A 72,089-nucleotide genomic window follows, 5' to 3' on the forward strand; every position below is an offset into this window, starting at 1 on the left:
ATTGTAATATTGGTATTTTTTCATTTTCACAGCGTATAGAAAATTGCCAGAACACAGCACAGAGAAGCGGGGAGTCTTGAAAAATACCTTTAGAACCATTGGGAATATTACAATAAAATATTTTGCTGCACTGCTGAGACAGCTCTTACAAAATTTAAGTCTTTGATTTGACAAAACAGATATAATGATTTTTTACCAATACATTTCCAGCTTTTAAAATGATTCTTAATGGGTTAGTGACTGATGTTCAAGTATGGACTGATGCCAATCCACGTAATTTGTTGGTTGTTCTGACTTTTAGAAAATTAATTCCTGTTTGCCTGTCTCCATGAGCAGTACAACACTAGGTTTTATGTTTTAAAAAGACAATGGACAGCCAGGATAGGACTCAAATTAAAATACATTATGAGGTGGTACTACTATTGGAAATTCCATTTTTCCTGGACATTTAGCAGAATGATTAGCACTAATTTGCGTGTAAACTTCATGCAAATTTTCATTTAAATAATGAATCGAGAACATAATATACTGCAATGGCACCATCGAATAAAACATTTTTTTGCGTTCAGCATAATCAATCACCAAAGGATCATATGAGCACAGACACTTGTAGTGATTACAACAATTTCCCCGTAATTCCTTAAAGTGAATTATTGTTGAAGTCTAAACTACTCAGTGAGTTAGTCATTGGTCTCTTTCCATGGCCTTATTTCAAGGCCATTGTACTGCCTACTCTGTCGCCAGCTTTCACATTACATAGGATACATTTTTTGATGCATTGTGTTCTGATCAGCCTCTGTTTGGCACTCTGACGTGACAGGGCGGCTGATGGAAGAATCTGTGATTGAGTGCAGTAGCAGGACATTGAGCGATGAGGAGATAGCCAGGGCAATAGTGCTGATATTCATCATGCCTCTGCAGTACAGCAAGGCAAGTAGTTGGTCGCATAACAAAATTCCGAATTAATGTAGCAAATCGTCTCCTCTTGCAGGTTACCACTCATGTTGACAGGTGTTCAATGTGATTTGTTCACAAATGGACTTGCTTTTGCATTGGAAGAAATAGTTAGCTTTTACAAAACTGAATAGATTAATTTTGTTTGCAACACATTAGGAGGTTAAATATAAATTGAACTTCCATGTTCTATACTTTCCCTTATCCAAGAGTTCTTAGAGCTGAAATGTTCATTACACCTATGGTTTCACCTTGAATCATGTCTTGCAAAAATGATAAACTTAATTTGAATCATCCTTCAAAGAAACCATTGTAACACTTGAACCAGATGGTCTTAGTGGAAAATTTAGGCCTTCAAATTGAAATCCCGCTGAGGTCAAAAAGCCATTGATCTGTTCCTGATGAGTGATGAGAATGCATCAAAAGCATGAATGGAACACATTCCCTCTCTGTTGTGAAACTAACCAGATACTATATTTATTGATTATCTGAATAAAGGAAGACTTATAAGATTTTCACTAACTGCAAATACTGGCTGTTTTTCTCCTTGCTGCCAACTGTTGCTCATTTCCACAACCAATATATTATTTGCAGTATTTCATTCTTGTAGAGCTTGTGTATTTTGTAAAAAAAAACATAATATTACTATATTTTATGCAGGTTACACAACGTCCAGAATGACCCTGTTATAGGGAGGTAGTTGGGGGTGTCCAGAAAATTGCAACTCGATTTAGAGCAGGTCAGCTGGTCAGAGCTTTCATGCTGTGATATCAACCCTAATGTGACATCACTGAGCAGAGCTGGCAACTCCCAGACCTTGGTCTTGGTGCTGACTCCATGACTTACAAATCCGCTTTTTTAGCATGAGAAGCCATCTCGTCAATTCCGAAAGCCTTGCGGTACAGCACAGGTCCACAGTAGACTGATACTCTAAGCAAATCTGAATTTAAAACCAGTATCGCCTACTCCTAACTAACCCTTCACAAACACTATTTTCCCAAAAGCCCTTGAATGAAATGGAAATCTCTTAAGGGTAAAGGAATCAGCACTGTAATATATTCCAAGCCACTTACTCTCATAATTAAAAAATGTAGTTTATGATGCAAACTGTCCCTAGAGATGTATGCATTATCCTGGAATCTGAGACCTGGATATTAAGCAGTGAGCTGAACATAAGGGTTGTGGTGTTTTATTGGAGCAAACACAGCAGGTTAATAAGGACTCATTTAAAAAAAAGATTTGGCTGACACAAAGTCTGAAATGTGAGAGCCCTTGTATTTGCCATTATCTTATTCTTTGGATGCTCTGCTCCAGAAATGAGTACCCCAGATGCATTAGCTGCAGCAATCAGATAAGTTCACAGCCAGCACTTTATCACGCATCAGATGATCGTGATGACCCTGATTGTTAATGGAAAGTGACCTCATTGGAGAAGGTCACCCGAATCCCATAAATTGAGTGTGTAAAGTGTACTATACGTGATGTATAAGAGGGAAAATGGGCTTGTATTGTGCTGGGTTGAGCTTGACATCATCCAGCGAACTGCTTAGCTATGGGCAACACTTTGATAATCATTCATAAGGATAGTAGTCAAGCTGTTTGGAATGTTAAACTCGGCTGCATTGAGGTGAATATAAAACACACTCTGCACCCTGGGCAAGGCATTCCTCTCACTGCTAAGTGTAGCACCTTTGACTATGTACGCTTTTAATGGAAAATTGGGAGAGGACATTCATCTTTATTGTGCATGCCCTGCCAAGAAGCAACATAGGCAGGTTGTTCCGTCTGTCAAGATCTGCAGGTAGACTGATTCAGAGAGAGGGGCAGTTTCTCATCCTCCATTTTTTGAATAGATTCATTTTCAGCATAAAATCATAATGTCTGAGTTCAGATAAAGGGCCAATGTTTAATATTGTGTAACAAGGCAATATTTTTTATTAAGCTCAGCCATTCTGTGTTAGCAGACAATAAATAAAGTTATTTACAGTGTTCCATTGGCTGCATTGAGCTTTATTATCTGAGTGACAAATGTTCTGTCAGTGTTAATAGGATAGTCTTCACCAAGGATTTTTTCGTTATGCAGACAAGGTTCAGTGAGTCATTCAGTCATGATAGCAATAAAAAAAAGACAAGAAATTATAATGAATTTCAATTACAGATAGATTATGGTTAATGGGAAATATGTGTGGTAGAGATATGAGTCTAAAAAGTGGCTACAGCAGCAGTACTAAGTGATGATTTATGTTGCAATTCGTGTCATCGGGCTTTAGAACAGCACACCTCTATCAGTATTGTGTGGTTAGACCTACACACTGTTCCTAAGAGAAACATTTGTTTTCTTTGATTATTACAAGCAAATTTATATATAAATGAGGAAAGCCAAAAAAATAGATTTGCCTGTAAGTGGGAATCTAGTCCACACACATAATTCATTAAATGATGAGAATGCTCAAGGAGTTACAGACAGATCTGGTAAAGCTTTTGTGCAATAAGTTAAGAAAATCCAAAGAAAAGAAAAGCAACAGTGTTGACTAGCTACCTTTTTATTAAAAAGCTTTTTCTAAAAAATAAAAATAGTTGAATTTCACTTGGTCAGCATGGCAGCTTTTTTTTAATTATCATCTAAAGGTTTAAAGGGCAGGTTTAAAGAAGTTCAAGGATACCTTGATTCTAAATGAACATGATGAATGCTTGCCAGAGATTGTAAAGCTGTGAGAAAGGAGGTTTGGAAGTAGGTCTGACAAAAGGAGCATTCACCTGGCATGAACGCAAAGCTAGTTCAACCAATTTAAGGCAGTGGTCTAGATGTATCTAATAACCCAAATAGGTATAAGTGGCAGGAATTATCCCACATAATAATAATGATAATCCTTGCATTTGATATAGCGCTTTTCACGTCGGGAGGACGTCCCAAAGCACTTAACAGAACACACTGTAAAGTGAATTGACTGTATATTTGTGGATGAATGCGGCAGCCAATTGCGCACAGCAATGTCCCACAAACAGTCGTAGATTGAAAATGACCAATTTTATTATGTTTTTGGTTTTGGAGGGATTATTATTAGGCTCTGTGTGGAGTAAGGAAACTTGCCCAAGGTTTCGCTCTGCCTGGAATTGAACTCAGGTCTCTCGCTTGCAAAGCGAGTGCTCTAACCACTGAGCTACAGGACTCCACATCAATGTTTCACTGGAATGGAATCCTCAGAGAGCTTTGGAAATGGTTTGTTAACTAACATTAATAAAAAAACAATTAGGAACTAGATGGTGCATAGCCCTTTTGCCTATGGGATGTAACATTGAATCCAGTAAAGACTATTAGGACAAAGCTTGTTCTCTCTTCTGTCTGCAAGGCTCTTTGAGAAATGACAGTCTCAATTCAGTTCCCAGTCGCGCAGGCCTGCAGCACAAATCCATCCACAATTTGGACAAGTTAGCAGCAAATTGGCAAACTCTCTCAGACAGGCTACAAGAATGACTGAAGAGGAAAATAGAGGGAAAATATATTGGCCCAACGTGAATCTTCTCTACTAAGACTGGGGTTATATTACATTGTTCAGGCAGAACAGAGGGAGTTTTCCTTCTATCTGCGTATAGTATACGTGCCATGGGAAGGCTTGATCTACAAAGAACTAAGATTCCTTACCACAAAACGAACACCTTTATCTTGGTTAGCAAAACAAAATCAGCAAAAATATTAATTTTGAAAGAAAATGATCCTTACTAAATTAAACACCGCCTGGCATTATTCTGGTCAAGCACCAGCTCAAAAAGAAAAACAGAAAACATGGTCGGATTCTTGTTGCTAGAAACACACATAAAATAACAAAATGCAACGAATAGATATTTGATTGCTCAAAAAGATCTTGTTATGACATTATTTTTAAAGGCCGTGACAGATCTTTATATGGGTTCTCTTTATAAGATCATGGCTGATCTGTAACTCAAGTCAAGTTACCTGCCCTTGCCCCATATCCCTTAATACCCCGATCTAACAAATATTTATCTATCTCCATCTTGAAAATGTGGATGTATCCAACCTCTACAGCCATTTGGGGGAGAGAGTTCCAGATTTCCACTACCCTTTGGGTGAAAAACTGCCTCCGAATTTCACTCCTAAGATTTTGCCCTCTTGTTCTGGACTTTGTTTGTTGCATTTTGTCATTTTACATGTAATTTACATGGTGTGAAACTATTTAAGTAACAAACAGTCCTAAGGATTGTCTTAGTATATCAAATTTAATATTTATTGGCTATAGCTGTTGTTCAGGTTTTGCTGACATTTGAGAATATAGCTGCGGAATTAGAATTTACCGCCAAAAAGTTAATTATTAAAAATCACACTGTAAAACATCACTTGATTTTCAGGACAATATCATCTTGTAAATCTAACTACATTTTTTTCATGATATCAGAAAAAGCTGTTAAACAAAATTAAAAAGCTGGCATGTTGTTTCGATGATTTTGAAACAAACGTGATCTACTTTTGCAGGCATCACCCCATAAAAGATATCATTATTTTTAGTGGGTTTGCTTGTTCTGCTTGTTTTGCTTTCGCTCTCTCTTTTTTTTTAAAAAAATCACACTGTTGGGAATTGTTGAACATCAACAGCTCCAGAAGTCAGAGCATGTGCATTCAGAATGCAGGACATCACCCCAATTCTTCCAGAACATGGGAAAGAGACAGAATACAGCGAGATATTGTGGAATTAACTGTTGCAGGATCCAGTCAAACCCATATTAAACAGTTATTAAACAGTTCCCTCTAGTGGTTTGATATATATCCATCGCAGAAACTGTTCAATGTTGTGGATGGCATACAGCAGGCATAAGCATCCACTCTCAGAGCAACACAAACAGGTAGCATTAAATTAGGTATATCATGCTAAATTTAGTAGTAAATTTAGGGTGACACAATTAATGTATCCTCCCTTCTGGGGGTAATAATCCCAAAAAAAACAATGATAACTTGGTCACTCAAACCATGACTGTTTGTGGGTCACTTCTGTGAGCAATTGGCTGCCGCGTTTCACCCACAAAATATACAGTGAATTCACTTTACACTATATTCTGTGAAGAGCTTTGCGACATCTCAACAACGTGATAAGGCACCATATCAAATGGAAGGATTATTATTATTAAATTATTGTTAAATTCGGCTCATGTGTAATTTAAGCAGGTGAGGCGATCAGTGAATGGACAGTGTAATTTGCCATATTAGAAAGAGCAGACTACTATTTCTCTTTACAAACATTTCAATTGCAAGCTTGTTCTAAGAGATTAACGGGGCGATCTTAAACTTTAATTTAAATTGCTTTTGTCAGCTTTGGCTTTCAGAATACTGCTTCATCTTAACAGCAGTTGCGCTATAATTTACATGTAAATACACCACGTAAATTATATTGCAGGTGCTGTTAAGATGAAGCTGTATTCTGAAACCCAAAGCTGACTTCAGAATTCACGTCAATTTAGCAACAGTTATATTCAATCATTCTATTGTTGCAAACAACAAACTTGCTCGTAGCAAAGGAAAATCTGCTAACGTATCAAAACTGACAATAAGATACAATCCCAAATAAAATGCATGTAATGTTTTTAATGTTTTGCATATCAAATTATTCTACACAAGAACAATCAAATGTACAACTTGAATTTATATAGTGCCCTTCATGCAGGGTAGCATCCCAGAGTGTTTGAGCCAAAGGGCAGTCATCATCCAAATGTAGTGTTCCTCTGATCAACATTTCAGTCTTAAAATTCAGATGAGATGCCAGTGCAAGGGCAGTGATACTGAAAAACAATGCTTGTGTTAAACTCCATCCTGCATTATCAACAAAATACTTTCAATCAATGAAAGTCACACCTCAAACTGTCAAACCAAACATCTCGGCTCTACGTTATCACTAGAAGAAAATGTTACGAATTGTGGGTATGAAGTTTATGGAGGCTTCAGCACTCATGACCTCCCCCATATAAAAGTACATTGGAAGATGAGCCGATTCAAGGCTGCCCTTAATAACTGCCATCAAGAACCATCTTCACCTCCGCCACTGACATTTTGGACATTTATGTACATGACAAAGCACCAGTTGAGAAGGCAGCACCATCTTTCTACTATCGGCGTTTTCTCTTCTTTTGTGCAACGTATGCTTTCAATGGCCTCTAAACTTTACCCACCCAGAGAATAAAAGCAATGCTTCATTAAAATGCTTGCTTCATGTCAACCAGCAATTGATCAGGTGACTATCACACTATAACATATTGTAGGAGGCCTCATAACAATCATTCTTATAACCAGTAATAAACATTCTCCATCTGGGATAGCAGTATAAACCATCTTCAAACGCTGATAGCCAGCATACACCACTCTCTCCATCTGATACCAAAACATGCCATTCCATACCCTACCTCGGACACAAATTCCCTACCCCATAGACCCTGATACCAATGTTCATACAGACCATTTTCCATCTCAAGCATAGCACACAAAGCTAGTCTATGAAAAGTAGAATTCTTATGGAAAACCGAAGCACTGAGTAAACTAACCTGCACACCAGATCTCAATATAATGCATTAATTTGTTTGGCATTTAACACAAATATAAGCATTTAAGAGACAGCTAGAACAGCCATTCCGTCTAAATGAATAATTCTGTTTTAAATTCTCAGGACGTCTGAAGTGGACTTTCCAAACTGGGACTGATGCACAGACAACAAACAGAGAAATTATTTATTAACGATTATGTAAGAATCCCCATTCTTATTTCCTTCCATGAAGTACTCCGTGATTTTCAGGTCAGAGGGAAATTCATAGCACTGGGACTTGAGTCATATTTCGTCTAGTATTTCGTGGAAGGAAAAGAACGGGATCCAAATGTTTTTCATAGTGAATTCCATTCACCTTTGCCTCTTAAAAGCAAGTTCAAAAATATCTATAGAAATGTTTAATTAATTTTATTAGAATATCGTTAGTAGATCCAAAACATTTAGATTAAGTAAAATTTCACTGGTAGAATTGCTGTATTTCATTAAGCATATTTTTTCATCTTTTTATTTAAAATGAGAAACTGAGTTGGGGTCCATCTCATTATATCACAATCAAACATCTTTACAAATAAATTACTACGTATCTGTACCAATAATTCCTGATATCCTTCACTGACCGAGACTTGCTTAGAAACAGAGTAAACTATTCTTAATTAACAGGAAAGTCTGCAGCAAATCTCAGCTGAATATTCTACATGAGAATAACTTGGTTTAAAGTTCATTACTGTACATAATTAATGACCTTTTGACATAAAATGCTGAAACTGGGTTTGAATTCTAAACACGGAGGTAGAAAGACATAAAGGGACTCTTATCTTAGATCTTAGCAGAAACAGGAAAATTATTTTGGTTTAGGCTTGGAATCCACATGGCATTAATTTACTTCTCAAGCAATAATTAATATTAAATAACCCTGTGTAAATGAAATGCTTTCAAAAAGCTAACATTCAATTGATGCTGATATTACCTACAGACCTCCAAGTAAAATATTTGTCCACAGATATCCAGCCACTACTTTGAATAGCAATTATTTATGAAGTAATACATTGAGTCCACTCCCAGAATAATTCCAGTGTGAAGGATGCTATATAAATGCAAGTTGTTGTGGTTGTTTTTTGTAATATACCCAATGAACTTACACAAGGATAATGAAACGGCTTATTTTCAAAAGCCTCTTGTGCAAGAATTTGGATCAAAACTTCTAAAGTGAATGTTTCCACTGCAAAATACAAAATCTAATAAGAGCCAGTAAAAAACACAGTAATGAGGTTACATGCTTCATTTCTTGTAAACCCTACTACAAATTTGGCAAAGAAGTTTGATGATCTACTGTCTCTATTTAATTATCCAATCAGATATATGATGTTCTTAATTAGTCAGCTAATTCATTTTCTTCTGAACAACATTACTGTTGTGCAGAATCTCCACTCTGTCTTTTATAGTCCAAAGCCAATGCCCATTTTTAATTTATTTCAAGCATTTAAGAGAAACCATATTTGCATATTATCACACAAATTTCTAAATAAAAGGAAAAAAATCTAGATTTTGAAGTGAAATATTATTGCCTACAATTGAACATATATTAAAATGTTAATTCAGCAAATATTATGCAAATATTGGGAATTAAAACTTTTAGTCTACTTCATTTTAAAAGTTGCAAAAACTCATAAAACAATAAACCTTACAGGATAGTTTGTCCCTTCATCTGAAACCTTCATTAGTGTTAAACAAAATCTATTTACCTAGCAGTAAGTAGGAACCCGGTTGTTACTCGATTGGCATTTCGCTTTTTTGGAGATAATAATTCCTTAAAAAAATGAATTATAATAAATTGGTCACTTCAATCCACGACTGTTTATGTGTGCAATTGGCTGCCGCATTTCGCCCACAAAATTTACAATCAATTCACTTTACATTATATTCTGTGAAGCGCTTTGAGACGTCTCGAAGATGTGATAAGGCGCTATGTCAAATGTAAGGTTTATTATTATTATTATCTCTGTACTCTGAATAGCTATATGTATATAATCCCAGCAGAGGTTCTTTGTGACTTCCCTTTTCTGGTTTTGTTTTGAAACAGTGTTAATTCAGGCTAATTTCTATGCTGCATAAATCGGATTGAATCATGATAGCACACAATTCCCTCTCAAAAACCTTGGGCCCCGCCACCTTGCATTCAAGCTCAACAGGGAACTTTTTGGAGAGAGCAATGGCTATCAATGTATCTCAGCACAAATTTCCAGAAAGTAAAGGGAGAAAAAACATAACAAATCACAAATCAACAAATTTGCATGAAACTTATTCTGTGGAATGTAGGTTTAAGTTTTCCTAGGATTCACAAAAGGATTTGTATAATACGCAACCCTATTTCTCAAATTCTAGAGGTCAACGTGTATATGATGAAAACACTTATTTTTAACATTGAACAAATTGCGCAACCTCCCTGAACCACTTCCTATCTCCAAGACATTGAGAGTGGAGCTTCCTCCCTTCCCAATACTGTAAAATAAAAAGTTAGCACTTTAAGTTTTAGGTCACATCAGTAAAGCGAATGTAACCAAAGGGTTTTGTTTTATTTTGCTTAATAATGAAAGCAAATCCCTTTTGTATTTCTTATGCTTTAACACTGTGGCAGAGATAAAGAAAGCACATAATGCTGTTAATGTAAATATATTAAACAACAACAACAAGATTACATTTGTATAGAGCTTTCCATGTCGGGAGGACGTTCTAAGGCGCTGATTATTAAATGATCTTCGGAATACAGCTACAGTATATATGAATTTCCATTCATTGCTGAAATGATTTGTGATAACTTCCAAGTTTAAACTATGTGGCTCAACTTAGGGTTAATGAGGTAGAATGAGGTTGTAGAAGAAGCTAATAAATTAATGGAAAATAAGATTACACACTGGTTTCCAAAGATTTGTGAATTATAATAATAATCCTTGCATTTAATATAGCACCTCATGATGCCTTTGAGCCATCTCAAAGCACTTCACAGAATATACTGTAAAGTGAATTGACTGTATACTTTGTGGGCGAAACACGGCAGCCAATTGCACACAGCAATGTCCCGCAAACAGTCGTGGATTGAGTGTCCAAATTATAATTTTTTTTTGAAGGGATTATTAACCCCAGAAAGAGACCTGCTAACCGACGAACAACTGGGTTTCTACTTACTGCTTGGTAAACAGAGACATGTGTAGTTAGGAAAATTGCCTAAGGTTTTACTTTGCCTGGGAATTGAACCTAGGAACCCAGGTACTCTCGCTTGCGAGTGCTCTAACCAATATGCTACAGGACTCCATAATCTGAATAATCTGTTTCATAGTTCCATTATAAATTACACTGCTATATGACTGGTACAACAATAAAAAAATCATGTAGCAATCAAATTGGAAACAAATATATTCAGAGTGTATTTTAATCAAATATCAACGACAAATTAAATTCGTATAGTGCCTTTCCCGTTAAATACTGTATGAGATACAGCTCCAAAACACCTTGTTAAACGAGATTACTCTGTAGTACAGCAGTATACATCTAAATATTGATTTGCGGTTAGAGCAAAGCATTTTATTAATAACTAAGTTTATGTTTCTATCAGTGAAATGGCTGAATTGGATGGGTGCATGGATTTCTTCGAGTACCTAAATAGGAATTTCAAATACAGACATACTTGTTGATTAGGGGAATATTTATGAAGAGCCCAAACTGATTGCAGTCTGTGGACAGTGATTTTATCGAAGATTCCATCTCATCTTTCCTGCTGTTAGAAAGAGCAAATACTCAACTATCTGTGAATGGTAGATTCCCTGTTTAACATTAGTCTCCTACAATCAAACTCTCTCTACCTTTGGTTGTTTCTCTTCCTCATAGGGTGTAGTACTCTATAAATTTATAAAACAGTGGGAGTACCTGCAAGCAATTAGGGAGAAAGTCCACTTGGGTCTAACTATTTATTCATCATAGTAGAGCATCAAGAATTTGGAAAACAGCCTTGATTTTGAATTCATTTCTCCATAAGTTCTTTCAATAAAGATACACAGAACTCTGAAGTCAAAGTGTAGACCAAATTAACCTCTTGAATTTCTTATTTAAATGTGAAGAAATCCTGTTTAAGAAATATCACAAAACATACTATGTATTATTATTAATTAAACAGTAGAATCCGCTTTAGTACCAGAGGGAAGGTAACTGGGATGAAATGCCTGGCCCTGATTCATTTGTATTCTTACCAGTTTTAAATATGCCTGTTAATTCAGACAAAAATATGGTTAATTCAGGCAAAATGCCTGGTTGTTGCTGAATGTTCTCACTCAGCCTTCTGTGTCACACGTGGCTCCATTCAGCCATGAGTAGCTCCAGGTTGGAGATAGGAGGAGACACATTGTAATTGACAGCAGACTCCAGCCATTCACAAGCGCCTGGGGTAAGGACCGATTAGCGGCGCTTCTGAGATGTTTGATACCTTCTCTTCCAATGGGAATGGCTATGGGAGGGAAGAGGCGCTCAGCAGAGGAGTATCTGCTGTTTGGGAAGAGAAAGGAGTCCTGTAGCTCATTGGTTAGAGCACTCGCCTCGCACATCGAGAGGGCCTGAGTTTGATTCTGGGCAGGTCAAAACATTAGGTAATTTTCATTACTCCACACCCCTCTGTTCATCTATCAGTAAATAGGAACCCGGTTGTTAGTCGATTTACAGATCGCTTTTGTGGGGGTAATAATCTCTTCAAACAAAAGTAATAATTTGGTCATTCAATCCACAAATGTTTGTGGGAAACTGCTGTGCACAATTGGCTGCTGTATTTCGCCCACAAAATATAGTCCATTCACTTTACAGTATATTCTGTGAAGCAATTTGAGGTGTCTCGAAAATGTAATAAGGTGCTATATCCAATACAAGGAATAAAGGTAAGAACTTTGGTTACTGGTAGCCAGATAAATGGGACAAAACTCCCTAACCCGCTATGTCCGGCTGAAGCGGATTCTACTGTATATAGATCAATAAATAAATGCAAACTTATATTAGAATATTTCTTTTTTCCATTCTCCCATTTTACTTTGGTAGACACGAGTTATGATTCTGTTCCACAATATATATATATTTCAAACTCCTTGCCATAGCATGTGATCCGCTTAAAGCTGAAGGATGTATGAGGAAATTGCATTTTAATTATTTATGGTATTTTTAGAAAAAACTGAAAATTGCTTGTGCAGAAACTGATGTATTTTTTGGTATTGGATTACGTTTCAACAAACCAACCATAGCATTTTATAGTATTTTCTTCAAGTGGATGATCAGGAACATTAAGAAAAACACAACTGAACAGTAAAAGGCTCTTTTCCAAATGCAAGGACTGTTATTATTTTAGTATTATATATCAGCCTGGCACAGTGGTAGCACTCTCGCATCTGAGCCAGAAGGTGGAGTCCTGTAGCTCAGTGGTTAGAGCACTCGCCTTGCAAGTGAGACACCTGGGTTCAATTCCAATCAGGGCGAAACCTTGGGCAAGTTTCCTTACTCCACACACCTAATAATAATCCCTCCAAAATAAAACAATAATAAATTGGTCATTTTCAATCCACGACTGTTTGTGGGACACTGCTGTGCGCAATTGGCTGCCGCGTTTCGCCCACAAATATACAGTCAATTCACTTTACAGTCTATTCTGTGAAGCGCTTTGAGACGTCACAACGTGAAAAGCACTATATCAAATGCAAGGATTATTATACATTATGGGTTCAAGCCCCACAGCGGGACTTGGAATAGTTTAAACTGACACTCCAATGCAGTGCTGGGAGTGTGCTGCATTGTTGGAGGTGCTAGCCTTCGGATGAAACATCAAACTGAGATCCTAAATGCCTGTTCAAGTGGACGGTAAAGATCCCACGGCACTCTTCAAAAAGAGAAAGGAGTTTCTCCCAGTTTCCTGGCCAGTTGGTCACTCACTCCATGGCTGTTTGTGGGACATTGCTGCGAGCAAACTGGCTGCGCACTTGCCCACAAACTACACAGTCAAAACCAATTACAGTGTACCCGGTGAAGTGATTTGAGACGTCTCAATGATGTGCTGAGGCTCTATATCAAATGCAAGGATTATTATTATTATTCATCAGTGTTGACCACATTTTCAGTGGATGTTTGGACACCAAGTTAATCAAACTCACAAAGACAATTGTAGAGTTAATAATTTTATGTGGCAGCATTTATGATACAGAAAGGTAAAATTACTAATTTGGAGAACTGAATAGCGGTGGCTTCTTTGTATCTGGTACCTTCTGGTCTTCTGGCTTTCCCGGGTCTGTCCTGACTTCAGCCTAGTTAGTGTTCAATACTTATACGCTTGAATAAGCAAGTTTTCACAATCTTTCCTTCAACTCTAAATACAAGACCATCTAGTTTGTCTCACAGATATATTTCCTTGATTTACTCCTCATCTAACAAAGACCACAAAGATAAGGACTATAAGGCCACCTAATTAACACACATTGAGACCACTTCTTCGTCTTACTTCTCACATAAGGATTAACACATCTTTATATCATATTTTCCAGACAAAGCAAGGACATTAGATTAGGAAAACACAAACCCTACAAAAATTATAGTACAATCATCAGCAAAATTTAAAGATACAGTAGTATAAATGTTCAGTAATTTTCCATTATGGGCAAAATGAATTGAAATACAACAACCCGCCCTTAATGCATCATAAATCTAATAATCCCTCCAAAATCAAAAACAATAATAAATTGCTAATTTTCAATCTACGACTGTTTGTGGGACATTGCTGTGCGCAATTGGCTGCCGCGTTCGCCCACAAATATACAGTCAATTCACTTTACAGTGTGTTCTGTGAAGCGCTTTGGGATGTCCTCCCAACGTGAAAAGCACTATATCAAATGCAAGGATTATTATTATTATAAATCTAGGTCAAGCACCAATTCATGTTAAAACTCACCAATGATGCTTCAGTCCCACCTCCCCTTGATACCCTGTTTACTCAACAACAACAACAACTTGCATTTATATAATGTCCCTCAGGCAGGGTAGCTTCCCAGAGCACTTAGCAGTGGCAGAGCACAACGCCGAGCCGGGGGGAGGGGGAGGTGACCGTAGGCACAGTCGAACAGGAAGGTCTTCAGACACAATCTGAAGATGGAGAAGAAGGGGCAAGGCGAAGGGATACAGGAAAAGTGTTGCAGAGTTTCGGAGCGTATTGGCTGAAAGCGAGCCACTAATGGAGAGCCGTAGCGATATGCAGAAGGCCAGAGCCAGTCGAGTGGAGGCAGTGGGTTGTGGATTGGGGGGTAAGCAGGTCAGAGAGGTAGGGAGGTGCCAAGGCATGAAGGGATTTGAAAACAAGTGTGAGGATCTTGAAATCAATCTGTTCAGTGATGGGGAGCCAGTGGAACCTGGCTTGAACTGGTGTGATGGGGTACGGAGTTTAGTAAGGATGAATATGCGGGCAGCGGAGTTCTTGGATCAGCTGGATCCTGTGCGTGTTGGAACTGGGGAGACCAGCAAAGATTTCATTACATGGTCCAAATATAATACATAAACATAATTTGTATAAAGATTAAAATTCCCAGTGTTACAAGCAAAGCTTTAAATCCAAGTTCCCTATAAATATTACTGTAATATAAAAAATCGTCTACTGGACTCAGAAGTTTAGCTTTAGCCTTATGTATTATTAAAACTAAATGTTCTGGTTTTCTCTCCATCAGAGATTAGGATTTAGGAGAGGGAGATAGGAATAGGAGGTGGGGATGCTCATGTGAATAGGGTGGTCCGTTTCCATGCTGTAACATTCTCTGTAATTATGTGATTCTTGAAGTCATTTTTATAATCTCTAAATGCTTTCAATTGTAAAATGAAGAGTTCCAGAATAATAACAGTTTTACTGAAATCTTTTACATCTGTCAGGAATTCCAGCAGCAGCTCCCCATTCTCATTTCCTTCCATGAAGCACTCTGTGATGTCCAGGTCACCGAAAAATTCATAGCACTGATACTTGACTCTCATTTCATCCAGTAGATTGGGGATGAAAAGGAGCTGATCATAACCAGGTAAACGGGATTTAAATGTTTTCTTCAGTGAATTCCATCCACCTTTCCCTGTCAAAAGTAATTTCAAAAATAGTTACAGAAATGTTTAATTAATTTCAGTGAAATATTGCTAGTCATCCCAAAACATTTACATTAATGGCAGAATTCTAAAATCAAAATTACATTTTCACTAGGCCAGGGAAGGATGTTGCTTTAGTCTACATAAGTTAATGCTTTCAAACAAAGCATATGTCTACTTTGACTACAAAGTGCAGCTCAGTGGTTAGAGCACTCGCTTTGCAAACGAGAGGACCTGGGTTCAAATTGCGGGCAGGGCAAAATGTTGGGCAAGTTTCCTTACTCCACACACCTCTATTTACCTAACAGTAAATAGGAACCCGGTTGTTAGCTGATTGGCAGATCACTTTCCCAGGGTTAAGTCCATCTCACTGTATCACCATCAAACAAGCTTTACAATACATTACTGTGTATCTGTACCAATAGTTCCTAATATCCTTCACTGACTGAGACTTGCTTAGAAACAGAGTAACCTGTTCTTAATTAACAGGAATATCTACAGCGCTTCTTAAGCTGAATATTCTACATGAGATTAACTTGGTTTAAATTGATCACTGTACGTAATTAACATCCTTTTGACATTAAATGCTGAAACTGGGTTTCAATTCAAAATACAAGCTAGAAAGAAACAATGGGATTATTATGTTAGATCTTAGAAATCAAAAATATTATTTTGGATTAGACTTGTAAACCCACAAGGCTTTCAGTTTGAAGCATTATGAGCAAATCGGTCCCTCCATATAAGAATGATGCATATATACAATTGATAAATGTTGCCAGTATGAAGCATATAATTGTAATTACTTTATTGCTGTAGATTGATGGAATTGGGTTTAGTTGTCTAGTATACTGTTGTATTAATATGTATTGTGTCCTCTACCGCACCAGGCTCCATGACCCCATCACCCGCACACTTGCCCAGCTCTACTGGCTCCCTATCCCTCAGAGGGTAAAGTTCAAAATCCTCGACCTTACCTGCAAGGCCCTCCACAGCCTTGCAACTTCTTACCTCTGAGACCTGCTAACTCTATATCAACCTGTCCACTCCCTCCACTCAGCAGGCTGTGGCCTTCTCCATGTCCCCCGCTAGGTCCGCCCCACCATTGGCCAAGGCTTTGCCTCACTACCCCCCCCTTGCATTCCTTCAAGACATATCTCAAGACCCTCCTCTTCGACCGCACCTTCGTCCACCCTCGTACCCTCGCTGATCCCAACCCCACACCTGCTTGGGTCCAAATTCCTGACTGTCCAGCGCCTTGGGATGTCTTCCCAACGTGAAAGATGCTACACAAATGTAATTTTGTATTGTATTGTATTTTGCCTGTAATGGAAATTACTAGATATTTGCAGTATTATATCTTTAAGTGAAATTTTGTTAATGATTGTACTTTGTTACTTTTATAACCTTGATGGGAATGCATGCTTTCTGCTTTATCTCTATCTGATGTCTTTGTTTGCTAGGCTGTTGAGTGGATTGTCCTGATAAGCTTGTGACATTTCCCTTTCCTTAAACAGATGTGGACTCCTAGCTGTTTTGGTAGTCATTTCTAAATCAAATCAAAGCATACTCTTATTATAATTTTTTACAATTTGACTCAAACTGAAATGAATCAACACAAACTGTGGGATGGAACTGCATCACTGCGGCAAAGTTCAAAAGAAATCCAAATTCATTCTTCAACAAGCAAGTTTCAAATATCAACTGAAGTTCCAATTCATAGCTGTAAGCGTCAAGACTCTTTATCACTTGAGTATTAAATAGTATTTATTCTTTTTAGGGAATAGTTTAATTTAAAAAAAATATTTGAACCGAGAAGCAATACTTGAACTATCTTACTGCCTGCACCCTGCCCGCCTTCTACAAATGGACTACATAAGACAGTCATTATAGGCACACACAAATAATAATAATAATAAAAATACCAAGCACATGCTATGGAACACAGTCTTCAGTGTTTTTAATGGGATTTTGTGTTACATCTGAAGAGTTCATTTCAGGGGACAAGAGGTTGAATGCATTATTGCTACAAATCTGCAAAGAGAAACTCAAGGAGGAATGAAGGGCTTGTATCTTCATATAGCTTTGGTTGAGGCATATATATTATTACATTATTTCAGAGTAATGAGACCTAAGAGGAATATTAAAAAGGAGCACAGTGCACAAACTAGTACAAATACTCAGAGCTGACCCCGAGCCAGGGGGTCAACCTGCAGTTGCTAAAAGCAGTATCATTATTACTTAAGTGAAAATGACTGTTCTCATTGTATTATATCTTCATATATATACTAATAAAATATATATATACTAATAAAACGACAATGTCTGTCTGTGCTTCAAGAAGGATCTCAATTACCGATTGACGTAGACAGGATTTAAACTTCACCGGAAATGTCCTGCATCTGTGAGTGACATGGGCTTATTTGTTTTCAGGTATCTCCTAATGTTATTTTCAGTTTTTTTTGTTGCTCCAGTTACACCTGGTGGCCACCGAGTTAAAGTGGCGCTTGTGCACCATAGAGCAAGTACGTATGTACGCGCGCACTGCGGTTACATGTGGTGGCCAGGCCGGCTGACCATGGCGCTGTGGCATCCTGCGTCCCACAGCATGCACGTAGCCAAGTGGTGGGAACAAAATAAAGAACACAGATGAAGCTAAGTCGCGGCAACAACAACAAAATTACATTTTTAAAGCTCCAAGTCCCACTGAGTCCTCCCACAGGAGTCCTCCCAGTTGAGTGTTAATAAAGATGAAATGTCTGTCCTTGTGTCAATCTACATTCCGCATTGGATGCTTTGGTTGCAAACGTAGCTGCAACGGGTACACCTAGCTCCATAAAAAGTAAAGGAGACTGTCTGGTGAATAGACAGATAGGATAGGTGAATAAGCGAGCTAGCAAGCAGCAAAGGGGGAAGATTACAAGGAAATTTCTTTTGCACAGGTTCATTGGGTTTTTAGGGGGGTGGGAACTGAACCGGTCGACAAGGATGACATCGGACAGGAAAGGGACCAGAAGGTGGAGATAGGAGATGAGGAGAGAGTTGGGGTTGGGATCGAGGGAGCAGGTGGTGGGTTTGAGTTTGCGGACAGTCATAGTGAGGGAGGAGGAAGAGATGGGGTCAAAGGAGTATGGGGGGGAATCGGTGAGGCATGGGAAGGCGGACGGAGGAGACAATTTGTGGTGGAAAAGAGAAGCCTGGGGTTGTCCTTTGCCTCCAAGATAACCTTAGAGTAGAAGGAGGATTTGGCGGAGGCAAGAGCTGTCGATGGACCGTTAGTTTGGATTTGGTCCAGTGGCAGCTTGCACTTGTGCCTTGAGGGAACGGAGATAGCCATGAAGGAACAGATGGAGATTTACTGGCGTATGAAGCCAGTTCCGGAGGTGAGGGGGGCAAAGGAGTCTAGAATGGAGGAGAGGGAGTTGTGGAGAAAAGAGAGCAAGGAGGGGAGATCGGTCAGTGAGAGCCAGAGGGATAGGAGTTCAGATGATTCCAGAGCAGTGGAGAGGTAGGAAACTTTTTTCCACAGACAGTATGCGATGGTAGAGGGTTGAGAAGAGGGAAGGGGTACGGAAGTGTTGAGGGAGACAAAGTGGTAGTCCGAAATTAGGAGGAGTTCAGAGCAGAGGGAGAGAGAAGATAGGACGGTGGAGATGTCCAAGACGAAGGTGGGAGAAGGCTTGGGGGGACAGTAAACAAGGATGATTTTGAGTGAGCGAAGATGACTGTTGTACCAGGGGGAGCAGGTGGATTTTGAAACAGCAGGTGGACTCAGGGAAGCCAGGTAATCAAAGATTATGGAGAGACAGTCATTCAAAAGCTTGATGGCTGCATCAGGATCACTGCGGGAGGAAGGCCAGACGGAAAGGAGGTCCGAGGAAGAGAGGGCATTTGTGAGGGACTCAAGGGGAAACTTTTTCCAGGGGCAGAAAAGGATGGTGGAGGGCTTGGAAAATGGGAGGGGAATGTGAGAGGAGAGGGAGATGAAGAAGTGGTCTGAGATGGCCTTGTTCATGTCAGAAATGTCAAGGCCATGTGTGATGAAGTAGTCAAGGGGGCAGTCAGGGTTGTGGGTTAACGAGTTGAAGTGGAGGGTGAGGCTTAGGGGGTAAGGAGGACAATGAGATCCGAGGAGGTGGGGCAAGGGGAGTTAAGGTGGAGGTTGAAATCACCCATTATGAGCAGGTGTTCAGGGCAGAGGGACAGGGATGAGAGGACAGAGGAGATATCAGTGAGGAAGAGCCAGGAGGATTAGGGGATGGTAAACTAGGATAATTTTGAGGGAGAGAGAGAAGGGATGGTAGAGGATGAGCTACTCATAGGAGGAGAAGCAGCCAGAGGAATAGGGGGATAGACTAAGGGAAGCTTGGGAGATGAGGGCCACCCCACCGCCATGTTGGTTGGGGCGGGGGGGGGGGGGTGTGATGAAAAATGTAGCCAGGTGGGGAGGCTTCAACAAGGGAGATGGTGTCACCAGAAAAGACCCAGGTTTCCATAAACCCAAGAATATCAATGTGCTCATCCAGGATGAGGTCATGGATAGTAAGGGCTTTATTGGAGAGGGAGTGGACGTTTTGGAAGGAAATGCGAACAGGTTCGCTGGTGGGGGGAATGGAGGAGGGAGTGATGTAGGAAGGATTTAGAATCGTGGGGGAGAAATGACCGCAGAGGAGGGGGGGAAAGTTGGAGAGGGTATGGATGAGGGAGGGGGAAGGGGTGTTTGCCTTTCGGAGGCGGTTGGTGCGGAGAGAGTGAGCGATGGGACAGTTGGGGTGACTACTCTGAGACAACTAATGTTGGGAGTCATGAGGGGCCTGGCGGAAGATGCTCAGGCTGGAGAGCAGGGAGGTAATAGTGGGTTCCAGGAGAGAGAGAAGGCGAGGAGGGTAGTGGGAGAGAAAGACAGAGTGGGGGTAGTGGAGTATGAACATTTTCAGAGGGAGTGGCTCAGGGCAGCACCCAAAGCGCAACATCAGCCCCCGGGCTATGGGAGAAAGCACAGGGGTGGTGGGGGGAGAAAAGGGAGGTGGATCATAGCTTAGGTACCAGAGACAGGGAGGGAAAGCGATAATGGACAGGAAGGGAAAGGAGGGATAACAAGGTACCAGAAGAGATTCGGCCATTGTTCAAGCGGGGTATTTAGAAATGGCGTGTCCGCCCCCGAATCACTAACCACCTCTCATTCTTCCAATTTGTTCATCCACCCGTGGCCTCGGTGGTCTCTCACTCCCGCATGATCTTGGTGGTCACTTGCATCCCATGGTTCAAGCGGGAGATTTGAAATTCCGTCTCCATGCATGGACCCGCAAATGGCCCTGCTCCGCCCGCGCCCCACCTAGCCCCGCTTTTTTCGACCGAGCCTTCAACCCTCGCACCGATCACTGCCCGCTTGTTCACCCGTGGCCCCAGCACTCGTTGCTCACGTCTGCTCCCAGTGCTCACTGCTCGTGCCATAACAAGACTGCAATAGCCAGTTTCACTGCATATGCAGGCAAATGGGCTGCCTCTGAGCATGCAAATGGGGTTCACATCTCAACCACATTAAAACTGATTCAGCAATGAAGAAACTTGAAGCTGTACTATATATGATGGTCGAGCTGGCTCACACTGGGTTAGACAGAAACACAGAACGAATGAGGAAACTAATCAATTTGAATTTCGTTGAATTTCTATAATATCCTTAGACATTAATAACATCAGAGACACTAAAGTTTCACCTACTTGAATTCATTATAATTAAGAGTTTGCCATTGGTGTCCAGGAGGCTTCTGAAGAATTTGATTGTAGCAGCCACATTTGCTACATAGTACAGCATCTAGATAAAGAAAAACACATGAGCGTACTCCTAACTATAACTCCTAGCTTCAGTCACTGTTCTCACCTTTAGTCAGTTTGTACCAATTAGACAATCAATATTTAATTGAAACATTTATTAAGTGTTGTTCAAACTTTTGCTACACTTTGTATCACTGGGCTAAGAGCTTGTTCAGAGCAGCAGAAATATTGTGACCTGATTTTTCTTAATTGTTTTCCCAACATTGTTTTCTTAGTTTAAAACCCTAAAGAGTAGGAATCGTTTAATTTATTGCTCATACTCAGAAGTATTGCTCAAACTCAGAAGTGAGATAAGTATGGTGCAACATGGTGCTGTGGGAAGTAAATAGTTATTTAGTTTGTTTTTGCTTTTGTTAGCTCAAGTGCTATTTTATGGAGTAGCTGGACTAATGGGGGGAGGTCCAGTCTGGTGAGCTGGAAATTCTAGTTTAAGTGGAAGTGTTGGGTTCTTTTTACAGTGATTGGATCCTTGCTATTAACCAATAAAGGTCTGAACACAGAGTTGTACAATTAAGACAGTTTTTTCAACAATGAAACAGAAATATACTACCAGATAAGCAATCTTGCCTGATGACCAGCACTCGGCTCAGCGACCTGTAGTTCTTACTCTGTGGAGCTCAACCTTTCTTTGTGTGTCTGTTGTATTCATACCCAGCTAATTGGTGTATCCATGACCTGCTCGTGATGGTACTTTTGCACTAACCTATGTGCCCTGCTGAGACTACTTTTCCTCCTCATCTTGTTCCTTTGCTCGCCCTTCCTTTTCGTCCTAATCAGTATGTTTTCATAACCTTGCATTCTAGTGGTCGCTGGTCAGGCTCTCTACCCACAGACAGCTGCGTATAAATAAGTCTTACTTTTGTCAACTCTTTTCTATACTAACAGTAAGTACAATTTTTGTGGGGCAGCCAGGTATCTGACACATGCAGAAACCCATCACCGTGCTTAAGAGTATCCAATCCAAATAGAGAATTCCATGCATCCCGCCTACATGTGAAAATTCCAGAAATAGATTGTTGGAATGAAATACACTCTCTCTCCCTGGTGGGACACATCCTGTTTACCTAATTCGGGAGAGTACTAGGCCCAGATTGGCAAGAACCAAGGTTTGGAGACCCCAGTGTGTGCAATGCGGTGCTGCTGGAGTCTAACCAGGTAAAACAACATAGCTTGCCATAGATATTGCTGATTTCCCACTGCTTATCTAGCTAGGACCACACTACATTTAGGACTTTGGCTTGCAGGGTTAACGGGAGCTGAGTGGGATGACTCTGTGTCCCCAGTGACTGGTCTGCCATTCCAGGTCCTGCTGATGAGGCAGGCTGGCTGTGCTGTCATCAGCAGTGCCCTAGAATACCGTGGACCCGTCTGGCTCAGAAACCGGATGAATGAGACCACCACAGAAGGCTGGTTTGATTACAGCAATTAGTTGCCAAGCATGTCACCTTGGAGCTAGTTCAGCCTCCCTCGGCCTCCCCAACCCGGTACCAGCATTGAAATTGTTTGGATCCCAGCGAACGATTACAAATGAGCTATTTTCTGCTCGCAGAATTCAAACAATCTGAGTGAAAGTCGATATCCCTGGCCACCGTGAAGGCCAGCATGGACAGTCAGGTAACCAACAAACCAGGTACTCCATGGTTTAGGGCCACGAGGTCTGAGGTTCACCCCCCCACCCCAAGGTCTGAGAGGGCCCTAGGTTTGATGACACTTTTACCTCCTGTCTGCACCTCTCATCCTGTCACTCTGCACTACGAGGCTGCATGGAGAGCGACTGAAAGAGGGGAGGAGCAGCGATGTACAAAGCAACTTTATATGTTATAAGCGAGAAATTAAAGGGTGACGGGGGTTCTTTATTCCCATTTTGCATGAGGTATTGACAGTATCATGATAACAATAATAATCATTGTAGTTAAAATAGCACCTTGTCATGTTGTTAAAACATAACAAAGCGCTTCACAAAATCTATTGTAAAGTGAATTGACTGTATTTTGTGGGCGAAACGCGGCAGACAATTGCACACAGCAGTGTCCCACAACATTCATGGATTGAGTGAGCAATTTTTTTAAGGGATTATTACCCTGGAAAGCTATCTACCAATCGAATAACAACCAGGATCCTACTTACTGCTAGGTAAACATAGGAGGTATGTGTACCAGCTCGGGTCCGAAACACTGACTGTCCAGAGTCTTGAGACATCCTTCCGACATGAAAGGTGCTATACAAATCCTAAACCTAAAGAGTAAGAAAACTTGCCTATGGTTTTGCTCTGCCCAGGATTCGAACTTGGGGCCTCTCTTTTGTGAGGCCAGCATGCTAATTGGTACACAACAGGACAGCGTAGTGATGTTATGATATAAACCAAGATCTTATTATCAGGAATTCACTGACTTGTATGTGCATCACGTATTGGCATCATTTTTTGTTAAACAAATCTCTTCCAAGTTAGAGTTTTTACCTATTTATTACCTGGATCATGTGAATGAAATCAAACTTTTTACACTCATTTCTTTGTTTCACTTGCTTCTCATATTCTTCTGAAGTCATCTGATTCCAAGTGAAAGAGATGTCCTTGAGTTCCTGGCTCTTTTCAGTCACTAATGCTGAAATGACAGTGAAACAAAATACAATGTGACAATTGTCACTGATGATTATTTCTTAGTTACCTTTCAAATAATTTATTAAGACTTTCTTTGTCTCGTTCTTAGATAGACGTTAAATATCCCATGACAACATTTGTAAACACAAGGGAATTTCTCCTGATGTACTGGCCAACAAATTTTAAAATTAAAAATTAATTAGTCACGAGCAACAGAGCAAGCTGGGAATGACTGCCCCATTGCCCATTCTCTCCAAAAGACCCTCCACTGCCTCCAGAAGGTAAACCCCCCTTCCCTCACTCACATCCGCACACTTCTCAACTCTCCTTCCCCAGCAAACCCCGTGGTCATTTTCCCCCCACAATCTGTAAAACCCCCCAAACCCCTTCCCCAACCCCAGCACCTCCACCCTCTATAATCAAGGCTCTACCCGCATCAACTTCCAAAACGTTCACTCCCTCTCAAGCAAAGCCAACCTCGATGTCCCCCGATGAACCCATCCCCTCATCAAAGCCTCCCCCTCTGGCTGTACTTTCCACCTCCCACCCACCCTGCACCCCAACCATCGCAGTGGTGGGGTGGCCCTCATCTCCCAAACCTCCCTTGGTCTATCCAAGGGAGTCCTGCAGCTCAGTGGTTAGAGCGCTCGCCTCGCAATCAAGAGACCTGGGATCAATTCCCGGCAGGGCAAAACGTTGGCCAAGTTTCCTTACTCCTCACATCTCTGTTTACCTAGCAGTAAGTAGGAACCCAGTTGTTAGTCAATTGGCGGATCGCTTTTCTAGGGAAAATAAAATAATAATAAATTGGTCACTCAATCCACTGTTTGTGGGACACTGCTGAGTGCAATTGGTTGCCGTGTTTCACCCGCAAAACAGTCAATTCACTTCATAGTATATTCTGTGAAGCGTTTTGAGACGTCTCGAAGACGTGATAAAGTGCTATATCAAATGCAAGGATTATTATTATTATTATCCCCTAAATCTCTGGATGTTTCCTCTCATTTGAGCACCTCTTCCTATATCATCCCTCCTCTCTCATCCTCAAAATTCTCCTAGTCTACTACCCTCCCAAATCTCCTGGCTCCTTCCTCAAGGATAAGTCCTGTATCCTCTCATCACTTTCCCTCTGCACTGAACACCTGTTCATCATGGGAGACTTCAATCTTCACCTCAATTCCTCCTGCCCCATCTCCTCTGACATCACTGCCCTCATCTCCATCCTAAACCTTTCCCTCCATATTAATTCCATGATACACTAACGTTGTCACCGGGTTGAACTCGTGATCATCCATGGCATAGACATCTCTGGTCTGTCCATCACGGACATGGCTATCTCTGACCAATTCTTCATGTCCTTCTCCTCCCATATCTCTCCCCCCTCTCCAAGCCCTCCACCATCTTTTTCAGCTCATGGAAATCGTTTCCACCAGAGTCCTTCACTTCTCATCCTCAGACCTTCACTTCCTCTGGCCTTCCACAGCAGGGATCCTGATGCAGCAGTTAAGCCGCTGAACCTTCACTTTTAATTCCCTTGTCCCCCAAAATCCAGGATCATCTCCAAACCTACCTGCTCCCCCTAGTACAATAGTCATCTTCGCTGCTTCAAATCCCAAACCCAGCTGCTTGAGAGCAGATGGCACAAAATCAGCATCACGGTTCACCACCAGCGGTGGCTCAAGCATCTTCATACCTACTGCCACTCCCTCTCTCAAGCCAGTGAAGTGCATTGAGATGTTATAAGGTTTCATTCCCAGATCATTCTCTAGGCCAAAAATAACCCCATATCCTGGTCTCCACAACCCATCACCTTCTCCATGTCCCCTTCAAGCACCCTCGATCCTCAATTCAGATGCTGTGTGAAGAGGTCCTGGACTTCTTGATCTCCAAGATAGACAACATTCGCCTGGCTGCCTGCTCCTCCCTTCCCGTGTTGCCTACCACCACCCTCTCCTTCTAACACAGCGTACACCCTACACTCTTTTGCCCCCATCTCTCCCTCCTCCCTTTACCCCATCATCATCGTGGAGTCCTGTAGCTCAGTGGTTAGAGCACTCGCTTTGCAAGTGAGAGACCTGAGTTCAATTCCAGGCAGGGCGAAACCTTGGGCAAGTTTCCTTACTCCACACGCTTAATAATAATCCCTCCAAAACAAAACAATAATAAATTGGTCATTTTTAATCTACGACTGTTTGTGGGACATTGCTGTGCGCAATTGGCTGCCACGTTCGCCCACAAATATACAGTCAATTCACTTTACACTGTGTGTTCTGTGAAGCGCTTTGGGACGTCCTCCCGACGTGAAAAGCGCTATATCAAATGCAAGGATTATTATTATCACCCGATGAAGCCCACCATCTGCTGCCTCATCCCTTTCCCACCCAGCTTGTGGTCACTCAACTTCCCCTCCTCTGCCCACTGCTGTCTGACACAATCAACCAGTCCCTTGATTTAGGCTCTGTCCCACTCCCCCTTAAACTGTTGTCATCACTTCTCTCCTTAAAAAACTTACCCTTGATCACTCCAACTTCAGACCCATCTCAAACCTGCCCTTCTTGGCCCAAGTTTTGGAGCACTACTTAACTAACTGCCAACCATACATCTCGGCAAATGTTTCTTTCTCCCGCCCTCCACCTGCAGTGTACGCTAAGGCTCCATCCTTGGTCCCCTTCTTTTCCTTATCTAAATGCTCCCTCTCGGCAATGTCATCCGCAGACATGGGGTCAGCTTCTACATGTATGCGAATGCCACACAAATCTGCTTCTCCTCCTCTAATTGCGACTCTCAGTCCACTGATATCCTGGCTTGTTTGACGGACATCAAGACCTGGATGAGCGCGAATTTCCTACAGCTGAATTTCGGCAGGATGGAAGCCATGCCCATTGGCTCTCATCAACGTCTCGTTTCTTGCGGGTCAACCTACCCAGGCTTTTCCTCATTCTCACCAAACCCATGCACAACTTACGCATCAGATTCGATCCCCAGCTTTCCATTCTACCCCACATCCGTTCCCTAATCAGGACCTCTTTGTTCCACTTCAATCACATTGCCCATTTCTGTCCGTATCTCACAACAACAAAATTACATTTGTATAGCGTCTTTCACGTCGACAACAAAAGCAGCCGAAACCCTTATCTACACCTTCGTCTCTTCCCAGCTGGACTATTTCAAAGCCCTCCTCACTGATCTCTCCATCTCCACCATACACAAAATTCAACAAATTCAGAAATCCGCCGCCCAGATTCTCACCGGCACAATACACGGTACCCCCATCACACCAGTCCTTGCCAAGCTCCACTAGCTCCCAATTATTGAACGGATTGATTTCAAGATCCTCTCACTCGTTTTCAAATCCCTTCATGCTCTCGCACCTCACTACCTATCCAAGTTGCTTAACCCCAACTCCCCCACCTGCTGTGTCTGCTCGGCTGGCTCTGGGCATCCTTGGGACGTCTTCCCGACATGAAAGGCGTTATACAAACGTAATCCTGCTGTTGTTGTTCGTCCCTCATACCCTCCACTCCACCATCGATGGCCATACCTTCAGCCACTATGCCCCAAAACTCTGGAACTCTCTCTCTCAATCCACTTTGCCTTGCCCCCTCCCTCCCCACTTTCAAATCCTGCCTGAAGACCCTCCTTTTTGATCGTGCTGACGATCACCTGTCCCCTCTCTCTCTACCCCATATGAAGGGCGCTATATAAATTCAAGTTGTTGTTGCTGAAGTCAATAATCTCATAACTGAATGTAGGACTTTGCTGGCGCAAACTTTGCTTGTACATTTGCTTGCGAAACTGACACTATTCAGCAATTTCTTGTGAAGTGCATCGAGATGTTATAAGGTACTATAAAAATGGGAAGTAATTTCCCCCGCCACCCCTCAGCTCAAGTGCTCAGTTGGCTCAAATCTCTTTGAGAGGTCCTCCTGTTGTATATCAGTTTAAATTATATTGCACTGTAATTTATTAGACTTACCTTTGTAACTGGACATTTGGTCAGGGCTAGGCTCCACCACTTCATTGTGAATCGAAAGCCCTGGATGTTTTGATTGAATGTTGTAAAGCATTTGAAGGTCAATTTTACCTACATAGAAAAACAACTTTTAATAGTTATTAATATTTTCTGCCATGATTTGTTGGTTTCTTTCAGGAACATAGATCTAAACACAATTGCATTGAGTGGATACAGCTATCAGGAAAGATTGGAAAGGTTCCAACTTTCTCTTCCGAGTAGAGACGATTAAATGGGGGACTGATAAAGATGTTTATGATTATGAAAGGATTCCATAAACTGGAATTAGGTTATTTCTACTCGTTAGATGAGTACAAAACAAGAAGACATCAATATAAGATAGCTAGCAGTGTATCGGCTAGGGATTTGGGGAAAGCTTCTTTATGGTGAGAATGTGGAACTCACTAGGTGAATGAAATGTGGAAGCTGTGATTGGAGCAAATGGCATCAATGTATTCAGGGGGAAAACTTGATCGATCAAGTCTCCTTCCAGAATAACTCTCCCAATCCACCTCCTAGCCAACACTCTACGCATCTATTCTGTTGTTCTCCACTCAGTCCTATTCCTAGAATTCATAAAAGTCCAATGTGCAATCCTATTTCTTACATTCTAACGGTAAATGTGTATTTATTGAAAACACTCATTTATGTTCTTTCATATCTGAGCATTAGACATTGAAGAAATTGCACAACGTACGTGTAAGATTATGAGCTTTTTGGTTTCCACATTAAGTGAATCTGTTTCTGCAGCTAATAATCATTTCCAAGCTACAATTGAATCCTGGTAAAACTAGTAGTGCAAGCATTTTGAAGCAGTAGCACAAATAGATCAAATTTCTATTCCCACTTCACGTGATGGTCACCAACTTTACTGCAATCATATTAACCAACTAAAGTGTTTAAAGAAACGGGAGATTTTACTTTGTGATTTAGTTCCTACAGATACTGACAAGAATGGCTTATTATACCCAATGGAGATTGCCTTCCATGCAGCGACTTCTTCTGGGACGACTTATACTTTTCGCTTACCCTCCCACCCACAAAGCCGGTCTTCGCATTGAATTTCAGCTCGACCGTCTAGGGTGAGTCGAGCGGACAAGTACAACCCAGTCAATTGTCTACTTCACAACAGTGGCCAATACCTGCACACAGGACAGGGTTTACGTTGGCAACCGTGTGGGTTTTGTATGCATCGGGTGTGGTAGAGCGCGAGGTGATGGGGTCGATGGTAGAATAAACACAATGACGTGCAAGGAGAAATGATAGTATTAAGAATGTCAGTATTCTGATTTATTCTATGTAAGATTTATTTTGTCTGTTCTAGTATTTCAGTTATGCTTAAAGTCTGCGGGCAAGGATAGAGGGAACACCCACTGGAATAATATTAAAAAATTCTATTGCCATACTGTTTATGTTGATCATGATATTATTCATAATGATGTCCTGTAATTGCTAAAATTAGTTAAAAGGATTGATGTGGTAGCTGTGGTAAAAGGGAATCGTGAAGATTCCGACGGTGATAGTGGGCCAGTGCTGTCAGCTTGTTCCACTCGAGGTGAGGACTGGACTGTTAGCAATGCCAGAATTCTGGTTCATCTTAAGTTGACCAAAGACAATCTCAGACTTGTGGGCTTGTTTTGCTGAAATAGAATTGATTCTACGTATCACAAAGACATTGGTAACATCAGTACATTTAAATGCCAAGAACAAAAGGAGTGTACTGACCTTGAAGGATATGTTTTAACCCTACAATGAATGGTAAAAACAAGCTTTTGAATGTCTCAAACAGACTCAGTGTGCGAGACTAAAAAGGTCTAAGTTTGGAAAAGAAGACAAGTCTAACTGATCTTGAGAAGAGATATTCTATTATCAACATGAATCGTACCAAGTTAACAAGTCGATTCCTTATCACAGCCACTGTATCAACCTGATTAATTCATTGCACTGAACTTTATTGCTCATGTCTTATGTTTTTGTGATTGCCCAAGCCATAATTGTATTTACAATGATTGTGTCTATATGTTATTTGCGCTCCCTATTAAGGTCTACCCGGTTGCAATCGGACCATTTACAGTTAGCTAACTTAATAAATCATAGATAAATGAGATATTATTTTCTCACTCTCAAGATGGGAATTGTAAGATTATATTTGTGATGCTTATTGTTTTTAAGATTTTTGGTTAGTCTAATTTTAAAATAAAACCAAATCTGTTTAGTATAGCATTCCTCAGGGTATAGACAATGGTGTGTGTTTTTAAATGACTAACTGGCCCTGAGAGGGTATTGTGCCGATTAGTGTTGCAAAGGTAAGGATATATTGGCTTGACACCAGCTGAGGTCAGGTTCTGATAACTTTCCCTTGCTCGGTGCCTGGGTCCATTGGCATCCCCTTCAATCTAAGAATTGAGTAATTATGTCCTTGAGTACAGATGTGAAAACAAGGAGACTCAAGGAGAGAGAAGTGCACTCCTGGAAATCTGATTAGAAACAGGAAAGGAATCCTCCCAATTAGATGTGCATATCTCTTTCTCCTTATCAGTTATTTTCCCATGAGAAAAGAGCCTGTGAAGGGTGGGGCTATCTCTGTGACAAGGGGAGGTGGAGTAAAAACACATAAACAGATGTATCTTTGAAATAGTTTGAGTTGTGTCGATGATCAGTGCACTTCCCAGTAGAAAAGATATTGTTTCTAATGTATCTATGGTCTCAGTTTTAAGAATAAATTAAGCTATTTGTATTACCTTGGATTTTTACTCAACCGTATTAATCGTCTCCATCCGAATCTCTTACATACCTGATCCACTTCCTATCCCCAGGACATTGAGAGTGGAGCTTCCTCTCTTCCCAATACTGTAAAATAAAAAGTTAGCACTTTAGTTTTAGGTCACATCAGTAAATCGAATGTAACTAAATCTTCGTTTGCCGGACACCGGTTAACCCTGAATGTCAGGTTAATCGAACAAAATGCCCAGCCCCAAATCATTTGAACTCTTATCTGTTTTAAATATGGTGGTTGATTTGGACAAAAATCCAGTTAGCTCGGGCAAAACACCGTGCTGGTCACCACTGAATGTACTCACTCGTATCTTCTGTGTGTCCATTCAGCCACAAGGGGCTCTTGGATATAGATAGGAGGAGTCTAAGATTGATTGACAGCGGACTCCAGCCATTCACAAGCGGACTCAGTGAGGGGGGCAGAGGAACAGAGAACAAGGGAGGGAAATCGCGATTGATGGACAGCTGAGCAGACGGCGCGTCCGTCCATACACAAGTCACCGCAGACTCAATCACCTAATGCGACCGCTAATTGGTGCCCTTCCCGTCCAATGGAAATGGCAGTGGGCGGGAGGAGGTGCTGCACTCTGCTGGTATTTTGCAGCCATATGTAAAATCTATCTCAAAATCATATTATATAGATCACACTGCCTCACTGATGCATCAATTAAAAAAAATTCAAGAAGAAATCAAATTAGAAACAATATATTCAGAGGTTTTTAAAAATCGAAGGCTTGTATCTTCTATCTATCCATTATTTTATCTATATTAATAAAACGACAATGTCCATCTGTGCTTCATAGGCAGGTAACATAAAAGGGAACCCTAAGGTATTTTATAAGCATATAAAGAATCAAAGGTTAGTCAAAGGTAGGGTGGGTCCAATTAGGGACCAAAGAGGAAATCTTCTTGTGGAGGCAGAGGGCATGGCTGATGTACTGAATGAGTACTTTGCATCTGTCTTCACAAAAGAAGAGGATGCAGCCAATGCCACAGTATCAGAGGAGAGGGTAGAGAAATTGGATAAGATAATAAACCGAGAGGCGGTACTAAAAAGCTTGTCGGTAGATAAGTAATCCGGAAGGGATGCATCCTAGTTTACTGAAGAAAATAAGGGTGGAAATAACGGAGGCTCTGCCCACAATCTTTCAAACCTCCTTGGAGACCGCGGTGGTGCCAGAGGACTGGAGAGTTGCAACTGTTACTCCCCTGTACAAAAAGGAGCAGAAGGATAAATCCGGGAACTACAGGTCAGTCAGCCTAACTTCAGTAGTTGGGAAAGTTCTCGACTATAATCCGGGACAAAACAAGCTTCATTTAGAAAAATATGGGTTAAGAAAGGATAACCAACACAGATTTGTTGAAGGTAAATCATGTCTAACAAACTTGATAAGAGTTTTTTTGATGAAGTAACGGAGATGGTGGATGAAGGTAGTGCAGTTGATATAGTTTATATGGATTTTCAAATGGATTTTATATGCATTTGATAAAGTGCCACATAAGAGACTTGTAAGCAAAATAGAAGCCCATAGTATCAAAGGAACAGTGGCAGTGGATACAGAACTGGCTGGGAGACGGAAAGAAGAGTGGTGAACAGTTGTTTTTCTGACTGGAGGGAAGTGTGCAGTGGTGTCCCCCAGGGGTCAGTATTGGGACCACTGCTGTTTTTGATCTCTATAAATGACCTGGACTTGGGTACAGAGAGTACAATTTCCAAGTTTTCAGATGATACTAAGCTAGGAAAAGTAGTAAACAGTGAGGAGGATAGTAACAGACTGCAAATGGACATCGACAGACTGGTACCATGGGCAGACACGTGGCAGATGAAGTTTAATGTGAAGAAATACAAAGTGATGCATTTTGGGAGGAAGACTGAAGAGAGGCGATATAAGCTGATGGTACAGTCTTAAAGGAGAAAAAGGAACAGAGAGACTTGCGGGTTCATATAACTAAATCTTTTAAGATGGCAGGACAGGTAGATAAAGCTGTTAAAAAAGCATACGAGATACTTGGCTTTATAAATAGGGGCATAGAATACAAAAGCCAGGAAGTTATGATGAATCGTTAAAAAAAACACTGGAGATTTACCAGGTAGGTATCAGGAATGAGGGACTTCAGTTATGGGGAGAGGCTAGAGAAGCTGGGATTATTCCCATTGGAGCAGAGAAGGTTAAGAGGAGACTTAATAGAAGTTTTCAAAATTATGAGGAGATTCGATAGGGTGAACAAGGAGAGGTTATTTCTGCTGGCAGTAACCCGAGGACACTGATTTAAAATAGTTGTTAAAAGAAACGGAGGGGAGGTGAGGAGAAATGCTTTCTCACAGCAAGTTGTTCGGATCTGGAATACATTGCCTGAAAGGGTGGTTGAAGCCGATTCGATAATAACTTTTAAGAGTAGATAATTATTTGGAGAGGACAAGTTTGCAAGGCTATGGGGAGAGCGTGGGGTGAGTGGGATTGAATTAGATAGTGGAGTCCTGTAGCTCAGTGGTTAGAGCACTCGCTTTGCAAGCGAGAGACCTGAGTTCAATTCCAGGCAGGGCGAAACCTTGGGCAAGTTTCCTTACTCCACACGCCTAATAATAATCCCTCCAAAAAACAAAAACAATAATAAATTGGTCATTTTCAATCTACGACTGTTTGTGGGACATTGCTGTGCGCAATTGGCTGCCGCGTTCGCCCACAAATATACAGTCAATTCACTTTACAGTGTGTTCTGTGAAGCGCTTTGGGACGTCCTCCCGACGTGAAAAGCGCTATATCAAATGCAAGGATTATTATTATTATTATTATTATAGCTCTTTTCAAAAACCTGGCACAGAAATGATGGGCCAAATAGCAACCTCCTGTGCTGTAAAATTCTATGATTCTATGATATGATTCAAGAAAGATCTCAATAACCGATTGACGTAGCGACATGATTTATACCTCATCAGAAAGGTCTTGCATCTGGGAGTGACATGCGTATATTTGTTTTCAGATGTTTTCTATCGTTCATGAGTTATTTTCAGTTTTCGTTTTCCGACCACCTGGTGGCCACTGAGTGAAAGTGGCACCATGGTATTTTGTGCGTCACAGATCACCTACATATGTAGCGCACGCACTGCAATTACACCTGGTGCCACACAACATTTAAGTACCTAGTGCAACGGGTACAGCTAGTTGTAAATAAACAGGTGTCTTAATTGACTCAACTTTGATTGCAAGGGTAATACAGATCAAATAAACTGAATATTCTCTGCTGCTTCACATGTAAATATTTAGAAGCTACAAGTTCCTTTAATTGAAACAAAATAGGAAGGATCTCTCTGTTAATTTTCTGGTGGACAGTTGATGACTGAACTGCCTGTCACAATGTAATCTGTACCATCTGTACCCAAATTGTTGCAGGGCTCCACAAATTCTACTTCTGATATTGAGAACATTAGAAAGCTGCAGATGTTTAATAACAGGCTCTCTTTTGGCAGCAGCAGGAAGCAATTGGAAAATTTGTGGATGAAATTTCAACTACTCAAATGCCCCCCCTCACTGGTCTCCCCTGCTCCATTACTCACAATATTCAAATAATTAAAAACTCGCCTCCCGCATTCTTACCCACAATAAACTCCATACCTCCATTACACCAGTCCTTGTAAAACTCCACTGGCTCCCTGTCACAGAGTGGATCGATTTTAAGATCCTCACTCTTGAATTTAAATGCTTTCACACCCTGGCACACCCCTATCTCCAACCTGCTCTCTCCCTACATCGCTACCCGAGGAGGAGGAGGCGGTCTCCCTCTGCTCGACTAGCTCCGGCCTCCTCCTTGTACCCCGGACCCTCCACCCCACCATCAGCAACCGTGCTTTTAGCCAATACGCCCCAAAGCTATGGAATTTTACAGTAAAAATACAATCACTCCAGTTTACAGTATAATCTGTGAAGCGCTTTGGAACATCCTCCCAGCGTGATAGATGCAATGGGAGATGTAAGTATTATTACAATTAAACATGGTATCTTCCTTGTCTCCACAAAGGGATGGCTCAATTCCAAAATTCCATTGCCAGGCATGTCACCTTGGAGTCAGTTCAGCTGCAAGGAGACCCCGCTTACCTCCACCCTTCCCCCCACCGTCCAAGGGCAATAGTCACTAGTAGTTGGTCATTCAATATCTGACAAACGTGGGTTTATACCCTCACTAGGTGAATGGTAGGTACAAGGAATTCCCTCTGAGCTTTTCGGTGGGCAATGCATCTCACCATGAATTGCATGAGAGTATTGCCATCGTATTCTATCCACAGTTCAGGCACACATCCCTTCCCATTGAGCAATGATTCCACCAATTGGAGGTGCAGAGTTTCAGTAGCAGCTGCTTGCCTCTCTACAGGTGAATCAAGTTGGATTCCAGGCACTGATCGTACGAACGTATGTTCACAAACTCGGATTCTAGGTGACTCCTTCCAGCAACTGTTGCATCAAGCCTCAGTTTCCTCATCAGTTATCTTGCAGGTATCTGCCATCAGGACCTTAACATGACAGCTTGTGACGTGCTGACCACCTTGATGTTAGTTAAGTTAAGGGCCAAACAAGACACCAAGGTTCCGGACTGTGCTCAGTGAGGTAGAGTGCATGCATGGATGGTGATGCTGTCAGCGCCTGAGGTGTAGAGGTGCTGATGGGAGCTAATCAGGAGGGCCTCGATCTTATTGACATTCAACTGTGTAAAGTTAGTTCTCATCCAGGACCTGATGTCTGACAGACAATCCATCAGGACAGCAATGGTCCTGGAGTCGACAAAGGAGGCAGAGAGTAAGATCCTCGCTAAAAGTTGAAACTCTTGTTCATGCCTTCATCACCTCCAGGCTCGACTATGCAAACTCCCTGCTTATCAGCTTTCCCAACTCCTCCCTTCGCAGGCTGCAGATAATCCAGAACTCTGCAGCCCATGTCCTCTCCCGCACCAAACTCCTTGATCCCATTTCCCCCATTCTCGCCGGAAAGAGGAACCAGTTCAAGATCCTGGTCCTCACCTACAAAGCCCTCCATGGCCTCGCCCCACCCTACCTCTATGATCTCCTAACCCCCTAGCAATCCGCCCGCTCCCTCCGCTCAGCCGGCTCCAGCCTGCTCCATGTGCCCCGCCCCACCCACCCCACCCGCCCCACATTGGCGGGAGAGCCTTCAGCCATACTGCCCCCAACCTCCATGGTTGCAAACTACAACTCATCAAGCCAGTCGCCCCCTTCTTAGCCTCCTTCAAGTCCCGCCTCAAAACCCTCCTCTTCGACCATGCCATCGGCCACTCTTCCCCTCCCCTCTCCCTCCCTGACCCCAGCTCAGGTCTGAAATGCTGTACACTGTCCAGCACCTTGGAACGTTCTCCCGACGGGAAGTGTAATCCTGTTGTTGTTTAATTCCTCAATTTATATAAACAATTTGATATACATTTTTGTTGATCTTTAGGAATGTTAGGGAGAGTTCCTTTTGAGGTCTGTGTTTTTGGGTTCTGTGACATGTCTGATGGATTTGTGTCATCAAGTAAACAGAACGGCAATTGTGTTGATAAAAGTATTCTATAATCAGATAAGAAAATAACCCCAATCTCATCATTCACATGTGTTATTTCGCTTAGAAAGACATTGTCTTGACTGATGTACCCTTTGTACCTTTTGATGCCAGCCTGTCTGCTCCAACAGATCTGGAAAATGTTTACAATCTAACTGCTGAGCTGAACTTTTCACATTTTGTATCAAAGGCTTCCAGAACAACTTCCAAATTCCTGAGATTAAACCTCGATAGCCTATGGGGTACCCTGAGTGAGGAAATGTGATTGGATGAACCAGTCTGGGGATATGATCGGCTAATCAAACTTTGAATATGATTAGGCAAAACGACCGTTGAATTCCATTTTTGGTTGTAAGAGTCACATGAGCTAAATTGGGGTATGAAAGAGATAACTTTGGAATAGTGGGAGTTGTCATAGAGGGTCAGCGTACTTCCCAGTGAATCAATATCGATTTTACTGTATCTATTGTCTCAGTTTTAGGAATAAATTAAGCTATTTATATTACTTAATAAATTTGGTTATCTCCATCCGAATCCCTTACAAATTAGTGAGCCAGACTGGAGGAGACCCTGTAATTGATCTAGGTTTAACTGAGTAAGCGATATAGATAGTTTTTGATAAGCTAGGTTCATCAATTGGGACGAAGGAACTGTATTGCCAGATACAGGGGGGAGAGTTGAGACCCTCCTATAGAATAAAGTGACCATGGAAGCTCAAAGGGCATTTGAGAAAAAGTTGCCGAGGATTGTGGGCAAAGAAAGATTACTTCCACTGATGACCAAAGATGTGAAAGATGCTTAACAAATGTAATTTGTTGTTTGCTGTTGTTGTTAAATCAGTTACTTCCTAAACTTCATAGCCAAGAAGTCTGCAATGGCGTCATTGAAATCCAGCTGATTGACATAAATGTCAAATTATTTAATCTTAGCTGATCCATAGTTGACCTGAGTCGATGTTTGATTATTGCCAGTTATGAAAATTAATGTTTGCTTCCAGCGATAGTTACTGTCAAGGTTAAAACATTCTGTAAAGTGATGTCTACATTGGGAAATACAAATTGCAGATTATTTTGCCGTAAAGGGCGAAGCAGACTGCTGCCTCTTCTCTCCGTCTCATACTTCACACACTCTTCGCTCCCTATCGCCAATAGGAAATTGCAAAAATATTTGCCAAACATCGTGGGAAAATTTGACAAATTGTGTGAAAAATTGAGGGAAGTTGATAAGTAATAAGTAGGAACCCGTTTGTTAGTCGTTTGGCGGATCGCTTTTCTGGATGTAATAATTCCTTCTCAAAAAATCCACACACCTAATAATATTCCCTAAAGAAAAAAAACAATAATAATTTGGTCACCCGATCCACGACAGTTTGTGGGACACTGTTGTGGGCAATTGGCTGCAGCGTTTCACCGTCAAAACATACAGTCAATTCACTTTACAATATATTCTATGAAGCGCTTTGAGACATCTCGAAGACGTGATAACAACAACATTTGTATAGCGCCTTTCAGGTCAGGAGGACGTCCCAAGGCGCTGGACAGACAGAGTTACAGACCCGAGCTGAGGGTCAGGGTGGGGGAGGGTAGAATGCGGCGGGGGGGCGGGGAAGCAGGGAGATCGAAAGATTAGTCTAAAAGGAGGGTCATGAGATGGAGGTGGCGAGGGAGGGGGCGAGACGGAGGGACTGTGGGATGGAGTTCCAGAGGGTGGGGGCAGAGTAGCGTAAAGCCCACCCGCCGATAAAGGGGCGAGCAAAGCGGGGACGTGAAGCAGGTCTGAGCCCACCGAGCGAAGGGAGCGAACAGGGTGGTAGGGGATTAGGAGGTCACAGAGGTGGGGGAGCAAGACTGGGGGGGGCTTTGAAGGTGAGGACCAGGATCTCGAACGGTATCCCCTGTGTGATGGGAAGCCGGTGGAGATGGGGGCGCGGAGCCCGGAGTGGGGGGAGAGGACACGGGCTCCGGTTCTGGATGACCTGCAGCCTATGGAGGGAGGGGGTGAGGATGCCCACAAGCGGGGAGTTTGCAGTCGAGCCTCGATGTAAACGAAGGCGTGTTTGAGGGGTTCACTGCTCACAAGCACACACCTGGTGATCAAACCTGGCGGGTTCTCCTGGATGAATTTGTGTATGACCTGGTGCTCGTCGGAGCTCTTCAAGAAGACGTTGAAGCACTTCACGTAACGCCCAAAGTCTGAGCTGAGTAATTGCAATGGAGACGCATTTCGGATTTTCAGCGCCTTGGGACGTCCTCTGGTTGTGAGAGGCGCTGTACAGATGTGATCTCTTCCCCCCTCTCTCCGGGGCTATTAAATTGAAGTTATTGAATTTGCATTTTGTCCCGAACAATTTCTGACGTCAACTGATTTTACTGAACCGCCCCGGGTGTCAGCGGGACCAGGTTAAGGAGGCGCTGGGTTTCGAGGGTCCCCCCACCCCACCCCGCGCCCAAACAAAACCGGCGGGTAACGGCGCCGCGAGCAGCGCGAGCCCCGCGCCCCCTCCTCCTCCTCCTCCTGTCCCCGCGGCCACAGGTAAATGGCGGCGTGGGGCAGGGAATGGGTTTGTGGCGTGTGAGTGAGTGACCGTGGCCTCGAGCAGCGGCCCCGACTGTCAGTGTCTCTGTCTGTGAGTGTCTCTCCCTCTGTCAGTGTCTCTCTCCCTCTGTCTGTCTCTCTCTGTGTCTGTCTCTCTGTCAGTGTCTCTCTCTGTCAGTGTCTCTCTCTCTCTCTGTCTATCTCTCTCTGTGTCTGTCTCTCTCTGTGTCTGTCTCTCTCTGTCAGTGTCTCTCTCTGTGTCTGTCTCTCTCTGTGTCTGTCTCTCTATGTGTCTCTCTCTCTGTCTGTCTCTCTGTCAGTGTCTCTCTCTGTCTGTCTCTCTCTGCGTCTGTCTCTCTCTGTCAGTGTCTCACTCTCTGTGTCTGTCTCTCTCTGTCAGTGTCTCTCTGTCAGTGTCTGTCTCTCTCTGTGTCTGTCTCTCTCTGTCAGTGTCTCTCTCTCTCTGTGCCTGTGAGTGCCAAGTGCGAGGAGGTCATGGACTTCTTCTCTTCTAAAATACTTAACATCCTTGTCCCCCGAGTTCTCCGCTCCACCATCGGCAGCCGTGCCTTCAGCCGCCACGCCCCGAAGTTGTCCGTCAATGATCTCATCCTCAATGAGAACGTTGATATCATGGCCCTCATGGAAACCTGGATTACCCCGGGAGACACCTTCCCCCTCACTGAGGCCACACCACCCGGCTATACCTACCACTGTGCTCCACGCCCCAACTGCCATAGCGGTGGTGTGGCCCTCATCTCCAGGGATGTCACTTGCCCTATCCCCCTACTCCGCTGGCTCATTCCCTTCGTTTTGAACACCTTACCCTCTGCCATCCCTCCCGTCTCTCACTAAACATTCTCCTAATTTACCGCCCCCCAAAATCCTCCCCCACCTTCATCTCTGACATCTCCACCCTTCTAGCTTCCCTCTTCCTCTGTTCTGACCGCCTCATCATCCTAGGTGTCTTCAACCTCCACTTCACTCCCTCTTGCTCCACCTCCTCAGACTTCCCTCTCAACCACTCCCTCCACATCCACTCTGTTACCCACGTCCACGGCCACCCACTCGACCTGGTGATCACCCGGGGCCTCAGCGTCACCAGCGTCTCGGATGTCACCATCACCACAAGGCCATCTCTGATCACCATTTCATCTCCCTCAACTGCTATATCTCTCTCCCCACTGCCTTCAAAACTACCACCATCTCCTACCACCCATGGAAGAAGATCTCCCCGCAATCCCTTTCCGCTGCCCCGGAGTCCTCTGAACTCCGCCTCTTCTGACCCACCTCCCGCACCAACCCACACTCTGCGTTTACTCTCCTCCAAAGCACCCTCTCCACCAAACTCAACGCCTTTGCACCCCTCACCTCCCGAACTGCCTCCTATTCCCGATCCTCATCCTGGTTCACCAGCCACCTCCGCTCCCTCAAGGGCCAGGTGTGGGATGCCGAACGCACTTGACTCAAATCTGGCCTAAAGGACCACCGGCACATCTGGCTGGACCACATCAAAACCTACCGCTCTCGCCTCAGCCAAATCGTCCTTCTACTCCAGGTTAATCTTGGAGGCGAAGGGCAACCCCAGGCTCCTGTTCTCCACCACCAACCGGCTCTTCCGCCCTCCCCACCATGCCTTGCAGATTCTTTCCGTCGACTCCAACTGCGAGGAAATGCTGGACTTCCTCAAGTCCAAAATCAAAGGAATCTGCTCAGTTGACACTGCCCTCCCAACTTCCACCCCCTCCCTACACCGCGCCCCCACACTCCGACCACTACCCATCCCTTCTTCCACACCTTTGACCTGTCACCCCCTCCTCTATCATCACCACCATATTCTCCATGAAGCCCACTACCTGCTCCCTGGACCACATCCCCACGCCTCTCCTGCACCTCCTTGCCCCACTACTTGGCGACATCATCGACCTCTCACTGTCATCTGGCACTGTTACTACCCCCTTCAAAACAGCCACTATCACTCCCACCTTGAAGAAACTTTCCCTTGATGACAACAACAACAACTTGGATTTATATAGCGCCCTCCACGCCGGACGGCGTCTCAGAGCGCTTCATAGTAACGGATCCCAGGGCCGATCACAGCTGTCCAGCTACAGGCCCATCTACAACCTCCCTTTTCTGTCCAAGGTCCTTGAGAGAGCCATTGCCTCCCAGCTTCGTTCTTTCCTCTCCTCCCACTCCCTTCATGAGCCCCTCCAATCGGGTTTCCGTGCTGGCCTCAGCACAGAAACTGCTCTGGTCAAGTTCACAAATGACATCCTGACCATATGTGACCAGGGCTCCCTCTGCCTCCTCGACCACTCCGCCGCTTTTGACACTCTGGATCATTCAATCCTCCTCCATTGCCTCTCCTCCCACCTCAACCTCCAAGGTTCTGTCCTTGACTGGTTCAGGTCCTACCTTTCACACCTCCTCCACTTCCTCTCAGCAAACGGCTTTTCTTCCAGCCCCCGCACCGTCTCATGCGGTGTTTCTCAGGGCTCTGTCCTCGGTCCCCTCCTCTTCACCCTCTACATGCTCCCCCTTGGTGACATCATCCGCAGACATGGGGTAAATTTTCACATGTATGTGGATGACACCAAACTCTATCTCTCTGCCTCCACCCTCAACTCCAGGACTACTAGCGTCCTGACCGACTGCCTGTCCGACATCAAGTCCTGGACGAGGGACAACTTTCTCCAACTGAACATCAGCAAGACCGAGGCCCTCCTGATTGGCTCACGCCAGTGCCTCCGCACCTCGGGCGCTGACAGCGTCAGCCTCCACGGCTGCACTCTCAACCTCACTAAGCCAGCCAGGAACCTGGGTGTCTTGTTTGACCCTGAACTGTCCTTTCTCCCCCACATCTGCGCCATGACCGGCACTGCCTACCACCAACTCTGCAACATTGCCAGACTCCGCCATTGCCTCACCCCTTAGGCTGCCGAAACCTTCACACATGCATTCGTCACATCTGGGCTCGATTATGGAAATTCCCTCCTCATCAATCTTCCCAACTCTTCTATTCACAAGCTGCAGATTATCCAAAACTCTGCAACTCATGTACTCTCGCGCACCAGGCTCCGTGACCCCATCATTCCCACCTTTGCCCAACTCCACTGGCTTCCCTCAGAGGATCGAATTCAAGATCCTCTTTCTCACTTTCAAGACCATCCATGGCCTTGCCCCCTCCTACCTCTCTGTGTTGACTCCCTACCAACCTGCCTGCTCCCTCCATTCAGCGGGCTCCGGCCTGCTCCATGTCTCCCGCCTAACCCACCGCACCATCGGTGGTCGGGTTTTTAGCCTCTCTGCCCCCAAACTCTGGAATCCCATCCCACAATCGGTTCGCCTCACTTCCTTCCTTGCCTCCTTCAAGGCCGGTCTCAAGACTCTCCTCTTCAATCATGCTTTCGGTCGACCTCCCACCTCTCTGCCTTCCCTCACCCCTACCCCACCCCTCCCCCATGCTCGGATCCTGACCCCTGACTGTCCAGCACCTTGGGACGTCCTCCCGACATGAAAGGTGCTCTATAAATGTAATTTAGTTGTTGTTGTTGAGTTGAATTACATTTCAGCAATCCAACCATGGCATTTGACAGAATTATTGGAAGGAATTTTCTTCAAGTGGATGATGAGCCATATTAAGAAAAATATAATAGCAGTAAAACTCTCCAGAATACCAAACAAGGGATAAATTGGAATTTCCTACTGAGCAGCTGTTTGGGATGCCCTCCTGACGTGGAAGGTTCTATACCAAGATTACTATAATATAAGTGTACAAGGAGTATTATAAAATAATAAGCGTGGCCCAAAGAATGCAACCGGCCCGGTGTGTGATTTCATCCGGCCTGCAAACCATTTCAGACTTCACAGTTTTATCTCCTGGCTGTACCCCTCTTGTTGGTCTGCGCACTGCGGCAGCATGAGGCCATGAGGCAGTGCGGAGAGTGACAGGCCACCCCCCCCCCCCCCCCGTTTGAGGGACACTGCTGTGCGCAATTGACTGCCTCGTTTTGCCCACAAATATACAGTCAATTCATTTACAGTGTGTTCTTTGATGCGTTTGAGACGTCTAGAAGACATGAAAAGCGCTATATCAAATGCAAGGATTATTATTATAAGAAATACTGCAAATTAGACCCAATAAATATAAGACCTGGTAAAATTACCTTTACCTCTGTCATTTTCTGAGCTGTAGCACAATCCTCTTCAATCATGCCTCTATATATTGGATCGCTACATAAATTCTACAAAATGTTGATTCTGAGTGTCCAGTATGGATAGTGCACAGGAGAGACTAAAACCATGGCCTTAGTGTTGACAATCACAATGGCGCAATAGTAGAGCAGAGTGTAAAACTAAATAACTAAGTTATGGTACTGTCAGGGCCAGATTAAGCTTATTGTCCTACAGCAACAATAACAAGTTACATTTGTAGTGCCTTTCATGTCATGAGGACAACCCAAGGTGCTGTACAGTCAGGGATTTGGACCCGAGCTGGGAATGGAATCAGGAGCGTAAGGGTAAGAAGTCTTGAGACCGCAGGAGGCAAGGGAGAGAGCGAGGCGAAGGGACAGTGGGATGGAATTCCAAAGCGTGGGGCCAGCGGGGTTGAAGACCTGTCTACCGATGGTGGGGCGGGCCGGGTAGGGGAACCTAAGTGGAGTGAGTGGACAAGGTTGATATGGAGTTAGCAGGTCACTGGGATGGGGAGGAGCAAGGCCGTGGAGGACTTTGAAGGTGAGGCGAGGATTTTGAACTCCATCCTCTGGGGGATTATGGAGCCAGTAGAGCCAGGCAAGAATGGGAGCATTAGGATCATGGAGCTTGGTGAAAGAGAGGACATGAGCTGCAGAGTTCGGAATGATCTGCAGCTTGTGGGAGGAAAAGTTGGGAAGGCTGATAAACAGGGATTTAGTGTAGTTGAGCCTGAATGTGATGAATGCGTGGATGAGTCTCAGCAGCCTGAGGAGAGGCAGGTGATGTTGCGGAGGTGGAGGAAGGCAGAATGGGTCCCATGGATGTGGGGTAGAAAGGACAATTACGGGTCAAACAAAATAATAATCCCTCCAAAACCAAAAACAATAATAAATTGATCATTTTCAATCTACGACTGTTTGTGGGACATTGCTGTGCGCAATTGGCTGCCGCGTCGCCCACAAATATACAGTCAATTCACTTTACAGTGTGTTCTGTGAAGCGCTTTGGGATGTCCTCCCGACATGAAAAGCGCTATATCAAATGCAAGGAATATTATTATTATTATTAAAATGCCAAACAAGAAATGATGTGGAGTACTGTACCATAGTGGTTAGAGCACTCGCCTCGCAAGCGAGAGGACCTGCATTCAATTCCCGGTCAGGATGAAATGTTTGAAAAGTTTCCTTACTCCACATGTCTCTGTTTACCTTGCAGTAAATAGGAACCCAGTTGTTCCTCGATTGGCAGATCTCTTTTCCGGGGATAATAATCTCTAAAAAAAATGCGGTCACTCAATTCACGACTGATTGTGGGACATTGCTGTATGCAATTGGCTGCCACGTTTCGCCCACAGAATTCAGTCAATTCAACAACAACAACTTACACTTTTGTAGCGCCATTTACGTCGGAAAGACATCCCAGGATGCTGCACAATCAGGGGTTTTGGACCCAAGCTGGGAGTTGGGGTCAGGAGCAGTGGAGGGCAGGGGGTGTGGGTGTCAGGGTGGCCGAAGGCACAGTCGAAGAGTGAAGTCTTTAGGCAAGAAAGCGGGTGAGATGGAGGGATTGCAGAATAAAATTCCAGAGTGTGGAGGCAGAGATGCTGAATGCCCGTCCACTACTGGTGGGGCCGGAAGTGCGGGGGACCTGGAGCAGGTCAGTGTCTGCCGAGAGAATGGAGTGGATATGCCGATATGGGGTTAGGAGGTCGGAGAGATAGGGGTGACTAAGACCATGGAGAGCTGTGAAGGTGAGAACAAGAGTTTTGAACTCGATTCTCTGAGGAATGGGGAGCTAGTGAAGCCAGACAGGATTCACAGAGCCTGGTGCGGGAGAGGACACGAGCTGCAGAGAATAATCTGCAGTTTGTGGAGGGAAGAGTTGGGAAGTCCAGTGAGCGGACAATTGCTGTTGTCAAACCAGGATGGGATGAAAGTGTGGATAAGGATTCGGTGACATGCGTTGAGCAGCATTGGCAGAGGTGGGCAATGTTGGAAAGGTGGGGAAAGATGGAACGGATCATGGCACGACTGTGGGATTTGTAGGATAACTGAGGGTTGAACAGGACACCAAGGTTCCCTATTGGCTCAGTGAGGTGTAGAGTGCAACCATGAATAGTGATGTTGTCAGCTGGCTGGTACGTCATCAACACTGCTTTGGACCTGACTCTGATTTTCCATTACCAGGCACATTAACTTGGAGCCAGCTCAGTTCCAAAAGCATCCCACTTACCTGCATTACATCTTAAATGCTATTCAAATGCAGTTAGATTGCTAACTATGAGGAGATACCTAGCAATCAAGTCTGACAGTATCTCGTCGATTAATTTCTGCATGGCCTGGTGTTCAGTGTAGCATTTCAAGAAGATATTGAAACTCTTCACATAAAGTCCAAGATCTGACACCAGTGATTCCAATGGAGATGCCGCCTCGGAGGGATTTTTCTTCAAATGATGAGGCACATTAACAAAAAAGCAGTAAAACACCCCAGGAGACCAAACAAGGGATAAATTGTAATTTCCTAATGAACAGCTCTTAGGGACATGAAGGTTCTATACCACATGCAAGGATTATAACTATCTTCTTCTATACTAATAATCTATATTAATAAAACGACAATGTCTGTCTGCGTTTCAAGAAGGATCTCAATATGCGATTCACATAGATCCATGATTTATACCTCACTGGAAAGATCTTGCAGCTGGGAGTGACATGGGTATATTTGTTTTTGGGTATCTCCTGTTGTTCATGAGTTATTTTCAATTTTGTATTTTTCGCTGCAGTTGCACCTGCTGGTCGCCAAGTCTAAGTGGCGCTGTGAGATTGTGCGTCACAGAGAACGTATGTGTGTGCGCACTGCAGTTACACCTAGTGACCGCGCCGGCTGACCGTGGCGCTGTGGCATCCTGCGTCACAGCATGTACGTAGCCCAGTGGTGGGAACAAAATAAAGAACACAGACGAAGTTAAGCTGCGGCAACAACAACAAAATTCATTTTTTAAAGCTCCAAGTGCCACTGAATCCTCCCACAGGAGCCATCCCAGATGACTATAGATAAAGGTAAAATGTCTATCTGTATGTCAATCTACATTATAATAATCCTTGCATTTGATATAGCGCTTTTCACGTCTTCTCGACTTCGGAAAAGGCTTCACAGAATAGACTGTAAAGTGAATTGACTGTATATATTTGTGGGCGAACGCGGCAGCCAATTGCGCACAGCAATGTCCCACAAACAGTCGTGGATTGAAGATGACCAATTTATTATTGTTTTTGGTTTTGGAGGGATTATTATTAGGCTCTGTGTGGAGTAAGGAAACTTGCCCAAGGTTTCGCTCTGCCTGGAATTGAACTCAGGTCTCCTCACTTGCATAGCGAGTGCTCTAACCACTGAGCTACAGGATTCTACATTCAATGGAATCTACATTCTATATTGGATCCTTTGGTTCCAAGTGTAGCTGCAATGGGCACAGCTTGTTATAGTATGATTAACCAGTGTTGATGTGAATTTTCAGCAGATGTTTGGACACCAAGTTAATCAAACTCACAGAGATAATCATAGAGGCAATAATTTTACATGGCAGTATTTATGATAGAGAAGGCAAAATGACCATTCTAGAGAACAGAATACAAGCAAATAGCAGCATCTGTTTCTCATTTTCCTTCTGGTCTTTTGGCTTTCCCGGGTACTTTCTGACTTCTGGCTAGTTAATGCCGAATATTTATACACATGAACAAACAAGTTTTCACAATCTTTCCTTCAAGACCATCTCATTTGAACATTCCTTCACTACACGACTAACATTAGATAAGGACTGCAAGGTCACCAAATTAACATTCACAGACAAAGACATTAGATGTGGAGAAGACATACATTACTTATTTCTAATAAGATTACAAAAATTACATGACTACAATCATCAGGAAAATTTAACTTAAAGTTCCAGCCATGCAAATGTTCAGTGATTTTCCACTAAGAGCAAAATTCATTGAATTACAATAACACACCTGTAAAGCAAGATAAACCAATTATGTTCAAAACCAATTTATGCTAAGACAATTCACCCATAACGCTTCAGGCCCCACTCCCCTTGATCCTCTGATTAATCAGTGGTATCACCTCTTTAACATGGTGAGTTGTTACCCTGGCCATCAACATGCATTTTGAGAAGGCCTAACTGTGATTGCTGTTCCATTATATATCTATTCCATTTAATTGGCATTCTCTCTCTTGTCTGACATTTTTATTTGTCCTTGAAAGGCTTGATCTTCACTTAGATCTTCACTTAGACATTTTTAAGATTAGGAAAATGTGCTATTGGGAGGATTCCTGTTGGGAGGACTGAATGAGAAGGGTTAGTTAGAGATGGGAATGGTTAGAGATGGGGCGGTAGCTGGAGAGGAGGGAAGGGTCCAGGGAAGGTTTTTTCAGAATGGGGGTAATGACGGCTGTTTTTAGGGGGGTGGGAACTGAATCGGTGGATAAGGAGAGGTTGATGACATCAGACAGGAAAGGGGCCAGAAGTTGGAGCTGGGAGATGAGGAGAGAGGTGGGGATGGGATCAGGGGAGCAGGTGGTGGGTTTGAGTTTGCGAACAGTCGTGGTAAGGGAGGAGGGAGAGATAGCGTCGAAGGGATAGCAGATGGATGGTGATGAGGGAGAGGTGATGTGGGGGTGGCTGTGGACGGGGCTGAGGTGGCTGAACGTATCCCCTCAATTTTGGATTCGAGGAAGTCCAGAATCTCCTCACAGTTGGAGTTTGAGGAGAGGATGGGCGAGGCATGGGAAGGTGGACGGAAGAGACGTTTTTTGGTGGAAAAGAGACACCAGGGGTTGTCCTTTGTCTCCAAGATGACCTTGGAGTAGAAGGAGGATTTGGCAGAGGCAAGAGCGCAGCGGTAGGTCTTGGTGTAGTGAAGCATGAAGTGTATGAGGCAATTCGGGAAGTTGTGAGGGGGGCAAGGGAGTCCAGAATGGAGGAGAGGGAGTTGTGGAGAAAAGAGAGTGAGGAGGGGAGAACAGTCAGTGAGGACCAGAGGTGTAGGTGTTCAGATGACTCTAGGGCAGTGGAGAGGAAGAGGGAGGAAATTTTTTTCCACGGACGGTATGTGATGGTGAAGGGTTGAGAAAGGGGGAGGGGTACTGAGGTGTTGAGGGAGATGAAGTGGTAGTCCGAAATCGCTTTAACGATGATGGTGATGTCCAAGTCTGTGAGGCCCCAGGTGACCACCAGGTCAAGGAGGTGGTCACGGTCGTGGGCAGGGGAGTGGATGAGGAGGGAGGAGAAGTTGGCAGAGCTAGAGCAGGAGGGGTTGAAGTGGAGGTTGAAGTCACCTAAGATTAGGGGGTACCGAGCAGAGGGAGAGGGAAGATAGGAGGGTGGAGATGTCCGAGAGGAAGGTGGGGGAAGGCTTGGGGGAACGGTAAACAAGGAGGATTTTGAGGGAGAGCGTGGAGATGTGGTAGAGAGTAAGGTGTTCAAAGGAAGGGAAGGTTCTGGAGGAGTAAGGGGAAAGGCCGAGGGGCGACCGGGTGATGAGAGCCACACCACCACCACGGTGATTAGGCCGTGGGGTTTGGTGAAAGGTGTAACCTGGAGGTGTGGCCTCAACGAGTAGGAAAGTGTCGCCTGGGGTGACACAGGTTTCGGTGAGGGCGAGGATGTCGATATTTTCCTCGACGATGAGGTCATGGATTGTACAGTCCGATGCGGAGGGGACAGTTAGTGGTGGGGTAAATATAAGTAAGAAGTAAATATAAGTAGTGTATCTAATAGGGGGTTTAGGAGGAACTTCAGACACAGAGGATAGTGAGAATGTGGAACTCATTGTGAATGAAATGGGGAAGCTGTGATTGAAGCAAACAGCATCAATGTATTCAAGAGAAACCTTAATACATTGACTCCACTCCCGGAATAATTCCACCTCCCACCCAACAATCTACACATCTTTTTTATTGTCCTCTTCCTAAGACTCAAGAAACAATCCTGTTTCTCACATTCTAACAGTGAAGACATATTCAATGAAAACACTCATTTATGTTCTCTCGTTACCCTGAGCATTAGACATTGAAGAAATTGTACAACATGCCTGAACCACTTCCTATCCCCAGGTGCTAATACTTTGTTTCTGATCTGTCCCTCCAAATCCCGCTGATGAGCCAGGATGGCTGTTCTGTCATTAGCAGTGTCCTTGGAGTACTGCAATCCACCAAGTTCAGGAACCAGAATACTGAGAGGAGGATTGACTAAATTCCAACATCTTTTTACCATATTGTGTTGCAAGCATATCACCATGGTGCCAGCTGAGCTCCAGGAATACCTCACTTACCTCCCCTGCCCCTGTATTGACTGCAAGTGGGTCAATCTTATATTGTATTTACAACAACAAATTACATTTGTATAGTGCCTTTCCAGTGCTTGGGACGTCTTCCCGATGTGAAAGGCGCTATACAAATGTAATTTTGTATTGAATTTATGAGCAATTTACTCCATTTCAGGGTTGGAAAACTACAGCATCAATAACAACAAAAACATCAAATTACATGTATATAGTGCCTTTCACGTTGGGAGGACATCCCAAGGAGCTGGGCAGTTAGGGATTTGGACCTAAACTGGGTGTTGGGATCAGGAGGGGTGGAGGGCAAGGAAGGTAGGGGTAGGAAGTTGACCGAAGGCGCAGTCGAAGAGGAGGGTCTTAAGACATGCCTTGAAAGAGGCAAGGGAGGGAGTAAGGAGAAGGAACTGTGGGAAGGAATTCCAAAGGATGGGAGCAGAGAGGCTGAAGGCCCGACTGCCGATGGTGTGGTTGATATGGAAAATAAACAGGTCAATAGGGAATTTACTTTAATTAAAATCCTCGTAGTTTAACTATTTGTAAATTAATATTTCAGACAATCAAGCTCACAGAAACAGGTGGTCCTTCAATAACCAGTTTTATTAAGTGTTGCAAGTTGATATAGTTATGTGCAATAGTTATATTTGATCTCATTGTTGTTTATCTTAAATTGTTGTACTCCTTATATGCAAGGTAGCCGAGGGTTATTAGGTCTTAATTAAGAGCTGTTGTTTCTACCGACTCTATCCTCGCGTCTCTGTAATATTCCAAAACAAGAAAAGGAGTAAGCACTTCAGAGGGTGGCTGTCGACATCAGAGTTCTGGTAGTGCGAGGTGCGGGAAATAGGGCGGACACGGTCAAGGACCCTGTCTACCACAGTGGATGGAAATCCTCGGCCGAGGAAAAAGGAAGACATTTCAGCTGCCCTAATGTGAAAGGTGGCATCGTCAGAGCAGATGCGTAAGGTCTCTAGCAGTTTTATCTGCTAGGGACCTTACAGCCCTCTGGCCTCAATATTGATTTCAACAATTTCAGACCATAACAGCTCACATTCCCCCTCCCCCTCTTCTGCGACTATTACCACATCATCTGGGCCCCAGACACACATTATCTCTCTCTGGTCTGCCTATTTTGTTGCAATTCTTCCCGCACTCCCCTTCTGTTTTCCATCATTAGCACCTCCTTAACCCATCATCCCCTGTCCACTGGTGGTGGTGAGAGAGGAGGGGGATTCAGGTTTGAAGATGTGGAGGGAGGGATGGGTAAGGTCGGAGTGTGAGGGGGAGATGGGGAGGGGGTGGCGGTTGAGAGGGTGGAGGCAGCTGAACGGATCCCATCAATTTTGGACTCGAGGAAATCCAGCATCTCCTCACAGTCAGAGTTTGAGGAGCGAATGGGTGAGACGTGGGAGGGTGGACGGAGGAGCCGGATGGTGTAGAGAATAGGAGCCTGGGGTTGGGGACACATTAAAAAGGACATTAAATTGAACATTACTCCTCTATCTCTTCTGCAGCATTTGGTTAGATCAACTTAAATCATTGTGAACTGTACATGGATACATAAGCATTATTGTGATGTATTCTTTTAATTACTTATAACTATTACTAATCTAAATTAATAAACATTTCCATTTTTGTACAACCTTTGTGTCAGTCCTTTCTTCTCCGCAGGGTCACGAATATAAATTAACCCTTACAATTGGCGCCTGAACAGGGACCCTGTTGTGTTGAAGTTGGACAAATACACATGTTTAATATCGTTTAGAAATGAAGTATTTGTATAAGTTGATGAGTTGCATTTAGTGAGTTGGAGATTGATTGTTGGTGTGTGGGGCAGTGTTAATTACACTGAGACATGGCAGCTATACCGGCTAGACAATATTATGTCCTGTACAATTGGATGCATCAGCAGTTATTGTCTGATCCCATTTGGTGGCTAACCATCCTAGGGGGCTTCCTGGGATCCATCTTCTTACTCCTTATTAACTCTGTATTTGGAAAGAAAAGGAGAAAGAGGTTGGAGGCAGAAGTCAAAGTGAGAGAACTTGAACTTCGGAATGCCCTGACTTAAGGCAGAAGTCAAAGTGAGAAAGCTGCGAGCTGAAAGCTTTTCAAAGCCAGGCAACTGCGGCACCTGGTGTCCTTCTGATGTATAACATGCTGGGAGGAGACAGCTATTCATGTTGCGATCGGAGGCCATTGTAAACTATTTTTACTGGATACTAGTGCCTCTCGAACTGCTAAACATGAAAAAGACACACAAAATTCGCAGTTTGAGTCTACAACAGTTACTCAGTTAGGTGGGTTTACAGGCAATTGTCAATATGGAATTCCAATTCCATTTCAAGTGGGACATTTAGAAATAAAATGGACATGTATTTTGATGAACACTCCAGACAATTTAAACATTATTGGTGCAGATCAGATGGACAAATATCATTTGATAATTGATTTTGCAAACAAACTACAATGGCAATTTAAAATTGCCAAACCTGGCACATATATTTGGAATAAAATAACAGATCAAGGAGCTGTTTATGCAAAAAAAGGGGTATGATTTAAAAAATTGTTAACCCATGACAATGTTCACATTGTTAACGTACTAACCATAACAATGTTTTTTTCACAAATTACAAACACGATTGTGGAAAGTTAGCAGGATAGAATTGCAGCCAGACAGAATTACTTTAAGCAGGTTGATTAAAAGATGGATCAGTATCAAATGTCCATCTGGCTCGATGGACTTTGTCACAAGGACGTGACTTTTTTTTGCTAAAGAATTAACTTATTTAAAGGGCCCATTGAAAGCTTATGATATAAGTGGTCCAACTTACCTAAAGCGTCCATTCAAGGCAGTTGAAATTCCACAATCCACTACTATCTACGTCGATGGTTCTAGTTCAGTAGTGGAAGAGGTAAGGCAAACAGGAATCTCAGGAATAAAAACCTGTAGATATAAATTTTGCCTAAGACACTGATGTGAAAATAATACAAGCTATCAGAATCTCAGGAATAATAACCTGTAGATTTATGCACAATACACTAAAATGGAAATAATACAAACTATTAAAATTCTAAAGTTACCATGAATAATCAGTATTCAAGGCATGTATCAAATTTAAATGTTAAACATGGTTTGCTGTTTTACAAAGATTTGTGGGTGGTTCCGAAATGTTTTGGAATGACTTTTTGCAGCAGATGCATGGTGCGCCCACACCTGGACATCGATCCAGCACTGCAGCGCAGGACTTTGGAGTCCTGTAGCTAAGTGGATAGAGAACTCGCCTCGCAAGCGAGAGACCTTGGTTCGATTCCCAGCAGGGCGAAACCTTCGGCAAGTTTCCTTACTCCACATACCTGATAATAATCCCTCAAGAAAAAGAAACAATCGTAATTTGGTCACTCAATCCATGCCTGTTTGTCAGACACTGCTGCGCGCAATTGGCTGCCACATTTCGCCCACAAAATATGCAGTCAATTCACAGTATATTCTGTCAAGCGCTTTGGGACGTGTAGAAGATGTGGTAAGACACTATACAAGGATTATTATTATTATTATTAGGTAGCATGGCTGCCTAATTGTGTGAAGATGTAAAGCATTATTGTGAAATTGCCTAATTTGTGCACAAATGAATCCTGATTTAAATTTAGATAAGCAGGATGCCCTCCACGGAGAGTGTGTGCATTCCATTCCAATAATCTATCTTTGAAACTAACCCACCTAATCTATCCTGGTCGCAGTAACCTGCCAGGACTGGTATCATCCTATCAAACCTCCACTGTACTCTTTTCATCATTGCTAAATTGTGTAGTGTGGTGACCAGAAGTAGACCACAATATTACAAATGTGGTGTAACCAAGGTATTGCTTAAGTGGAATGTGCCTCGTGATAAGAAGAATTGGAGAAAACACTCAAAAGGTAAATATTTTAGTTGGCATCTATCACAAGGACACCTGGCAGTCTGAACACTGCTGGTAAACATGCCCTACAGTTTCTGGCCTATGAGCTTTAACAACAGCAACAACTTACATTTATATAACGCCTTTCATACCGGATGGGGTCTCGGAGCATTTAAAACGGAACACCTTATCAGAGAGCTTAACCGCAAAGGGTGTATGCACTATTTGATTGTGCTGTGCTTCACACAATAACCAATTAGGTGTAAAAAAAACACAGTGTTCAGTCAAGAACAACAAGATGCTGATCTGAACGATTCCAGGCTACCCGTTGCTCCGAATTAAGCGCTCCAAGACACTACCCTGAATGAAGGGATCTATATAAATGTAACTTGTTGTTGTTGCTCTCCCAGGGATAGATAAATGATCAATACTAAATTCTCTGATAACCCGGTTGCTCCCATTATCATATCATGTCATGCAGTAGTGGATCTTTGCTCTTTGTATGATTATTAATTGCCGAACCATAATAAAGGAAACAATTGTTTAACATCCAAATTGTGCATACATTATTTCATTGTTAATTAAATAATAGGTCATGTTTACCGTCAGTGTTCAGAATGCCAGGTGTCCATGGGTCTCGTACACTTTGAAGTACAAACTACGAACTACCTGTCTTGTCTTGTCAATAATGTTCTCATACACTGGTGATCAGGGGAATAGCCTGGTTCATGAACATCCTGGTCACATAATAGTTATAGTATTGTGGAATACAACCTATTAGGATAGACTGGACAGGTTAGGCCTTTTTATATCTTTTATGTCTCATCTTTCCTGTTAGAAATAGCAAATACTCAGCTGACTCTGAATGCTGTTATTAGAGTTGCCTTGAAGAGTGACTGGCATGAGTAGATTTTATTTTCAAACTTCAAACCAATCCAGTGCTGCCTACTGTAATATGTACAGAATTATCTCCATCTTTAACATTAGTCAAACTCTCTCTCTACCTTTCTATGCTTCTCTTCCTCATAGGGTGTCGTGCTCTATAAATTTCTAAAACAGTGGGAGTACCTGCAAGCAATTATGCAGAAAGTCCATAGGCAGAAAGTCCACTTGGGTCTAAATTCACTCTATTTATGCAAGAATGTATCCAGAATTTGGAAAACAGTCTCGATTTTCAAGTCGTTTCATGGTAAGTTCCTTTAAAAAGGAATCAGAAATTTGATGTTTAGACTGAGTTACCCTCTAGAGTTTCTTATTTAAATTGAAGAAATCCTGTTAAGAAATATCAAAAGCATACCTCAATACAATAAATGTCATAATTTAAATATACAGTTCAATAATTAAATGCAAACTCATATTAAACCAGACAAACTTCTAGATATTTTCTTTTTTTCCATTCTCCCCTTTCACTGTGGTAGACACTAGCTATAGTTCTGTTCCACAATATATATATATATTTCAAACTCCTTGCCATATGTGATCCCTTTAAAGCTGAAGAATGTCTGAGGAAATAGCATTTTAATTATTTATGGTATTTTTTGAAAAAAATGAAAATTGCTTGTGTAGAAACTGATGCACTTTTAGATTTTTGGAATATGTTTCAGTAAACCCACTGTAGCATTTAATAGTGTTACTGGAGGGAATTTTCTTGAAGTGGATGATCAGGCACATTAAGAGGAAAAATTAACTGAGCAGTAAATCACTCCAGAATACCAAACATGGGATAAATTGGAATTTCCTACTGAGCAGCTCTTTGGGACTTCCTCCTGACATGAAAGGCTCTATACCACATGCAAGGATTATTATTATTATAACATAATTCATCAGTGTTGATGTGAATTGTCAGTGGATGTTGGGACACCAGCTTAATCAAGCTCACAGAGACAAACATTTATATGGCAATTTTAATGATGAAGAAAGGTAAGATTACCAATCTGGAAACAGAATACAAGCGATCATTATTATTATTATCTTTTTCTCAGGTACCTTCATGACTTTTAGCTCTCCCAACCCTAAAATAATGGGAATAATGAACACTTACCAATGGACATAGCATGCATCTGCTTTGCCATTCGATGGTGGAGGGGGCGAGGGAGGTATTTATCCCTTCCTATTAAAAACAGAATATTAGGGAGCAAAATTGCTTACCTAAAAATAAGTATTGTATAAATGGGAAACTTAGAGAATTACTCAGCTGTAAGACATATGGTCGTGTAATAATGGTTTATTAAGTAATACGAATAACTTAACTTATTCTTAAAACTGAGACCATAGATACAGTAGAATTGATATCGATTCCACTGAGAAGTGCACTGACCCTCTACACAACTCCAACTATTTCAAAGTTATATCTTCTTTTATGTGTTTCCAACTCCACCTCCCGTTGTCACAGAGATAGCCCCACCCTTTGCAGGCAGCTAGCGATCTTTGAGCAGGCTCATTTCACATGGGAAAATAACTGGTAAGGTGAAAGAGATATGCACAGCTAATTGGGAGGATTCCTTTAAAGAGATATGCACAGCTAATTGGGAGGATTCCTTTCCTGTTTCTTAGTCTTGAGCTATTCAGATTTCCAAGAGTGTGCTTCTCCCTCTGAGCCCCTTGTTTTCACATCTCTGCTCAAGGACAACAAATAATCAAGTCTCAGATGGGAGGATGACATGCGACTGAGCAAGGAAACCTTGTCTATCCCCTATAAGTAAGGAATGCTAGACTAAACAGATTATAGTTATATTAGTTGGTTATATTTTAAAAGTATACTAATTAAAAATCTTAAAAACAGTAAGCATCACAAATATAGTCTTACACAGCTAGTGTAACATATTTCCATTTGTCTTTTGCAAAGCTGGCCTGAGGCAGCTCTGTTCACTGAGGAATGTAAATTAATCCAAATTCATTACCAAGTTGTCACCCAAAATTTACTACGCAGGTCTCAAAGTAATATGTGAAAATAGGTGGAGAATCAAAATGAAAATAATCGTAAGCCTTGCATTCAATATAATTCCTTATCGCATTGTTGAGATGTCTCAAAGCCTTTCTTCAAATCTATTGTAATGCGGATTGACTGTGTATTTTGTGGGCGAAACTTGGCAGCACACAGCAGTGTCCCACAGTCTTGGATTGAGTGACCACATTTTTTTGATGTACTATTACCCCAGGAAAGTGATCCACCAATCGACTAACAAACAGGTTCCTACTTACTGCTCGGTAAACAGAGGTGGTGGTGTAAGGAAACTTGCCTAAGGTTTTGCCCCGCATGGATTTCGAATGTGGGTCCTCTCGCTTGCGAGGTGAGTGCTCTAACCACTATGCTACAGGAAGATTAATTTGTATATGCCTAATTTCAACTTTCACCTGTTCCCCTTGATGGAAGTGGAGCGTCAACAGATATTTCAGATACATTTTGCGCAATGCAAAGTGGCCTGTGGGTGAAAACACAAATAAATAATAATAATAATCCTTGCATTTGATATAGCGCCTTATCACATCTTTGACACGTCTCAAAGCGCGTCACAGGATATACTGTAAAGTGGATTGACTGTATTTTGTGGGCAAAACACAGCAGCCAAAATTGCACACAGCAGTGTTCCACAAACAGTCGTGGATTGAGTAACCAAATTATTATTATTTATCTATTTATTTGGAAGGAATTATTACCCCCAGAAAAGCAATCTGCCAATTGACTAACAACCGGACTCCTACCTACTGCTAGGTAAACAGAGGTGTGAGGAGTAAGGAAATTTGCTTAACATTTCATCTTGCCCAGGAATCAAACCCAGCTCCTTTCGTTTGCGAGGGAAGTGCCCTCACCACAGGACTTCACATGACTCCCATGCGCTCCTCAGAATGAGACTCAGCTAAATTAAGTCTGCTACTGAATATGCTACAAATGTATCTACTAAAAATAACAGTATTCCTGAACAATCTTTAATATTCAAGACTGGCTAATTAACAATATATCAAATGTACACAAATAAACCCCTCTCCTCTTGTTTAAATTCATCAGATTATTAATTAATGTGAAAAGAAATAAAAATCAATGTGTTTCTAATTGAGCGTGTACTGTACCAGCTGTGCAGCACAAAGGTTACAGTGAAGAGTGATTCCCTTCCCCTGAATGTCTTGCTGCAATATAACAGTAAGTCCAGGTTTAAAGTCCTGGTTTAACATTTCCCTGAAATTCTGGCTCAGCTCATGTGTATCTATTAAAGTTACAAGTCTGTTGTTAGCCTTTTTATAGAAATCCTCAATTATTTCCATGGCAATATATTTCATTAAATTAGAAAAATTGCTCCCCTTTAGACAGTATCATTCTTACACCAATAAATAATCATAGTTTAACCTGCAACCTTGCAGAGATGCTCAGATTTTCATGTCAGTGGGCATGCCTCCGTCTGCAGTTGGAGATTTATCTTTTTGGGGAAATTGATTATCAGCAAGTTTGCCAATTTATGCAATAGAAAATCTCTAAAGGATGGAGTGGGATGGGTAAAGTGGAACCAGCTAACTAAACAACAACAACAACAAGGTTACATTTGTATAGCGCCTTTCATGTCAGGAGGACGTCCCAAAGTGCTGGACACAGCCAACAGTGGGGAAGGATGACAATCCTTTGGCCACTGCTACTCTCTTCCTCCAGTTGTGGAGGAAGTCCTTTTTCATACCAATTTTTCCATTTCCTCTTTCCTCTCCCCTCCACTACCATTGTTTTTGTTCTCCATAATGAATCTTTCCCTCATCAACAATGTGACCACCCCACACTGATCCACCCAAATCTCTTCACCCATTTTTACCCTCACCAATCACCCATTACCTCTGTCTTCACCTCCTTGCCCAAATTCTTTATCATTTTCTTGATCCAAGGAATCCTTTAGCTTATTGGTTATAACACTCACTTTGCAAGCGAGAGGACCCAGATTTGATTCTCTGGGCGGGGCGAAACCTTAGGCGGAGGTTTTCCTTACTCCAAACTCATCTGTTTACCTAACAGTAAGTAGGAACCCGGTTGTTAGTTGATTACTGGATTGCTTTCCAGGGGTAATAATCCCTTTTTTAAAAAAATATTTGATCATTCAATCCATTGTTTGGGTCACTACAGTGCTCAATTGGCCACTGTGTTTTGCCTACAAAATATACAATCAATTCATTCCAGTGAAATGTCTAGCGAGTGCTGAATTATCAGAGATGCGTCCATCGACTTTTGGGATAGAGAAAAGATCTCTTTTTTGTGCTTATTTTAGAATTCCTTAGAATATATTTGGAGTGCTATAACTCAGTGGTTAGAGACTCGCCTCTCAAGCGAGAGACCTGGGTTTAATTCCCAGCAGGGTGAAACCTTGGGCAAATTTTCTTATTCCACACGCCTAATAATAATCCCTCAAGAAAAAATAATAATAAATTGGTCACTTCAGTCCACGACTGTTTGTGGGACACTGCTGTGCGCAATTGGCTGCCGCGTTTCGCCATAAATATACAGTCAATTCACTTTACAGTATATTCTGTGAAGCGCTTGAGACATCTAGAAGACGTGAAAAGCGCTATATCAAATGCATGGATTATTATTATTATTACAAAATATTCTGTGAAGTTCTTTGAGACTTCTCAACGATTGTTTATTATTTATATATCTCAGTTACCCAAGGCAAGGAAACAGTAGGAGCATCTCTCATTAATGCTCTCATTGTTCCTTTGGAGATGTTTGGGTCTAAAATTCAAAACACAAGCTTTAACTATTTTGTAGAATCAGAAACCTCATGGAAATGCAATGTTCTTTTTTATGCAGATCATCAGGCATTTTAGGGAGATGAGATATCTGCTTCAAATGCAGTCTCTATTAATTCAATTTACAGAAAAAAAATACAAAACATTAAACTTAACCATACATTTTCCAAGGCAAATTGTCAGAATTTTACCAATGGTGCTTATGCCAGTTTTGCTGGGACTAATAAAAGAATCTAACGTCAGCCCAAACTGTTGAAGTTACAACCCTCTTTATCCACAGTCAGTGACACCAATGGCTTTAGGAATTTCTCACCCTCGACTTTCTGCTTTGTGCAGAATTTGCAACAATGCAACTGAAGTATGACTGTAAGGGTTTTGTTTTGCCTCCCCCTCCAGCTGCAATGATTTGTATCTATCCCTTGTGATAAGTTCAGAATGAGCAAACTATCTTCAGGCTGTTCACAGAATACATAATGCTTTGCAGGCTATTACAATGGAATGAAAATTATCCAAGCAACAAAAAAAATCCATTTGGAAAGGAATGTCTTACTATTTCCCTTCAGCCATTTGCAGTTGTCAATCAGTGGTTTACATTTCTTAACTATTTTATTAGTATGTGGCTCTGAACCGTCAAGGAATCATCCATCTTGTGCTGCGTTGTTGCACCCAACATCAGACGATAAAATATAATAATGCTAATCAACATTGTGCTACGCAGGATTTTTTCATCTTGTTGAAGTTTATTTTTTGCTCCACTCTGTACAATACCATTTATATGATAAATGTTATTGATTGCAAGCAAGAAGAAAATATTGCAAGCTCAGGTTATTGTTGTCCTGTAGGCATTTTGTTGAAAACTGGATGAATTTCTCAGTTTATGCTAGGACGAGGAATCCAATATTTTGATTAATTATTACCTCATACATAAACATTAAGCAATATTACACATATCTAAAGGATATCTTTTTGGGCAGAGTAAACAGGATGAAAATGACTAAAGTTATGGCTATAATATACTGTGTAATTAGGTATAAACTCATCTATCTCATTAATTCAAAAGGATGAAAAGGATTTCCTTAACTTCTGCCATCTTTCCAAATTGTGAAGTGTGTTTCCAGTGCTAGAGCCAAGAACACAGCATTTTGTTAAAGAAAATAGTGAAATTAATTGGTTGCAAGGATATCTACACAAGGATGAAAGTGGATTAAAAAGACATTTTATTTTGCTTTGATGTAATTCACAAATTACTTACCTGTATTAATTAAGCAATAAAATAAATTTGACAATATTTTCTCTCTTCCCTTCAATTAAATACAAGAATGAACATACAGGAGTAACCACCTTTACACGTTTTGATCATTTCTGTTTTGTACTCATGAAGATGTGAGATATTGACCCAGCAACAGTATCAAGTGCTGGTAGATCACATAAACAACAACAACAAGATTACATTTGTATAGTGCCTTTCACGTCGGGAGGACGTCTCAAGGCGCTGGACAGAGTACAGCATTTCAGACCCGAGCTGGGGTTAGGGGGAAAGGGAGGGGAGGGGAAGGGGGGTGGCCGATGGCATGGTCGAAGAGGAGGGTCTTGAGGCGGAACTTGAAGGAGGCTGAGGAGGGGGCGAGGCGGAGTGATTAGGGGATGGAATTCCTGAGGTTGGGGGCAGAGTGGTTGAAGGCTCTCCCGCCAATGGTGGGGCGGGTGGGTGGGGGACGTGGAGCAGGCCGGAGCCGGCTGAGTGAAGGGGCCGGCCGGTTGGTAGGGGGTTAGGAGATCGCAGAGGTAGGGTGGGGCGAGGCCATGGAGGGCTTTGTATATGAGGACCAGGATCTTGAACTGGATCCTCTGAAGGATAGGGAGCCAGTGGAATCGGGCGAGAATGGGGGAGATGGGGTCACAGAGTTTGGTGCGGGAGAGGACAAGGGCTGCAGAGTTCTGGATGATCTGCAGCCTGTGGAGGGAGGAGTTGGGAAGGCCGACAGCAGGGTGATGAAGGCATGAACAAGAGTTTCAGCGGCCTGAGGGGTGAGGTAGTGGCGGAGTCGGGTGATGTTACGGAGGTGAGGGAAGGCAGAGTGGGTCAAGGCTTGAATGTGGGGGAGAAAAGACAGTTGAGGATCGAACAAGACACCTGGGTTCCTGACTGGCTTGGTGAGTTGTAGTGTGCAACCATGGAGGTTGATTTTGCCAGAGCCTGAGGTGCTGAGGCGCTGGCGTGAGTCAATCAGGAGGGCCTCAGTCTTGTTCACATTCAACTGTAGGAAATTTGCCCTAATATAACATAAATATATATATATTAATAAAATGACAATGTCTGTCTGTGCTTCAAGAAGGATCACAATAACTGATTGATATAGAGACATGATTTATACCTCATCTAAAAGGTCTTGCATCTTGGAGTGACATGGGCATATTTGTTTTCGGGCATCTCCTATCGTTCATGAGTTATTTTCACTTTTGCATTTTACACTGCAGTTACACCTGGTGGCCGCCAAGTCAAAGTTGCGCTGTGACATCTTGCATCACAGATAATGTATGCATGCATTGCAGTTACACCTGGTGGTCGCGTCAGCTGACCATGGCACTGTGCATCCTATGTCACAGAGCACACATGTAGCCAAGCCTCGGGAACAAAATAAAGAACACAGACAAAGCTAAGTCGCGGCAACAACAACAAAATTATATTTTTAAATTGATGAGTCCTCCCACTGAGTCCTCCCACAGGATTCCTCCCAGGTGAGTGTAGATAAATATGAAATGTCTGCCTGTGTGCCTGTCTGCATGTCATTCTACATTCCATATTGTATCCTTTGGTTGCAAGTGCAGCTGCAACGGGTACAGCTAGTATATATACTTATATATGTACACAGCATTTTTTCTAAAATGTATTGCACCAATGTGGAGTTGTTCACTTCCCAGTGGAACAGTGCTTATGACTGCTTTAAAGACACTGCATGAATTCGATGTTTTGTGCTGAGGATCAAGCACCAGAGACTAGACTTGATGATGACTAAACACATTTTGTACAAGGAACTTTATTGTCAGGGGAGAGAGAAAATATTCTGGAGTCAAACCCAGTTTACATAGGATGGGGGATAGACAATATGTTAATCCCAGGGATAAAAATTCTGTTCAATCTTAGCTCTTAGTGTTTGACAAATATCTCATCAACTTAATTATTTTTTTCTTTCTTCTAATGGAAAGTAGATTTATCTGTTAAGCACGTAGCCTATAATTTGTTAAGAATAGTAGAACTGTGGAGACTGGTGAGCAAAGGATTTGAAGTCTAGTCAGGACGTAACAAAGACACAAATAAGGTATGCAGATAGATTGGCTAAGCTCTTGTTAACCTCTTCAGTCCAAAATCCTTCCAAAACCAAAACTCTGCATCTTGTGTACTCTCACGCACCAGGCTCCGTGACCCCATCATTCCCACCCTCGCCCAGCTCCACTGGCTCCCCATCCCCCAGAGGATCGAGTTCAAGATCCTCGTCCTCACCTTTAAGGCCATGGCCTTGCCCCTTCCTATCTCTCTGACCTGCTGACTCCCTACCAACCTGTCCGCTCCCTCCGCTCATCAGGCTCCGTCCTGCTCCATGTCTCCCACCCGACCCGCCCTACCATCGGTGGCCGGGCTTTCAGCCTCTCTGCCCCACACTCTGGAACTCCATCCCACGGTCCCTTCGCCTCGCTTCCTTCCTTGCCTCCTTCAAGGTCAGTCTCAAGACCCTTCTCTTCGACTGTGCCTTTGGTCTCCCTCCCACCTCTCTGTCTTCCCTCACCACTACACTACCCCTCCCCCATGCTCGGGCCTCGATATCTGACTGTTCAGCGCTTTGGGACGTCCTCCCGACGTGAAAGGCACTCTATAAATGTAATTTTGTTGTTGTTGTTGTATTTTGTAGCATGAGTTAATTTTGTGATATTTGACATGGTATTTTATATGCATGCATCAATAGAGCAGTGGCAAAATTTCAAACAGACATACTTTCTAAACTGAAATCTCAACAAATTTGATTTCCACCAAGATGATTTAAGCACAACAAGTCAATAAAGGTCTAGTTTTTATCAGTCAGCATTGTTTTTTCAGAGGACTCAAATGTTTATGGAGGTTTTAGATTTATTGTAGGTCCATTGTTCTGATCAGTATTTGTTTTCTCCTTTTGTGTGTGTAGTAAAAAAACCAGACAAAGCCTAGAACCACCTAGACTTCACCTCAATGATAACTGTAGTTCATTTGGAGCCTATTGTGAAAATGCTTGTTCCAAGTAATAATAATAATCCTTGCATTTGAATATCAGAGAATATACTGTAAAGTGAATTAACTGCATACATTTGTGGGCAGCAACCAATTGCTCACAGCAGTGTCTCACAAACAGTTGTGGATTGAAGTGACCAAATTATTATTGTTTTTTTTCTTGAGGGTTTATTATGAGGCGTGTGGAGTAAGGAAGCTTGCCCAGGGTTTCAGCCTGCCGGGAATCGGGAATCGAACCCAGGTCTCTTGCTTGCAAATTGCAAGGTGAGTGCTCTAACCACTGAGCTACAGGATTCCACAAATTTCCTACATGGCAATTTCCCCATCAAGTGATTGGAAATAATTGATAGCTTGATGCTGCATATGAATCACAATGTTGCCTTATAATAAGAAAGGAAAATAGGGTTAAAACCAAGTGGCAAAATCCAGTGAATGGTATCAATTCTGTACAAAATTAAAGAAATGCTTTCCTGCAGAAGATATACTTTTATTTTTTCTGAAAACATATATTTATTTATAAATATAATATTTGGTAGAACAGAAATCCAAAATAAACACAACGTACAATATCTTCTGTTCCATTTTTTTCTTTTCTCCTGATACAAAACCATTCCATTCTTTCATTCCATTCCTTCACCGCACATAGATTGTGCATGTGTTTTTTTGGGGAGCGCTCCGTTTAAAACAGTCATGAGTTGCCCGTGTGCACCACATCCATGTGCACGCCCACGCATTTGCCGCTTTCGGAAAGCGTCCCGATGTGCACCGTACGTGCACGTGTTTACCGTACATACATTTTCGGGACTCTGATTGCATCTCGAGCGTCCTTCTGTACCCTTACGTTTATGGGAGAACCACTTTTTTTTGAAAATATATATATATTTGATGTACATCTACATTAGAAGATGTACTTTTACTGCCTCAAGAAAATTTGGCTCCTGGAGCTAGGTATAAATTCATTTGGAGGCAAAATTGCCCCATGGTTGTAGTTTGCCTACTACAGCCTTAATGTATTGTTGGAAACTGTATCTTTTTTATTGTCAGCATATTTATCCCAGTTCTAGAGATAGATAAGTCTTTTGATTGAATTTCCAGTTAGGCTTTTGACAGGCATAAAGTTACCTCTCTAAGTTGATGGATAACGTATTTTGTTCCAATACAAGATTGGTGAGCTCCCTCCTTCTATGAATCCTTTGTCAGACACCTCCTCCATTTCTCACTGCATTCCCTACAAATTCACTGTTACTTAATGCCATTGGATGGTGGACAAATGTATATAGTGGAGTCCTGTAGTTCAGTGATTAGAGCACTCGCCTTGCAAGCGAAGAGACTGTGGGTTCAATTCCAGTCCGGGCGAAACCTTGGGCAAGTTTCCTTACTCCACACGCCTGATAATAATCCCTCCAAAACAAAACAATAATAAATTGGTCATTTTCAATCCACGACTGTTTGTGGGATACTGCTGTGTGCAATTGGCTGCCGTGTTTCGCTCACAAATTTACGTTCAATTCACTTTGCAATATATTCTGTGAAGCGCTTTGAGACGTCTCGAAGACGTGAAAAGCGCTATATCAAATGCAAGGATTATTATTATTATTATGATTATTATTATTATATGTTCCCTCTTGGTGACATCATCCGCAGACATGGGGTCAAGTTCCACATGTATGCAAATGACACCCAAATGTACCTCTTTTCCTTCACCCTTGACTCCAGGACAATTGATGTCTTGACAGAATATCTGTCAGACATCAAGTCCTCGATGAGAGCTAACTTTCTTCAGTTGAATGTCAACAAGACCGAGGCTCTCCTGATTGGCTCCTTATTGCGCCTCCACACCTTAGTCAATGACAGCATCACCATCCATGGTTGCACACTCCACCTTGCTAAGCCAGTCCGGAACCTTAGCATCTTGTTCGACCCCTCAATTATCCTTTCTACCCCACATCCATGCCTTGACTCGCTTTGCCTTCCCCCACCTCCACAACATCGCCCGGCTCCACCACTGTCTCAGATCGCAGGCCGCCGAAACTCTCATACATGCATTCATAACATCAAGGCTTGACTATGCGACTATGCAAACTCCTTGCTTGTCGGCCTCCCCAACTCCTCCCTCCATAGCCTGCAGATCATCCAGAACTCTTCGACCCATGTCGTCTTCCACACCAGGCTCCGTGACCCTATCACTTCTGTCCTCGCCCGACTCCACTGACTTCCCATCATCAGGAGAAAAGAAAAAAAACAAGATCCTGGTCCTCACCTTAAAAGCCCCCATGGCCTTGCTCCCCCCTACCTCTGCGACCTCCTAACCCCTACCATCCTGCCCGATCCCTCCGCTCAGCGGGCTCCGGCCTGCTTTACGTCCCACACCTTGCTCGCCCCACCATTAGCGGGCGGGCCTTTTGCTACTCTACCCCCACCCTCTGGAACTCCATCCTGCAGTACCACCACCTTGCCCCCTCCCTGACCTCCTTCAAGACCCATCTCAAGACCCTCCTCTTCGACTGTGCTTTCAATCACACTGCTTCCCCCCTGCCCTCCACCCTCCCCAATCCTGACCCCTAGCTTGGGTCTGAAACACTGAATGTTCAGTGCCTTGGGACATCCTTCTGATGTGAAAGGCACTATACACATGTAATTTTTGTTCTTGTTGTTGAATGTAATATTCTTTGAAGACAGCAAATGTCTCATCATTATTCTTCTTCATATGCTTAACAACCGTAAAAAACAATGGCACTCTCTTCCAAGTATAGCCACAACAATAAATTCTACAACAACTGAAAATATCTAAAACCAAAATTGTTGTACTGTATATTATGCGAAGTGCTTTGAGACGTCTTGAAGACATGATAAGGTACTATATCAAATGCAAGGATTATTATTATGAGACTCCGCTCAGCCTGGTACAACTCAGAAAGGTCTCATCTGATTCTCCGTCTTCCATTTATGAAAAACAGTTTAATTAAAAGTGAAGTACTGTATATTCTTCTAACCTGTAACTTCGTGATGTTATATATGGGTAATAGTGGTGATGGTGTGTGGTGAGGTGTATGAATTCATAGTGAATTCTATGATCACTACAGACAGATCATACAATTCATTATGCTTCATCTTATGTTGTCTGTGATGGTTGAATATTTATAGTTAAAGTACATTTTTAGTGATATTATTTCATGAGTATCAGAGATCAGTATGGTGTAAGTTCATCATTCATTCCTCCATGTGCTTAGCACTTGATGTCAGCCATGCTCTGTGGGTAAACACCATCTCTCTTCTATTTCCTGGGGTATAATGTTACATAGAACGTTCCTGAATCCCAAAGTCAATTAAGCCCAAACTCCTGACCAGTACAAGCTACCCGATGTCTTAGAGACAGGTGGGGGAGAAGATGAGAAAGTAGGAAATACACACCTTATAGCCAAAACTTGCTACTTCCTTTTTAACCATTGTGGCCTTTGAAACAAATATGCAATTGCTGTAAAGCAACATATCATATTACTATATCAGTAAAAAACAGCAAATATTTTTCGCATGCTTGCATAGACCATAACACTATTGTGAAATGTTACATTAAGCAGGGGCAGAGGGAAGTGGAGTCCTGTAGTGCATTGGTTAGAGAACTCACCTCACAAGCAAAAGGACTCAGGTTCGATTCCTTGGTGGGGCAAAACATTAGACAAGCTTCCTTACTCCACATGCCTCTGTTTACCTAGCAGTAAGTAGGAACCCAGTTGTTAGTCGACTATATCAAATATCAAATTAAAGGATTATTATTATAGATAAATAATTTATCTATAATAGTCCTTGCATTTGATATAGCGCTTTCATGTCTTCTAGATGTCTCAAAGCACTTCACAGAATATACTGTAAAGTGAATTGACTGTATATTTGTGGGCAAAATGCAGCAGCCAATTGCACACAGCAGTGTCCCACAAACAGTTGTGGATTGAAGTGACCAATTTATTATTGTTTTTTCTTGAGGGATTATTATCAGGCGTGTGGAGCAAGGAAACTTGCCCAAGGCTTCACCCTGCCGGGAATCAAACCCAGGTGTCCCACTTACGAGACAAGGGCTACAGGACTCCACTGTTCAAAAACAGAAGAAAAAAGCTTTTTTAAATTTCCTTTTTTTAAAGGAAAGAAATTGAAGCAGCTGCAGCATAAATACCACATGGCAGATCTCCCCCTTCAGGAATCACATTGCATCATCCACCACATTGCACGCACCAGTTCCCCAAGGGAGCAAGGCGGTTGTGATCATCTTCAAGTCTATCACCTATAAACCTGCACTCGTACTAAAAGTGCATGTCAACTCATGTGACTCTGAACTCCTCTACCAACTGTCTTCATTGCTTGCTGTCAGAGCAAAATACATGTGGAATACATAGATAATTCCTATACAACGGTTCTGTAAGCAAGAGATGAAATCTAGAGGTGAAATTGATCAACCAAAGCAAATCTATGTTGAAGGAATTTACTCCATTTCAGGGTTGGAAAACTACAGCATCAACAGCAAGAAAAACAACAAATTACATTTGTATTGCAACTATCACATCGGGAGAACATCCCAAGGAGCTAGACAGTTAGGGATTTGGACCCAAGCTGGGGCTTAATAATAATAATAGTAATAATCCTTGCATTTGATGTAGTGCTTTTCACGTCTTCTAGACGTCACAAAGTGCTTCACAGAACATGCTGTAAAGTGAATTGACTATATTTGTGGGTGAAACACGGCAGCCAATTGCGTACAGCAGTATCCCACAAACAGTCGTGGATTGAAAATGACCAATTTGTTATTGTTTTGTTTTGGAGGGATTATTATTAGGTGTGTGAAGTAACAAAACTTGCCCAAGGTTTTGCCCTGCCTGGAATTGAACCCAGGTGTCTCGCTTGCAAAGTGAGTGCTCTAACCACTGAGCTACAGGATTCCACAGGTTTGGGATCGGAGGGGTGGAGGGCAGGGAGGTTAGGGGTAAGCGTGTGAATTGTATCCTTTGGGGGATGGGAGCAAGTGGAGTTGGGCAAGGGTGGGGGTGATGGGGGTCACGGAGCCTGGTACAGGAGAGGACACGAGCTGCAGTGTTCTGGATGACCTGTAGCTTGTGGAGGGAAGAGTTGGAAGGCCGACAAGCAGGGAGTTGGCATAGCTGTAACAAATTCTTGGATGAGGGTCTCGGCGGCCTGAGGGGAGAGGCAGTTGTGGAGTCGGGCGATGTTGCGGAGGTGGGGGAAGGCAGAGTGGATCATCGTACGGATGTGAGACAGAAAGGACATTTGAGGGTCAAACAAGACGCCAAGGTTGCAGACTGGCTCAGCGAGGTGGAGTGTGCATTAAGTGAGTACAAAATCTGTATTTCCACACAGTGTGCTTTGTTTAATTGCAACTTTTCCAGACAAGCAATTTTTCATTCATGCTTATTACAGAAGCTGCTATTATGTACAGTGGGTTTCCTTATCAAAGAATAAATAAACCATCTGAATTCGTAAGATACATCTCGGAGAAACAGATGGTAGCTTAGAGCAAATAGCTCATCTTCACAGTCTGCAGCCTTCCACAGTACGTTGCCAAATTAACAGTTCATTTAATTTATGAGCAAGTGACTTCCCTCTTGTCTGATTTCTTTCATCAGAAAGCAGAAAAATCAATATGTTCCCATCTGAGTACGTAGTAGATACAAGGTAGGAAGACAAGTGTGACAGCAGGGGCACTTTAGAAAATGTTTTATAGCTGATCAGCAAAGGTCAGCTTAATCATTAATGTAGTAAAGCATAAAATCCTTACTGAATACAACAGTGGAATTTACGGTACACAAAGCACAAGTTTAAAGGAGCAACACATCTTGTTTGGATTTTTAAAATGATGATAAAATATATCCTTGGATCTTTGAAAAGTATTTTCGTAATTAAAAAATACGATCAACCAGCCAGTCCTCATTCCCTCCAGATCAGCTGAGTGACAGACATAACAGTGAAGCTATTACAGTTGTCGTTCCCACATTATGTGGAAAATAGAACAAGGCTACATATGGAAACTTATCTTGGAAAGCACAATGGTTTGCTTAACCTCGGAACTGTTTACATGGCGGTCCTCATTAGACGAGAGGCAGAAATGATACAAAGCCAGACAGAAAGCTGGTATCACAAAGATACCACAAGTACAGTGTTGAAATTTTTTTNGCTTGTTTATCTTTACCAAAGCGTGCTTCTGGAGTATATTGTACCTTCGGGGAGAATATTCTCGCATTTCTTTCTTCCCTGAGCCTGTCTCAGCATCAGACCCAGACTATTTCAGTAATTTATATTATGAGAAAAGCTAGACATATGTTCCATTTAGTTCAACAGCGCAGTGCTTTCATGGGGGCAAGTGGCTTTGGATTACCTCACAGGCATCTACCTCAGTTTATAACAATAGTTTGGCTTCTAAAGTATAGCTAAGTGCATACTGTATTTTGAACAGAGACTGGACATTCTAGAGTTTAATTTTTTTTAAAATAAGTAACACCCAGGAAGGCTAGAATATCCTAGAGCTGCTGGGAGTCTAATGGTTAATATTTCTTTTATTTGTTATGTTATTCTATTTTTCTGTAATAAATATGCAAAATGAGTAAAACACATAAATAAATCAGTTAGCTCTGATCCGTCTACTTTGCCAATATATCTCTACACGACCCAGAACACTGTCAGCATTTTCTTCAACTAATAACTTTGTCAATGATTGACTGCATTTAATAGAACACCAATCAATTAGTCCCCAAGGCAAAAGCACGACATTGAACTGGCTCCCTGTCCTGCAGTGGATTGATTTCAAGACTCTTATCTTCATTTTCAAATGCATCCATGGCCTCGCTACACCCAATCCGTGCAATTTGTCACCACACTATTCTCTCAGTTTGCAATCTCTACTTTTATTCCAGTTTAAGGCGCATGGCCGACTTCCTCTGTTTCACTCCTGGAGACGAGCTGTAGCCATAACCACCACCCCGCCACCCACCACCCCCGTATACTCTGGAATTCACTTCAAAATCACTTCATCTTGCTGTTTCTTTTCCTGCATTCAAAACTCCCTCCATTGAGTTCGCTCTGAATGCACCTTTGGTTACTTTACAATTTTCCTCCCACTGTTTGTTGACACCACTTCTATTGGTGAGCGATTTGAGCATCAAACACGGACTGAATTTGGAATCAGAAAATTCTGTCCTCAAATCCAAATGGCATCATGCTTACATATGTCAATATCATGGATTGCAAATCAGAAGCTGCTATTAGCGCAACACCACAAATCCAGTTTGCAAATGTTACGATTTTAGAACCAAGATTCTATCACATCAACTTCAGTTTATGTGCAGAATCCACTCACCTCCTCCAATTCTGCACTAATTACACCTAGTTTTGTATAATAATGGTTTGGTTGTAAGTTTCAAACTAAACATTATTGACAATAGTATTGTATTGAAATACCACACAATTCATGGAGTGGATGTTCATAAATCAATCTCAATAATCCTTTGCACAAGGCATATTTCAAACAATCCACATTTAACATTCTGATAGGCATTTTCAAGTATTGATAAGATTGAAAACAACAAATAATGCATGCTTTTATCTATCTGGGATCAAATAAGTTTTTTTTAACGTATTGTTTAATTTGCCCACAGAATAGACAGTCAATACACTTTACAGTAAATCCTGTGAAGCACTTTGAGACGTCTCAACAACATGATAAAGCGCTGTATCAAATGCAAGGATTAATTATTATTATTAATTATTTTAAAATGAGGGAGTCAAGATTAAATTCACCATTCATCACTACTCTGCCTGAAATCAGAAGAAATTGACGTTTCAGCCTCTGTTGTGAATTAAAAGAATCATCCCTCTCCAATCAACTAAGATTTTAATAAGCAGATAATAACTTTTAATCCATACCCATTAGTCATGTTTTACAAAGTTAATCATTGGAGACCGTCAAGTGTCAAAATGCATTTAGATTTTTCCATATTCCTAGGGCACTGCAAGATCAGAAGAAGCTAAATATTTTCAGTAGTGTAGACGTTATTTTAGAGTCAACATGATTAAATCAAAGAAGCTTACATTGTTTAATTATCAATTCAGATTGCAAAGCCGGGAATAAAGAACCTTTACAAAGTTAATTACACAAGTGTAGCCTTTGGGAGCTGAGTATGCAAAAAAAAATATTACATGCAAGGCATGATTTTCCGCAAGTAGTCAGCTGCTTATTAATATTTTATTGCTACTCAAAATAAAGCTGCTCTATTTACAGGTTCAGTGGCATATTTTTGTCCAGTTTCCAAAAGGTTTAGTTAATTTATTTTTAGAATCATAGAATCATAGAATTGTACAGCACAAAAAGAGGCCATTCGGCCCATCGAGTCTGTGCCGGCTCTTTGAAAAGAGCAATTAATGTCAATCCCACTCCCCAGCCCTTTCCCCATAACCCTGCAAACCTGTGCTCCTCAAATACCCATCCACCGCGTTTTTAAAAGTAGTTATAGAATCGGCCTCCACCACCCTTTCAGGCAATGCGTTCCAGATTCGAACAACTCGCTGCGTGAAAAAATTTCTTCTCACCTCCACTCTGCTTCTTTTAGAGACTATTTTAGTTTTTCCCTTTCTACCTATTAAATCCCTTCATGATTTTGAAGACCTCTATTAGGTCCTCGTAACCTTCTCTGCTCCAATGAGAATAATCCCAGCCTCACTAGCCTTTCCTCATAATCAAGGTCCCTCAT

General features: G+C 42.4%; 1 protein-coding gene across 1 annotated transcript; it reads right to left on the reverse strand.

Annotated features, from left to right (window-relative positions):
- Positions 1–15,272: 15,272 nt before the first annotated feature.
- On the reverse strand, positions 15,273–46,029 carry hnmt (histamine N-methyltransferase). The gene is made up of 8 exons (XM_042336208.1): positions 45,991–46,029; positions 45,404–45,568; positions 33,111–33,151; positions 30,864–30,907; positions 28,034–28,141; positions 23,928–24,061; positions 21,345–21,438; positions 15,273–15,616 (listed from the first exon to the last, which is right to left on the reverse strand). Exons 1-8 carry the CDS (start codon positions 46,027–46,029, stop codon positions 15,273–15,275), a joined length of 969 nt encoding a protein of 322 aa, XP_042192142.1.
- Positions 46,030–72,089: the final 26,060 nt, after the last annotated feature.

The sequence above is a fragment of the Callorhinchus milii genome, unplaced genomic scaffold, assembly GCF_018977255.1.
Source record: "Callorhinchus milii isolate IMCB2004 unplaced genomic scaffold, IMCB_Cmil_1.0 Scaffold6, whole genome shotgun sequence".
NCBI lineage: Eukaryota > Metazoa > Chordata > Chondrichthyes > Chimaeriformes > Callorhinchidae > Callorhinchus > Callorhinchus milii.

Coding starts and splice junctions, on each gene's coding strand:
- hnmt (XM_042336208.1), bottom strand. CDS start 46,029: ATGCCACAGCGCCACGGTCAGCCGGCGCGGTCACTAGGT. Junction 30,908..33,110: donor TTAACAACTATTTTAAATCA/GTGTCCTCGGGT, acceptor TATTGGGAAGAG/AGGAAGCTCCACTCTCAATG. Junction 28,142..30,863: donor GGGGATAGGAAGTGGATCAG/GTATGTAAGAGA, acceptor TTTTCTATGTAG/GTAAAATTGACCTTCAAATG.